This window comes from Clytia hemisphaerica, unplaced genomic scaffold, assembly GCF_902728285.1.
Source record: "Clytia hemisphaerica strain Z4C2 unplaced genomic scaffold, Clytia hemisphaerica genome assembly, whole genome shotgun sequence".
Lineage (NCBI taxonomy): Eukaryota > Metazoa > Cnidaria > Hydrozoa > Leptothecata > Clytiidae > Clytia > Clytia hemisphaerica.
The window spans coordinates 307,899-367,971 of NW_027103392.1; the positions used below are offsets into that span (position 1 = coordinate 307,899).

Sequence of the window (60,073 nt, forward strand, 5' to 3'; positions counted from 1 at the left end):
TTAGTCACCTCATCAAAATTTAGTCACTAAGGGCCGACTAAAAATGAAGACCGACTAAGAATTTAGGCCATTTCTAAATTTACAAGCAGATGAAAAATAGGAGAAAGCTTAAAATACTGGAAAATTGGGAAAGCTTATAATTATAAACTTTTAATTTGGCTCAAATTTTTAGTCGGCCCATATTTTAGTCGGCCTAAATTTAGTCACTTAGGGCCGACTAAGTTTTGGCCAATAAGGTATGTGCGGAACAGACCTCTGAAAAGCAACCCCCGTTCTATGTATCAGTGATTTGCTTAATGGTTTTAGTCGGTGATGATAAAAGTGGGTTTTCCTAAAGTGAACGTGTCGAATTTAAGAGAGTGGCGAATACAAACTTTTCATATAAACAGGCACGGCGAAATAACTGTAAAGTGGGGAGGCTGAAGGCTCAAAATGAAATGATATTCGCTAGGAATTTGAGACAAAAAATCTCATTTGCTCAAAAGTGGGGAGGGTGAAGTCTCCCCAGTCTCCCCACTTCCGCCGGGCCTGATAAACGCTATATGATATTGTAGTTTTGAAAAGATCATTTTTAAATCTTTGTTACAGAAAAATATTAAAATAGAAAGTCCAAGAAGTATACAGCAAAATAACGGAAGACAAATCATATAAGAATAGAAAACGATGGCGAGAGAAACCAACGCAATTTTATTCGTAGCAATCTTTAACATTTTCATGAAAGAATTGATTATCGAAGGTAAGACGTATTTGTAATCAACATGGAAGTTCTAACTGAGTTTATCCAGGGAGGGGAAGGGATACTCAACTTAAAAACACAAATTCGAGCGAGCATTTAACATTGCATATTGCACGGCATTTTGGTCCTACTTTTATAAGGGATGTTCTTAACTTTTTGAGTTTTAAGCCTAAAAATGTTCTTAACATGTTCTTAATTTCACGTAATTTCACTATTTTGTGCGTATTTTGGTCCATTGTCCTAAGCAATTGGGTGTTTTAAAGCTTTACAAAGCCTTAAAATGTTCTAAACATGTTCTTAAAATTTTAGCCATCGTAGCCTTGTTTTTATACAGTTTCTTCTTATAAAAAAAACATTTAAAAACATTATTTACAGATATTTTCTTTCTTATCATTAGGCAAACCAACATCAATAGTAGACTGCAGTAACCCAAAATGCATCAATGTTCCCATAAAACATGTCTGTGGTGAGAAAAATGGGTCAATGTTGACTTTTGAAAACAGATGTGAACTGGAGCTAGCCAAATGCAAAATTCCTGAAATCACTTTTGTTCAGGAAGGAAAATGCAAAGGTGAGATATTTCATCCATAACCAACTAATAATTTGGACCAGTAAAGAATAAAAGGAAGTCCGAGAAAATTCATCAAGCCAACATATTCAAAGCAAAAGATGAAAATTTTTGATTTAGAAACAGCTATATTTTCATGTACATCATTCAGGCAAATTTCTAAATCGAAGATTTTCACCTTTTGCTTTGTAGATCTTTGATCGGCTAATAAATACTGTACTTTTTTGGCGCTTCAATTATGTCTATAACGCTCATTCAAATAATGTTCTCATTACGTTAACATAACGTCCACATAAATTTATCATAACGTTCTCAAAACGTCCATGCAAGTTCACACAGCCTATTTTTAACGCCCATTTTGAAATTAGATCGATATTAAAAACAGGATTTCACAAATCTAAAGGTTTTAAAGATGTGCTATCAAAGAAGGAGGAGGGGTTCGAAGGGGCGTTTAAAAGAAGGGGGTGTTTATTCAAAGTAATACGGTAATAAATTTTCACTCTAATTATTATAGAAAAATGGCGTTGTAAAGATGTTAAATGCCCAACAGGTCAATCTTGTATTTATGATCAAGATGGTTTCTCATACTGCATCGAAACCAACTGCGAACAAGCATTGACCAAGAAATGTCCAGTAGAAGGCAAGAAAGTTTGCGGTTTGAACAATATCACTTATGAATCGGAATGCCACTTAGAAAAAGAAGCCTGTAACACACACCAAGTGCTTTTGAAAAGATACGATGGTTCTTGCGAAGGTACAGGATAAAATATTTTACTTCTTCAAGTCATTGTGCTAGCTCTTTTTTCAAATATCACCCACTTAAATTTTGTGGCTAGACTAGTAAACCTCGTTGTTGTATTTTCCCAGCCGGCACACTACGTCAAAACAACGTCCATTTGAGATTCATAACGTCCAAATAACGTTATTTGAACGTTAAAACAACGTTGTGTGCCAGCTGGGTTGTTGCAGCTTACCCTTTCATTAGACTACTCACTACGTACATTGAATACAACGACTAGATCTAAGATAGGGATTTTTACTAAATAAACGGCTTTCCAAACCTCTCTCTTCCGGTAATTAATATTCATATAAGAACCTAAGTAATATTCCCGTTTTACCGTGTCTCAGGAAAGGTGCTTGCTAGTCTGAACCATAGATTTGTAAAGCCCGAAGGGCTAGATGTCGGGCTTTAAGCCATCACAGGCAAAAGTGAATATCGGAAAAAAATATTGTTGCTATTGTTTTCGAAAACCCGCAAAAGCTTCTTATTGGTCAAGCGCTGAAATTCTATTGTAATGTCACGTGACTTAGGTAGGATTTCTTACCTAACTACGGCACACTTTTTAGCCCTTCGGGCTTTACAAATCTATGGTCTGGACTACTTTATTTGATAAAAACCCGTATTTCTTTCCTGCCTACTAGGTTAGTTAATTCTGTTCACTTTTAAAATTCACCAAGATTCTCTAATCTCTTTATAGAAAAGAAGACATGCGCAGATACAGTATGTAGGAAAGGAGAATCTTGCGTCACAGCTAAAGATGGTACCCCTCGTTGTATTGAATGTTGTTTAAATAAGAAAGACACAAATTATAAAGTCTCAATGTGTGGTAGTGACGGTAAAACATATTCCTCTTGGTGTGAAATGCGCGCAGAGAGCTGTCGCTTAGGTAAGCTGATCGAGTTCGTTGATTGGCTATGCTCGAAATAGATTGGTCGTTGAAAATAATCTGTGAATTTGATCAGTAATCGAAAAAAACAACGGACGAAGGTTGGACAAATTTGAATGGAAAAGGTTATTCAAGATGAGCAAAGACATAAGCAAAGAGGTTCGGCAAGTAATCATAAAACTATCAGAAAAGGATCGAAGAGATATATTCATGAGTAAACTCCTCTACATAAGCCATTACCAAATGAAACAAGAGCACACAAAAATGAAAACATTTACCCAAACTCATTTATGATTATGATAGTGCTCCTTGTTATTGTCATAAGTGAAATCAGTAAAGTGGTGCAGTAGCACTGGGTACAACATTGCCATTTATACAAACAATCTACATTCAATTTCAACAAAGACCAAAGTATAAAGTATAACCTACCAAAAGTTACTGTTCAGAAGGGGTGTACGGGTTTGACGGTGTGATGGGTTTATCCCCTTTTCTGTCGGTGTGTCGGTTTCTAACGAAAGAACGAATTTGGTTTTTAAAGTCTCACGCAGTGACAAAATAAGCATTCTTTCTTGCGAATTTTTCTTTAGGTGTTAAATATGATTCAAGAGTCGATTCAAGAAAAATCGTCGGTATTTCAGTGTTAGCTACCTCCCCCCATACGCCCATACGCCCATTCCACAATATTGTGTTTAACCGACCCAGCCATCACACGGCGTCAAAACAACGTCCATTTGACATTCATAACGTACAAATAACGTTATTTGAACGTTAAAACAACGTTGTGTGCCTGCTGGGGACAAACCATATAAACTACTAACACAAATATCGAAGAGAAACTTGAATGTTTATTATTTCAATAAGGCCCTCAATATCCAAGCTTCTAACCTTTCATTGTAAAAACTACTTTATTTCTCCACGTTTTTGCTACAAATCTCTCTACATTCAAAGAAGCATTTTGAGATTATTCGATTGATATAATATATATTTCTGAAAGTCTTTACTGATAGAAATTTGCAAAAATAGAAACCTTCTTTATTTAACCCAGTAACTTTAGATATTTTTGGAAATATATTTTCAAGTGGAACTCATATACCATTGCATTAACCTAATATCTGTACTGTACATATTTGAGGGGTTGAATTATTCATTTTTTATATTATCGTATTACATCAGTATTGTATATAATTATTCAATATTATTATATCCCTTATATTATATAACCTTATAACAATGTATAGTTTCATTTTATAAATATTTTACTCAAAAGATCAAATCAATTGAGAATTAATCATATCGTTAACGAAACAAAATTATCTATTTCTGATGAAATTTTTCCAGATTTGAAAAATGGTTCATTTCCCTTACTAATGGAATCTACACGTTTTTTATAAGAGAAAACTATATGAGAACATAAGGCTTCGATTACCAAATGTTAAGAACAAGTTAAAAGAACATTGTAAGGCTTTAAGGACTCAAATGCACCCAATTTCTTAGGAAAATGGACTAAAACACTCAAATAATGGCGAAAATAAGAACATGTTTTAAGGCATTTTTAGGCTTAAAACTCAAAAAGTTAAGAACATCCGAAGGCTTCAAAACTTCGGATGTTCTTGTAAATAAAAAACGTGTATAACTAGGAAGGTGCATTAACTCCCTAACTAAGGAATATTTTGATCCTAAGATTTTGACTGCCTTGTCTACGTTGAGCCATTTTTACACTTTGGCTGCAACAACGGACTTTGACATGAACCGATTTAACCATAGGCCCATCTCGCACTTATTTCTACCATATGTGTAGATATGTAAACATCCGTAAATCTACCATATGTGTACTTATATGTGTATGAATAATACTTCTATTGAATATGTAGAATCGGAGACATTCAACTAACGTTCCAGACAATCTAAAAAGAACGACAAATAACTATTAAAAATCGACAAAAAGAACAACAAATCCTAACCCTAACCCTAACCCTAACCATAATTATCAAAGAACGAAAAGATATAATTTATAATGTTTTGTTGTACCTTAAAGTGCTTAAAGGAAGAAATTAAGTTCCCGCCAAAATTTATTTTTCCTCCATCCACCAAATTAAATTCTCGCCAAATTAATTTTATTTAACGCTTTCCCCTGATTGGTGCTATTTCAGGCCTTAAAACAGGTTTTTTTGCTTATTTTATTATAACGATTTTGGCTAAAAATATCCTGGAACCGCCAAATTAAATTCCCTTCAAATTTAAATTTTCCAGCCATCGGCCAAATTAAATTCCCTCTAAAAAAACTTTTTCGATCATCCGCCAAATTATATTCTCACCAAAATTTCTTCCTTTAAACCATTTTACTAACAAAATACTACTCATGCTCGTGACAGCGACTATAGTACAAAGGTAGAGTGCTTGGCTACGGTGCGTAAGGTCATGGGTTCAATCCCAGCTAGAGGCACTAAGACTTTGTACTTAATAAAAAAAATGGTACACGATGCCTCTTTGCTTAATGCTCAGCAATTAAAGAGAATGATCAATGATAAACGATGTTTCTAGCGATTGAAAAAAGCTGGAAAAGCACCTGCTCAACAATTTCGCACGGAAAATTAATTATGTATGCGCATCGTTAAGTGATAATTATGATTCGTATGTCTTTAAATACAATTCTAAATTCTAAGGCCGTGTTCAGACCTGAAAGTTTTAGTTTAAGGTTTAAGTAGTACTTTGTTGATATGGGAATTCAATTATAATCACTTTTCTTTCGTCATCATCGATTGGCGATCTCAAGGAATCCCCTTTCCTAACTTGAAATCATGTCATCTTCTCTCTTGAGATACTTTGAAACAAAAAAGATTTCAGGGAATCCCTCTGCAAAACACTAATTCGCGTTCGTTGAAGCCATTACTGCTAGAGATGCTCCGAGCGTCTCTGAGTCATAAATTTGACGTTCTTTTTTCTTCATTTACAAAAGGAGCATGCTTTTCACTTGCGAATTCTGATTTCGTCTATTCAAAAAACTGTAACGAAATCGTAAAAACTTTTTTTTAAACCAGAGGGTGATTCATTTTTAAACTTTGGTTTAACTAATGAGGAGCGTGCCGTTAGATACAAAAGGAATATAAAAGAAACATGTAGACCTAATTGCTTTAAACCTTGGTCTGAACACGACCTAAATCATCCTCGCTATTGCATTCACTCAAAATGATTTTAACATACTTTAGCAAACTTCTCCGAAATTTCCAGATTTTCTCGTACTATATTTAATCATAAGCCCCTGTATACTCCAGTCAAACTTTCTTTACTTTTATGACATTGTAACAATCGGACGAGCGCTTCTTCCTGGACTTCAAACAGATGATCAATCAATGGCTCAGACGATCAACCACCAAGGAATACAACAGAATATCCTAAAAGACGATCGATTACCAAAACAAACGCCGGTCATTGGAGATTGACGATCTTATCAACATTCACCACCGACAACTTATCAAACATGGAATCGTGGATGTGTTTTATCAAGTTGATGAATTTGGTATTCCTTAAACGAAAATTACAAATAGATTGATAACATTTTGAAGCTATGAAGCTCATACCTCGTAAAAATCCATTATAATAATTATAATTTAAATTTATGATCTCTTACATTTGACGGTTAAAGACTTGCAGATGAAATAATTTCGTTAGTAAAAAAATTGTACATAAAGGGGGGGGGAGACTTTTAACCTCCGAAGGTCGGGGTGACGGATGCCATTGGTTCGGAGATAATGTTTCCTCCAGAATAAACAGCCACTGGGGGTTTTACGCTACACGCTTCGTCACAAAAATTCAGTTGTATTTTATTTGAGCTTATCCAACGCAATATGATTTTGTTAAACATTTTTTTTTTACAACGAGTGTTAATGCAAGCAAATACCAAACAAAAAGTAGAAACTACTATCGTCTTGTATTGTTTGTTTCATTTCGAAAAGGAGAACTAGTGGAGAAGTGGAGCAATCTAGGGAGAAACAGAGGCACTCTCTTATACCTTCAAGTAGATAGCTATCAAAAGAGGAAGGAGCCTTTGGGTCGCCTCCGACTGTGGTAACAGTTGAACAGAAAAAATAAACAAGTGTATTGTTCGACTTCGACGGTTGTTTTTATCAAGTTTAATGAAAGAAAACGTATGTACAATAATCTGGCTAAGCTATAAAAGGAGTAAAAAATTATTACAATAAAAAAATTTAGGACACGCCTTTTTAATCTGAGGGGGGAGGGTACGAATGAGAATGAAGGGTATTTGCGGACAAGACCTCCGAATACTGATCCTTAGAGAGACTTTTTACATTTTTTTCTCTCGAAATAAAAAAAAATCCTAAAAATCGTGATTTTCCAACATTTGGAGGGACTATTTGAAATTTTCTGATTTTTGTAACCCATAGAGAGACTTTGGAAGGTGGAAAAACCGACCCTTATCGCCGCACATAAGGGTAAGGATCGGAGACATTTTTTATACGTATTTTGGGATCTATTATGGAATGTTGTCTGTTGAAGGTGGCAGTTTTCTTTTTCGTTTCTTGTTGCTTGAATCTAATGACGTCACTCCTAGTTGCTCTTCAAGAATCCGTTTCATTCCTTCCCATTGGCTCTTGAGTTGTTGAATATTACCCTCCTGTTTTGACAATAGTTCAGTACTTCTTGCTTTCTCTCTTTTCATCTCTTCAAGAGTCTGCTTCAAATTACAAACCTCTCCCTCCAGCTCCTGTATTTGTCTTTCGTGGCTTGACGCTTGAAGCTCCATGACCATCTTGTTACTCTCCAGTATCCTTATTTTCCGACTGTCAGCCTCTGATTTCCTTCTCAATTGGTCGCAGTGCAAATAGATCTTCTCTTGGTCATGTTTGGTCAAGTCCTTTCTGAGAAACTAAATTAAATTCATAATGTTAGCCATTTCAGGAATAAATTTAAGATACTTTTCATTTATTGACTCAAATTTTCTAAAAATTTTAAGATAATTATTTTCTCCAGTTAATCATCGAAAGAACGGCAAATTAGAACTACACGTTTTTTTTTATAAGAACGTCAAAAATTTTCGAAGCCTTTGGATGTTCTTAGTTTTTTGGATTTGAAGCCTAAAAATGTTCTTAAAAAAATGTTCTTATTTTCAGCATTTTTTTAGCATTTTGATGTAATTTCTTAAGAAATTGCATGTTTTTAAGTCTCCAAAGCCTTAATATGTTCTTAGAATGTTCTTAAATTTTTGGGCCTCGAAGCCTTATGTTCTTATATAGTTTGTTCTTATAAAAAAAAAACGTGTACAATTAAGGTAAATTTATAATGAGATTATTGAGGTATGTTAACGTTGTTCAGAATTTAAAGTCACGATTTTAGAATGTTCCCTATATTTTAAATATTTCGTTATTGAAGGGGTTTAGTGGCTTCCAGGCTATATTCCAAGCCTTATTGGAACATCTTTCAGCTTTTGGAGAAGCATCTAAATCGTTAATCGAAAAACTCAGTGTTAAAATTCTATATTCTAGAAATAAGATAATAATTTGTGGGTTTGTTTTTTAATTTTGCAGGGAACTGGTCTTTCTTATCAAATATTTTAACCATGAATTATAGCCAGGCGGAGTGAAGTAACTCACCTTTCCTTGACATTCATAATCATTACGCCAAGAGAGGGGATTGACATATTTGAAAGGGCATTCGACTTTTTCATAAAGGCAGCTGAATAATTTGTGTCTGTCAAGCTGAAAAGAAATAAATTAAAAAATAATTAATCATTTATACTTAACAATATCCATGAAGATTTGCGAGAGTCCTTTTTTCTTATTATAGTGACACCAACTTATTTGTCGAAATTCTTTGATTTTCCTTAGGGGTTTTTGACGAATTTTGACGAAAATTAGTTCCCTATCGTATATATTGTCATTTTGCATCAGTGTGCAAAATTTCATAAAAAAATATAAAGTACAGCTCGAGAAATTCAAGAAATACTGTCTTTCCGGCGAAAAAAGGTTATTCCGGCGATTTTTAAATAGTTCCGGCTTCAAAAATCCATTTTATTGAATATTGAAACATGCTTTATGGTGGGCATTGCTATTAATAATGTTTTTGAATGAAAAAACAACCAATTATAAGGAAAAAGTCTAGAAAAACGGCGATTTCCGGCATATTTCCGGCATTTTCGGCTGGAAAAGAATTTTTCTCAAATATCGTTCATGTTTTGGGCATTGTTAATACGCATCTTTGAGAGAAAAATAAGAAAAAACTAATGATATAATCTCGAGAAAATGCCAAAAAACTAGTTTTTCCGGCATATTTCCCGCATTTTCGGCTGTAAAATTTTTTTTATTCAAAAATCAGGCTCCGTCACTTTTTAGGATAATCATCATTTTGCATCATTGTGGCAAAAAAAAGAAAAAAGTAATGAGCCATATCCCGAGAAAAGCTGGTAACAGACGAACGAACGAACGAACGAACGAACGAACGAACGAACGAACGAACGAACGAACGAACGAACGAACGAACGAACGAACGAACGAACGAACGAACGAACGAACGAACGAACGAACGAACGAACGAACGAACGAACGAACGAACGAACGAACGAACGAACGAACGAACGAACGAACGAACGAACGAACGAACGAACGAACGAACGAACGAACGAACGAACGAACGAACGAACGAACGAACGAACGAACGAACGAACGAACGAACGAACGAACGAACGAACGAACGAACGAACGAACGAACGAACGAACGAACGAACGAACGAACGAACGAACGAACGAACGAACGAACGAACGAACGAACGAACGAACGAACGAACGAACGAACGAACGAACGAACGAACGAACGAACGAACGAACGAACGAACGAACGAACGAACGAACGAACGAACGAACGAACGAACGAACGAACGAACGAACGAACGAACGAACGAACGAACGAACGAACGAACGAACGAACGAACGAACGAACGAACGAACGAACGAACGAACGAACGAACGAACGAACGAACGAACGAACGAACGAACGAACGAAACGAACGAACGAACGAACGAACGAACGAACGAACGAACGAACGAACGAACGAACGAACGAACGAACGAACGAACGAACGAACGAACGAACGAACGAACGAACGAACGAACGAACGAACGAACGAACGAACGAACGAACGAACGAACGAACGAACGAACGAACGAACGAACGAACGAACGAACGAACGAACGAACGAACGAACGAACGAACGAACGAACATTAAATTAATCATTATATTTACATTCTTCCGTTTCTGCTGTTCTGTACAACCGCTGTTTGGACAATTCACAACAACTTCGTCGCAAACTAATAGATGGGCCTATGAAAGGAAAAAAAAAACACAGATTTTCAAACATCTCAGTATCACAAACACATTAGGATTACCTACACATTGGAAAATTTGTCGAAAATTCGTCCGTTGGGAGAAACATACCCGAGATAAATCCCATCAGAAAACCAATCCCCCTGAAAGAAAGTTAAAAGAAAGTTTGGGGCAACTTTGGCCAAGTAGATGCACGCATACACGTTTTTTTTATAAGGAACACGTTTATAAGGAACTCGAGGCTGAAAATGATTCAAAAAATAAAGAATTGTTAAGGAATTGCTCAGGCTGAGAATAAGTGGATTTGAAAATAATGTACCTTATTGGGATTAATTTGACCGAATTTTGATCTTTCAAGGGGCAAAAAGTTCAAAATTTCCTATGTAGTAAGGAACTCGATAAGGAACTTTGAGACTTAAATTCTCTGTAAAAATAAGGAACTCCAAGCTCAGAGCAAAGTTAAGGTTCCTTATAATAAAAAAACGTGTACTGTATTTTTCCAACCACAAGACTGTTCGAAACTTTTCATGGGTCACCCTGTACTTGATGTTTTGATATTTTTAAAGAATTTGATATCACTTACGCTGTATTCGTTATACTTTATTTTTACTTTACAATGTGGACAAACAATAATTCGATGCTTGCACCTTTTTTGATGCTGTCCCTCTAGCCTCCTCTGTATGGTTTCGGTACATCCTTCTAGGGAGCATTTAATAAACTTGTATTGGCATAAATGATGCTAAAAATAAAATTTTATTTGGTATTAGTTTACTACTATCTGCTCATTCTTTGTAGGATACAAAAAAATCAATAATATTTCTGTGATATGAAAATTCACAAAATAATCTCCTTAGGTTTCATCCCTCTTGGATTTCTCATATAATCTTGAACTTTACGCGAGTAAAAACTAGCTTTGAAAATCAATCTTGCTCCGAACTTTGGTCAATTTTAATATACCTTAAAGTCATTTATTTTTCCAGTCCACTTACATCCATCATCTTTCAGTGGACATTTAACATCCATTGAGGTCGTTATAATTCTGTTCAATGTATGTTTTGGATGTTTCTAAATATAATAATAAAATATTAGATTCTTACTTTAATGGGACAAATTTTCGCGGGTTTAAATTTGGCGCACAGGCAGGCCGTTCGCGAAATTTAATAGCAGGTGTTTCAAAAAAAAGTATACAAAAGGCTGCGAGAAAATTAAAAATGAAAAACTTTTCGCTATTGTCAGGAGGAAATCACTTACGGAACTTCCACGCGTTTTAAATGGATCGAATTTGTCATTGAAATTTGAGTTTAAAATGCCTTTTCAATATCCGAAATATTTCTTATAGGAAAGATTTTTCATAAGAATTGAGAATTTGTTATGCATTATTTTTCTTTTCTTTGTAAGAATACCACTACCAGTATTCGGGTTCTTATAAGGATTTTATCGGGGCATTTTCTGATTATTTTCCGAAGTTTATCGATGCTTGTAAGGGGTATACATTATTGAGCTGTATTCGATGGGTTATTGGCTAATATTCACTCATATTAACTGCGTTTTGAGATACAGGATACAAGTCTAATCGTTTGAGTTGTAAATGGAATTTTTTATTTAGTAGAATAAACAGAAGTTAAAGTTAAAATTTACAACGAAAATTCTAATAAAAGATTAAAAATTAAAACATTGAAAATTAAGATGGCGTCTTCGTCTTTTGTTTGGTATCGTGATTTTAATCATCCTTCAATTATGTGTCAGTATTCCGTCCGTATATTATGGTTTTACCTGAAAGTTAGAAAGAAAATAAATATTAATAGATAAATTTTGGAAATAACATTGGAGTTGTTAAATGTAAGAAAGAAGAGACTCGTCCTTAACATCATTTCTAAACATAGCTCATGGCCTGACGGACATGTGACTGACACAACTGACAACTTGGCTTGTTAAAATAAAAAATTTAAACATCAATTTTCTCAAATCTTGTGTGTTCTAATTGCTCGTAATTTAATCAAACTAAACCGCCAATACACAAAACAATTTAGTTGACTAATTTGCTACAATTATCAATGGAGCAGAGCAATTCACCCAAACTGTTCGCAAAAAAAAAAAATGTATTTTAAAAGTATCTAAGAATTTTGAACGTAAAAAAATTATCACAAATTTTTACAATTTTGGTTAAGTTTCTACTGCATTGAAGAATAAATCAAACATCAAAAACGATATTTTCTTTGTGATGAAATTTCTGTCCTTACAAACTTACAAATCCATGGAAATACTATGATACATGATAATAATAATATCAAAAACCTTTTTGCATATTTCGTCCTTTCATCTTACTTCAGGAGAATGCATACTTGTCACTTAAGCCCTTAAAGCTAGATATTCTGATATCTTTACGCGTAAAGTTTCTAAAAGAAACCTTAGAGTTTTAGCAAAATGGCTGCTAGTCTCGATTTTACAAGTAATACAGAAAATTAGACCCTAGATTTTCATTTTTTTGTCAGACAAAAAACTTATGATTTGATTTACACCATTGCCAAAAGCTTAGAATTTGAGAAAAGGTTGCGCCATTATTGTGAAATACTATGATAATAATAACATCAAAAACTTTTGTTCAAACTTTGCGGAAGAATTCATCCTACTTCAGAATCATGCGTTACTTGCAACTATAAGCTAACATATTCTGTTATCTATCTTATGCGTAGAGCTTTTAAAAAATGACCTTAGAGTTTCAGCAAAATGGCTGCTACGCTCGCTTTTCCAAGTTTTTTCGAAAATTTAAAGTATTTGTTCAGTTTGTTGTTAGGCCCCAAATATTCATTTTTTGTCCGATAAAAAACTTATGATTGAATTTACTTTAAAGCATTGCCGAAATTCCGACCTTCTATTTGCTAAATTCCGTTTTTCCGAACTAAAAAAGCCTAATTTTCCGTCTCCGACAGTGCACCTAAATTCCGCAATTCTGTCCAGATTTTCGTCAAATTCCGCCATTCCGGACGAAAAAAGGGCCGATTCCGCTCCTCCGCCAACAGTGAAACCGGGAGGTCGTCAGTAGTCCGACACTTTCTAGTCCGACAGTATAAATGTCCGACGTTGGGTTTGACGAATGTGTCAGTATTCCGACAACAATTTTGTCCGACAACGAGTAAAAAAAAACATATAAAAAACGTAATATGAATCGTGGAAGAGTAGGCACATTTTTTTCTAAAAATCCAAAGTTCCGATTTTGAGGTTAGGCCCCTAAACCTGACTTTTCTTAAATTTTGGTAAGCTTGTTAGGATTAGGCTTTCAAGAAAAGAGAAATTGGATTTAGCTGTTTTTACGACTCTTCTTTAGTGATTTGCAACCCTGATTGTTCCTTTATTTCTAAAATTATGTCAAAATTCCGCCAAAATCAACTTTTATTAATATTATCTCAGTGAAAAACCCTTATTCAACATTTGACACTCAAAAATCTTTCGTTTTCGGACAAAAGTGACGTCGGAAAAAAAGACTTCCAAATTTTAAATTTATTTTATAGATTCGGACTATTTTACTGTCGGACTAGAAAGTGTCGGACTAGTGACATGCACCCGTGAAACCCACCATATCAGTCACTCTGTAAAAGTTATTTAGCCAGTGAAGATAAAAAGAGCTATGCCAATGGGTGTGGAAAACCGCTTGTTTGTAAACGAGTGGGGATTTTAGATTCTAGTGTTTACACCTCAAAAATCCAGTGAGGATGGCTAAAGTCTCAGTGTTTTTTTCCCAGCGGGGATGAGAGCTCTTGTAGCTTTTCAATGGGGATGAAATTTCAGGGTATTTTTATCACCGGGAACATTTTGAATATCGAATAGACTGAGGCTATAGTTTACTTAAAATATATTAGGTTGCATTTAGTCTCGTCACTACTCTGGTGAATCTTTACTAAGTTTTTGGTTTTAAAAAATTAGAAAAAAATGAATTTCAGCAAAAAAAAATTAAAACAGCATGGAATGGAAAGTGCATTTTAATTGTGAAACTATTTGAACTGCATTTTATTTTATCGAATTCATGAGTATATCGAAAAATTTAGTTTCAATGCGTTTAAATATTGAATGGAAACTGCATTTGATTTCGACTTGAACAAAGGGAACAGAATTATTAGTACTAGTAATAACATGGTTTAGAGGGTGATTTGGTATTTTGAAGTGTTTTCAATGAAACGAGGGGTTATTAATCCAAAATCATCCGAGAATACCATGTTATTCCACGTTAGAATTATATGGTCAAAAAAATAATTGAAGAACACTCAATCGCTATTCTTTTCGAAACATATAAAAACATTCGAAACTATAAAAAACATTCGACTGACACTCTTATTTTGATTGGCTTAAAAATTTCGTAGGATATTTTGTTAACCAATCAAAATATCGTACGATACTTTTCTTTCAACCAATAGAAATTTTTGTTTACATCAGGGCGATTACAAAAAAGCGGGGCTGTTACGGATTTATCGCCCCGCTCGTCCTTTACAAATCTAAGCTAAATGTAATCAACCATATAATTATGAAACGTATAAAATCAATTGAAAATTAATTATATTGTTAAACAACGACATGAAAAAAATTTTCTATTTTCAATGAAATTTTTCCAGATTTGAAAAATGGTCCGTTTTCCTTACCAATACAATTTATAACTAGGAAGGTGCAATAACTCCCTAACTTATATTTTGATCCCAAAATTTTAACTGCCTTGATTAGTTGAGCCATTTCTACACTTTTGCTGCAACAACGGACTTTGACATGAACCGATCTAACCATAGGCCCATCTCACACTTATTTCTACCGTTTCTACCATATGTGTAGATATGTAAACATCCGTAAATCTACCATATGTGTAGATGTGTATGAATAATACTTCTACTGAATATGTAGAATCGGAGACATTCAACTAACGTTTCCAGACAATCTAAAAAGAACGACAAATAACTATTAAAAATCGACAAAAAGAACGACAAATCCTAACCCTAACCCTAACCCTATCCATAAAGAACGAAACGACATAATTTATAATGTTTATAAAGTGTAAGCAAGGAAGGAAGAAATTAAGTTCCCGCCAAAATTAATTTTTTCCTCCATCCACCAAATTAAATTCTCGCCAAATTAATTTCATTTAAGGTGGTCGTTAACAAACTTTTTGAAAATGTCAAAAAATATTCAAATTGAAATATCTCAAAATGTATAAATGATATATTGTTGAAACTTTGTTTGATGGTACTTCATTATTATGTTGTTCTAAAAATAGAAAAAATAATTAAAAATATCAAAGACGGGGGTCGTGACGTCACTTCTAAAAATAGATTCGAAAATCTCTTGGCAGAAAAATCTCAGCAACCAGAAGGAGTTAGCTTTTGATATTTGGCAGTTATGTTACCCTAGTGACATTCTGTGATCTGAGTGAAAAAAAAATTTGAAAAAAATAAAATCAGGGGGTAAAAACCCAAAAAACTGTTTTTTATAATTATAAAATCACCAAAACATTTTTTTTTAAAACTGTTTCACTCAGATCACACCTTTCCATGAGGGGAAGCTGTGTTGAAAATTTCATGCCAATCGGACCATCCAATCCTGAGATATTTCCGCCAAGAGATCAAAAACCCCCGGTTTTGCTGTTTTGCGTAAACTGGCCTTAAAACTATTATTTGCTGTAAAAAGAGGAAAAAAAAGCTTTTAATATGGGATTTTTGACATATTTCAGTTGAACTTGATGCACTAATCCAATTTTCAATATAAGAAAGAAAGCAAAGCCATTTATTTGCATGTGTCAGCAAATTCATGGCTTCAACTGGAACCCTGAGATTTACCGCAAACATGCAAAAAAGTTGCGTAAACCTTACTTTTGCCTGCGAAAAAGCTAAAAGTTGGTGAAAAGTGATTGAAAAGTATTCCCTAACCTTTTCATTGGTTAAAGTAACACATTTTATTGTAGAAAAGCAAATTTCCATCCCCGTTACTTGAAATACAAGCTGCGCTCAAGTCTAGTAAAGAGCACTTTCACTTTCACTTTTGCGAAAACCCCGAAATGCACCAAAATCAACTATATCACTATCAAAACCCAACTAAAGGTGTATGGATAGTTTCAAGAATATATTATGGACGTTTTTAAAAGTAAATTATCAATTAAATAACTTAAAAAGAGAGAGAAAACAGAAGAAACGTTTCACGTACCTGTCACACATTTGTGGCGCTGAAATTTGATCCCAATGGGGAGGAAATTAGAAAGATTATCAAGTAAAAATGTTCCTTGGAGTTTTGAGAAGCTCTTTATATAAAATGGAAGCATTAAACCATCACTTACTACAAGAAAATAAGCCATGAAACAGTTATTCCCTTTACCAAAAAACCACACTTGAAATTTGACAAGATTCAAGATGGCGGGTTTGTTTTGGTTGTCATAAATCCGGAACTATTAACAGTACCGGTGTAAACTTTTCCGGAAATGTCCTTTGTGGCTCTAAGTAGCGACGGTAAAAATTTAGAGTCGCTCCAAGGACCAGAAGAGCAAATATTGCGGTGTTCGTGACGGGCGGCGGGGTGGGCGTTTAGGGCGGACCGCAAGATCTGCTCAGGTAGGTGTCTAAAGAGCTAAATTTTTCCACTTTCCTCTTCTTCATATCAAATAAAACTTCGGGATATTGTTTAGTAAGGTTCAAACTTTAATTTAAACCAAAAATTGAAAAATCGACCCAAAAAAAATGATGCTATCTCAGAAGTGTTAACGACCACCTTAACGCGTTCCCCAAATTGGTGCTATTTCAGGCCTTAAAATAGGTTTTTTGCTTATTTTATTATAACGATTTTGGATTAGAATATCCTGGAACCGCCAAATTAAATTCCCTTCAAATTTAATTTTTCCAGCCATCCGCCAAATTAAATTCCCTCTAAAAAAACTTTTTCGGCCATCCGCCAAATTAAATTCCCGCCAAAATTTCTTCCTTTAAGGAAGAACAATCTGCCCATTTTACTAACAATTGCTCTTCCTACTCATTCTCATGACACAGCGACTATAGTACAAAGGTAGAGCGCTTGGTTAACGGTGCGTAAGGTCATGGGTTCAATCCCAGGTTGGCACTAAGACTTTGTACTTAATAAAAAAAATGGTACACGATGCCTCTCTGCTTGATACTCGGCAGTTAAAGAGAATGATCAATGATAAGTGCAGCAATCTAGGGAGAAAGAGTGGCGCCCTCATATACCTTAAAGTTCAAGTAGATAGCTATCAAAAGAGGAGCCTTTGGGTCGCCCCCGACTGCGGTAACAGTTGAACAGAAAAAAAAACAGGTGTATTGTTTGACGTTTCGACGGTTGTCTTTATCAAGTTCATTGAAAGAAAGCGTGTGTAATTGGATGTTATGTACAATAATCTGTCTATACTATACTATCAAAGGAATAAAAAATAATTACAATAAAAAAAGTTAGGACAAGCCTTTATAATTCGAGGGGGAGGGTACTAGAGTTGGCGAATGAGGGGTATGTGCGGACAGGACCTCCGAAAACCGACTTGATTTTTCAGGATTTTTTGTGGAAAAGTGCCCCAATTTTTTCTCTCGAAATCAAAGAAAATTCCTAAAAATCGTGATTTTCCAACCCTTAGACGAAATACTTTGATATTTTCTGATTTTTGTAATCCTTGGAAGGTAAAAGTTTTTTGTAAAACTAAAAACCGACCCTTATCGTCCGCACATACCATGCACCCATTTTTGCCAAAAATTCATGCTTAATATAGGTAAGAAAAATCCATTTTCAAGGATGTAAAATTGTCTTTCTCGATTTTGTTTGTAAAATCGTCTTTCTCGATATTGTATTGTTTAAAGATAAACCAGTCAACAGGCCAGGAAACGATAAGCCTATGTACTAGAAAAACACTTGAGCTTTCTTTTAAAATGATTTCTCTTCGGTGTTTTTAAATCTCTGTATAATTGTCGAAGATGAGTGTTCTTGATATTGGGTAAGAATCGGAGACATTTTTTATACGTATTTTGGGATCTATCATGGAATGTTGTCTGTTGAAGGTGGTAGTTTTCTTTTTCGTTTCTTGTTGCTTGGTTCTAATGACGTCACTCCTAGTTGCTCTTCAAGAATCCGTCTCATTCCTTCCCATTGGCTCTTGAGTTGTTGAATACTACCCTCCTGTTTTGACAATAGTTCAGCACTTCTTGCTTTCTCTCTTTTCATCTCTTCAAGAGTCTGCTTCAAATTACAAACTTCTCCCTCCAGCTCCTGTATTCGTGTTTCGTGTCTTGACGCTTTACTCTCCATGGCCATCTTGTTATTCTCCAGGAGTGACACTGTAAACTCCAGGGATCCTATTTTCCGACTGTCATCTTCTGATTTCTGCCTCAATTGGTCGCAATGCGAATATATCTCCTCTTGGTCATGTTTGGTCAAGTCCTTTCTGAGAAACTAAATTAAATTCGCGATGTTAGTCATTTCAGGAATAATCTTAAGATACTTTTCATTTATTGACTCAAATTTTCTAAAATTTTTTCTTAGATTTTCTCCAGTTAATCATCGAAAGAACGGGAAATTAGAACTACAATCAAGGGCATCAAGGTAGAAATATAATGAGATTTTTGAGTATTTTAACATTTTTCAGAATTTAAAGTAACTCACCTTTCCTTGACATTCAGGAAATCCATAACGATTACGCCGAGAAGGAGAATTGAAATTTTTGAAAGAGCACTCGACTTTTTTATAAAGGCATCTGTATGATTTGTGATTGCATAGCTGAAAAAAATAAATTAAAAAATATATAATTATTATACTTAACAATATCCACGAAAATTTGCGAGAGTCCATTTTTCGTATTATTGACACTTCTTTTTGTCGAAATTCTTTGATTTTGCTTTTTGACGAATTGGGCTTTTCCAGAAAAAATTCGTTCATGGGGGGTGGAGGATATATTATTTTTTCTGTGATCTACCCCTGGACATTTCGATTTTTCACCCCCTGGACACGTGTTTTACCCCTGGACAAGCATCAAGTTGACCCCCTGGACACAAATATTTACCCCTGGACATCGCAGATTTACCCCATGGACATGGCAGTTTTTCAGGGTTTTTTCAATACCCCTGGACAATATATCCTCCACCCCCCATAAATGGTTTTTTTCTGGAAGAGCCCATTCTGACGGAAATTAGTTCCCTATCGTATATTGAACCTTTAAAATAACCCTCCCTAACTATGTTACTACTAGTAGACACTTCTCCCTCAATTTGGGAGTTTACTCATTACTTATTTGATATTTATAAAGTATTCGAATCCCTCCAATATTATGAAGTAATTCCCAGTCCCCTCTTAAAATGCTTTTTTTTAATTTGAATCTCTCTGTAATTCGAAAAAATAAGATTCTCCGTTTGAGTTCGAATTAGCGGAAGTCAATTGTAATACCGATTGCTGTGACTTTTTCAATATGTGACACGATTAAAACAGTCAAAATGATAATATATAATGAGTTGATCCCGATTTTTAAAAAATTAATCATTATATTTACATTCTTCCGTTTCAGCTGTTCTGTACAACCGCTATTTGGACAATTCACAACAACTTCGTCGCAAACTAATAGATGGGCCTATGAATGAAAAAAAAACAGACTATATTTTTCTTCAAACATCTCAGTATCACAAACACCTTAGGATTACCTACCCATTGGAAAATTAGTCGAAAATCCGTCCGTTGGGAGAAACATACCCGAGATAGATCCCATCGGAATACACTGAGCCCCAATCCTCCAGAAAGAAAGTTAGAGGAAAGTTTGGGGCAATTTTGGCCAAGTAGATGCAGGCTTTTTTTTATAAGAATAGTGTACTTTGGAAGAGGATCAAGTATTCTTAAGAAAGTTCCAAAATTGAGGGTGAAATATTCTTAACGTATTCTTATATTTAGACTTGACTTTTTTACAAACATGAGAAATGATAAATTTGAGAGTTTTGGACTTTTGAGTTAACATTTGGGTGTATTTGTTCGACCTCAAGACTGTTCGAAGTTTTTCATGGGTCACCATGTACTTGATGTTTTGACATTTTTTTAAAGAATGTGATATCACTTACGCTGTACTCTTTCTGCTTCATTTTTGCTTTACAATAGAGACAACCAGTAATTCGATGCTTGCACCTTTTTTGATGCTCTCCCTCTAGCCTCCTCTGTATGATTTCGGTACATCCTTCTAGGGAGCATTTAATAAACTTGTATTGGCATAAATGATGCTAAAAATAAAATTTTATTTGGTATTAGTTTACTACTACTATCTACTCATTCTTTGTAGGATACAAAAAAATCCACTGACAAAAATCAAATAATATTTCTGTGATATGAAAGTTCACAAAATAATCTCCTTAGAGGTTTCATCCTTCTTGGATTTCTCATACAATCTTAAACTTTACGCGCAAGTAAAAACTAGCTTTGAAAATCATTCTTGCTCCGAACTTTTCAAAGTCTTTTAAAGTCACCCTCGAATTTCCAGTCAAGATGGCTAGCCACGATGGCTAAGAAGATCTAAAATATAATTCTTTTAAGCCATTTACTTAATTGTGGTTAAAAATTGCAATGCAATGTTATCTTTTTTCATCTTTCTTTCCTATAATCAAAGTAGTATCATCAATTGGCGGCTATCTTTCTACTGTTCGAGTTTTTTAGATGTGTAGTGATTCGCTGAATTGGGACTTGGGACTTGAACTTAAAAATCCAAGATCTTAGATTGCTCTTGGATTACCGCCATGGTTACTTTTCTCTGCGTTGATTGCGCGCTGAAAAGAATCTCGAATGGTAGGCACAGGTCGATATACAATTTCAGCATTGTGCTTTTCACGGTATGTTACTACTAGTAAGATGAATTGTAACAAATCTGTACCGTGGTTTTAAAAACAAGACAAACTTCAAATTGCCATAGAAGTGGATGTGTTAGGTATTAGAGCTTAAGTTTTTGTGGATTTGGTATTGTGGCAGAAGGTATCAGTCAGGACTAAGTCATTTTTTTTATTTTTGATCAAACAATTCACCCAGTACACACTGCTCTTTCAAATTTGAGGGTTTCCTCATTACTTATTTGATATTTATAAAGTATTCGAATCCATCCAATATTATGAAATAATTCCCAGTCCCCTCTCAAAATACTTTTTTTTAATTTGAATCTCTCTGTAATTCGAAAAAATAAGATTCTCTGGTTGAGTTCGAATTAGCAGAAGTCAATTGTAATACCGATTGCTGTGACTTTTTCAATATGTGAAACGAAAAAACAGTCAAAATGATAATAAGTTGATCCTGAAGTTAAAAAAAAATTAATCATTACATTTAAATTCTTCCGTTTGAACTGTTCTGTACAACCGCTATTTGGACAATTTACAACAACTTCGTCGCAAAGAAAAAATGAATGGGTCTATGAAAGAAAAAAACAGATTTTAAAAAATATCTCAGTATCACAAACACGTTGGGATTACCTACCCATTGGAAAATTAGTCGAAAATTCGTCCGTTTGGAGAAACATATCCGAGATAAATCCCATCGGAATACCAATCCCCCTGAAAGAAAGTTAAAGGAAAGTTTGGGACAACTTTAGCCAAGTAGATACACGCTTTTTTTATAAGAATAGCCCCTGAGAATAGTATACTTTGGATGAAAGAAAGTGCCAAAATTGCGAGGGTGAAATATTCTTAACGTATTCTTACTTTTTTAGACTTGACTTTTTTACAAACATGAAAAATGATAAATTTGAGAGTTTTGGACTTTTGAGCTAACATTTGGGTGTATTTGTTCGACCTTGAGACTGTCCGAAGCTTTTCATGGGTCACCCTGTACTTGATGTTTTGACATTTTTAAAGAATGTGATATCACTTACGCTGTATTCGTTATACTTTATTTTTACTTTACAATGGAGACAAACAATAATTCGATGCTTGCACGATTTTTGATGCCTTCCCTCTAGCCTCCTCTGTATGATTTCGGTACATCCTTCTAGGGAGCATTTAATAAACTTGTATTGGCATAAATGATGCTAAAAATGAAATATTATTTGGTATTAGTTCAGTTTGCTCTTTGATCTACAGTACCATGTTAGAGTACATTTATCTACAGTACCATTATAAGAATCAACCTAAAAAATAAATGATATTTGTAATATGAAATTTCAAAAAATGATCTCTTCCGGGGGGGGGGATCGATTCAAAAACGATCATACGTGCAGCCCAAAATTAGGCCATTGAAATCTGGTTAATTACAGTCCAAATAAAATTAAGCAAAATTTGAGTAAATTGGAGTAAATTTGGGCGATAATTCAACCCTTACGAAGCATTTTATTGAAAATTTTCGACCATTTAAAAAAAAGGCAAAATATGGTCAGATTTTCCAAATTTTAAACCCTTAGAGTGCACTTTTTCTCATTTCGACCCTTACAGTGAGTGCAATTCGGAAACCTTGGAAAAGGGACCCTTAATAAGGGCCGCACGTCATTTACCTTGAGGACCCCTCCCGGGACCTCCTTCATCGTTCTTGTAATTTATATAACCTTGAACTTCACGCGAGTAAGAATAGATTTGAAAAGCATTCTCGCTCCGAACTTTGATCAATTTTAATGGTACATACCTTAAAGTCACTTATTTTTCCAGTCCACTCACATCCATCATCTTTCAGTGGACATTTAACATCCATCGAGGTCGTTATAATTCTGTTTAATGTATGATTTGGATGTTTCTAAATAGAATAATAATAAAATCTGTAAATATAATAATAAAATCTTTTGGCTGTTACTCATAAAGAATAAAAACATATCATATCAAATAAAGTTTGCAAAACATTTCGTCATAGTTAAAATATAAAAGAGACAGTTATTAAAATTATTCTACACTGCTCTACCCGGGGCAAACTATAGCCAAGATACCCATATATTATAACAAACTTACTTCAGTATTGTTATACGTTCGTCTACATATTGGACAGCTTGGTTTTGGTCTAAAATAAAAATAACAATAACACAACATAAGCACTGATAGGAAAGCCTTGCCAATATTGAGAAAGTATTGCCAATGGTCTAATGTACTGTACCTGTATCTTTTGTTTTTGAAAAAACCGTCCTATGCACATTTCTTTGATCGCCCTATGCACATTTTCTCGATGATTTTAAAAGTTTGTACTAGCCAGACACATCTTTTTGGAAGCAATAACCGCCTGTGGGCGATCAGGGTGGCACAGTACAGGCTACTGCGTATAAAACATAATTATAGCTTTCAAATAGGGATCAAATATCTTTCTTATGTTTCTTTAAGGGTAAACGTTGCTAAAAATAAAAAGGAATACCCCATCTTCATTTGCCTATGTGCAGACCCTTCAAAATATTGGGACAGCTAAAACAAGCATACTTGTCTTTTTCACATCTAGTCAAGCAATCTCCACAAAACGCATGAGTGCATGCCAGCTCTACTGCTTCTTTGAGAAATTGGCTGCAAATTCCGCATTCATATTCTTTGGGTGTTTCATTTAATGCTTCAAAATTATAGCCACCAGACATTTTGTATGAAAATCTAGAGTATATATTATATTAAGTTTTATTTTTTATCATTTTTTTATTTCCATTTCTTGAAAACCCTCACAGAGACTGAGTCATTAATGGTAATCTTTATGAGCTTACACATTATTGATAGAGCCTGTGACAGTCGAATGAAATTTTAAACACACATGGGAAAACACAATTTTTGTAAGATAGAGCCACCAGGAATCTTTTTTATGACATTATTTTGGTCACTTTGAGCCTTCTCGGGTAACTTAATGCATGTCCCAAAATTGCATTAATTTTTCCGCCCCAGTTCCAGTCCCTAAACCATAACAAACTATACATTTTTGGAAGCGTATTTGGATGTAGAATACCGTATTCGGTGTAACTTAAATTCTTTCTCAGTATAATTAGAGATATCTGAGGAAAACCTGATTATGACGTCATGATTGATGACGTCATAAATACAAAAAGTTGAATATCTCGAGATATATAAATCAAAACTTTATGAAATTTGGACCAGTGATGAAGTACATTGAGATGTTTCAAAAAGTTTTGAAAGTATTACCCAAAATTAATGACGTCAGCAGAAATTGCAAGAATTCTAATTTTTGCGATAAAATGCTGACATCAGTAAATTTTCAAATTTAAAAAAAAATTCTCTCCTCCTCTTGACAAGTTCTATCATTGGTCCAAATTTCATAAAGTTTTGAGTATTAGTTCTTGAGATATTCAACTTTTTAAAATTATGACATCATAAATAATGACGTCATAATCACGTTTTCTTAAAAAAACTCAAATTCTGCTGAGAAAGAATTTAAGTTACACCGAATACGGTATTCTACATCCAAATACGCTTTCAAAAATGTATAGTTTGTTATGGTTTAGGGACTGGAACTGGGGCGGAAAAATTAATGCATTTTTGGGACATGCATTAAGTTACCCGAGTTAAATTGTTGTTATCCCGAAATCAAGTCATTTAAGGCTTATGTTTGTTTATGATGAGTAGAGCCACTAAATATGTTAATAAGTCCAACAAGGTCAGGAAGTGAGTTTATCTAAATTAATTGGCCGATTTCTAGATTTTTTGTTTGTATCAACTGTTGAGTTTAAATTTTCACTGTCTAACTCCAACAGGTTCTCTTTTTAGGAATAAATCATGATGGAGCGCATGACGTCATTTTAATTTGTTCATTACAAAATTATTTTGAGACTTTTTAAATATTCTTTTCCCGTAATTCGCAAAACAGATGCACGCGCATTATTTTGATGCTCTCCACCGTTTGGTCTCTAGAGGTAGTTTTTGTCTGCGTTTCCTTTTAGGGAATTTTTTTTTTTTAGTTTTTCTTAACTTCTTTCGATTAAAATCCCCTCAAATCTTAGTATGTTCTTTCTATTCATGATATTATACCACCCTGAAAATGTTTTGCCAAAAAAAAGATTGCTATTAAAAGATAAAAGAAAAGATACATCGAAAACTACTCACTTTCCCTAACCACCCCCTTGCAGTCAGGACCTCATTGCACTTTATCGATATTACGCAAACGGCAGTGTGCGCTAAATAATCTTGGTTTCGCTTTCGATTTCAAGCAAAGGTCTTAGCAACAGGGCGCGCGTACATAGCAACGGGGCTGGGTAGAAAAATCTAAACATAGAATTCAAAAAAAATACCGATCATCGTATAGAGCACTAAAAAATACTCCCTTTCTATGTTTAGTTTGTTCTACCTTGGATTATAACTGAAAATATCTTCAAAAAAACCTTCGTCCCCTATCAGCTGCGCAGTAATCTTTGCCCGCTTCAATTCTTAGATAATGAATAAGAGAGGTGCACTTAGCTAAGCCGTGCTCGCGGGCGATAAATTTATGTTTACTTATCTTGTATATTTTAGTGGTATTTATCCAATGAAAAGGATGTTGACAAAATATGCACGGCGCTGACAAAATATGCACGGCATTGATTATGACATCATTAAATATGTCAATGTCGATTCTACGCCCGTTAATAATAATAATTCGTAGATAGTTCTTTTTTATATCTTGAAATTTAGAAATACGAGAAAAAAAATATCAAATTTAATATTTTTTTCCTATCTAGATTATATTAGCGTTAGAATACGGTAAATTTTCACGAAAAATATTTCGCGATGGCGGTACGCCCAATCGCGCCCACGGGAAAGTTCCAATTTTTGATTATCGGGAAATCGGGGAAACCGGTTCACAACGTGGATAAAAAACGTACGGAATGAAACCTGACAAAAGGTTTTCAACCAGATTTATTCAGATAAAGCTATAAGAGGTTCATTACTTGTGGATTTTAAAACCTACATAAGCAAAAACGAAAGTTGTTGGGAAGGAAAGAGTAAACGCAAGACAGAAGGTTTGGTTGTGTTGATCAGGTATGTTTTTATTCTATCCAAACTAATGTTAAAAAAGACCAAAGAGGTCCTGACTGCCTTGCCCTGGCGCAGGCGAAAACGTGCTTGTTTACCTCCCAAACAATAGACCTTTTTTTAATGAGGCCACCCTGTTGAATAATTATGTAGTCCAGCAAAAAAAACAATGATATAGCCATGCATAATTATTATAATATGCATGAAACAGTAATTATGCATGGCTGTATCATTGTTTTTATGCTGGACTACATAATTATTCAACAGGGTTGCCTCTTTAAAAAAAGGTCTATTTTATACACAAAGGTTTTGTACTCGCTGAGTGAATTCAATGTATATGCTGGAGTAATTTTTAAAATGACTGGATTTGGTTCGATTGGTTCTATTGTTGATTCTATTCTTGATATGATATGCGTAAATCAAGATGACGTCATATTTTCAACGTATGCTCCCGAAAGATTTTTTAGTAAAAGATAGGGGTCAAATCCCGGATTTTTTCGGGTGTTTCCACTAGAAAAATGACTTACGCATATCATATTATGGAAATCAAGAATACACCTTTCCCGTAATTCGTAAAACTAATGCGCGCGCATTATATTTTGGTGTTCTCCATCACCGTTTGGGCTCTGCTCTGGGGAGGTAAACAAACCCGCTTTTGCCTGCGTTTCCTTAGGGAAAGTTAGTTTTTTGAGCTTTTCTTAAGTTCTGTCGAACAAAATCCCCTCAAATTTTAGAAAAAAAAAAAAATAGATAATATACCACCCTGAAAATCTTTTGCCAAAAGAACATCGCTATCAAAAGTTAGAAGCTGAAAACCCACTTTCCCTAACCCCTCGCAGGCAAAAACGGGTTCGTTTACCTCCCAAACAATTTTATACACAACAGTGGAGGACACATTTTCCCGGGCCATTTCTAAGAAGTTTGAATTACGGGAAAGGTGTATTCTCTGCCTGACTCTGTTCTTGAGATCGTCTGACAATACTCATACTGTCAAACTCAAAAGATATATCTCAATCAATCTAAAGAAACAAGGAAAGCGAAGTGTAGATAGGAAAAAATAGAAAATAGTTTGACAACAACCTGGAGGTTTGTCTATTACGCTTTCCCTTCCAGAGCACACAAGCACGCACCACACCCAACCACAAGTGACAAGGTAGTCACGCTAAAATTATTCTGTACCTGCATGTCTGTACGCTATTCATCTACCATTTTTATTGGAGTAATCATTACGTCAAGTTTCCCGGAAATTCACTTTTACTTTCACTTTCAGTTTCACTTGCTCTACAGCAGGGCCAGTTGTGAAACTGATGCAAAGTCCACGCCGAATTTTTATTTGTTTAAGGGCGCTGACACCATAGTCAAAAAATTGATTTTAGTATTTGAACATAAAAGTTATGTTTTACTAGGTTCTACAAATCCCTTAAGAGTAATTAAGTTAAGAATTTAGTTACAAAAATAACGCTATATGAACTTTAAAAAGCCCGGGGGGGCACTCGATTTTGAAAACGACCGTACGTTCGGCCAAAAATCAGGTCTCTAAAATCGGACTCTTACATATGAAGTTAGATCACCGCCAAAATTCGATCCTTCAAGTCGTCCCGTCGTACTAGAAACCAAAATGAAGCCAGCGTCAGGTTCGCAGCGTCAGCGTCAGCGTCAGCGTCAACGCGAATCAGATTCAAATCGAAAGTGGTTATAAAAAGTGTTCTAGCCAACTTGGATCGAATGGTATGGCTCCCATTTATAGATATGATGCAACCTAGACCTATCACTGACCTTTTACAAAAGAAATGAAGTTCATAGCTCCTTCCAATTTTTCAGTTAGTCGAGGAACGTGTCCCTGACTGACTTTAACCAAAATGTGAAAAAGTGAAATTCGGGCTATCTGGCCAACTTGGATCGAACGGTATGGCTCCCATTTATAGATATGATGCAACCTACACCCATCACTGACCTTTTACAAAAGAAATGAAGTTCATAGCTCCTTCCAATTTTTCAGTTAGTCGAGGAACGTGTCCCTGACTGGCTTTAACCAAAATGTGAAAAAGTGGAATTCGGGCTATCTGGCCAACTTGGATCGAACGGTATGGCTCCCATTTATAGATATGATGCAACCTACACCCATTAGTGACCTTTTACAAAAGAAATGAAGCTCATAGCTTCTTCCAATTTTTCAGTTAGTCGAGGAACGTGTCCCTGTTCCTTATATTCATTTCTATGTTTTTTACACAAAAACATTATTGATAACAATGCTCACCATCAAGCATGATTCAATTGTCAATAAAACTGATTTTTGCGACCAGAACTTTCTATTCATTTTTCCCCTACAACCCTTCCCTCTCCCCCCCCCATCAACAATCAATGATGAGTTTATTGTGTTATGCATTTTCGCTAAATGCTATATTTTCTGACTGATTTTTTTTCATTTTTCTCCTCGCATTGCTATCTAACTTTCATCATCAGGTAGGTCCATTCAACATCTAGCTTGTTTCTTGATTAGAGTAACAAAAAAAATCTGAGCTTTTAAAACTAACAAAAGCTCAGTTTTATTACTTAACGGAAAAATCATCAGCAATAATTATAAAATGAAAATAGAAGGACTATACCGGGTGCACCAAAAAAAGATGTCAAAAAGGTGTAATGATTCAAAATGTTAAACTTTAGTTATTTTGATTTGGTAAATATATGACATATTTAATTTTTTAGCATCCGAACAAGATATTTTTAGGCAACACACAGATGCTATTGTCGTTCTAACGCATAGTAACACGACTCCAATAAACTTGGTGAGTAATTGTTTTAGGATTCATAACTTGCCTGTGTTTAAACTTTTTAGTTAGGGACCATTCAAAAAGTACATACGCTCAAAATCGGTGAAAATTGGCCACCCCCTCCTCCCGTGTACGCTTTAGCATTACGCGTACGGACGCTTTTGAAATGACCCCCCCCCCCTCAAAAATTTTTTAGATCGTATTAAACAGTCTATACAAAGGTAAATTAGGGGATTTTGAGAAAAATTCAAATAAGTTCAACTTCTGTTTGTCTTTGTTGATGATATAATCAGAAGATCTAAACTTTGACTGAAATTTCGTTGTATTGAAAAATATCAAAGCGAACGTACCTTTCTAACTGACCTCCCCATCCCCCTCGTACGCTCTCGTACACTTTGGTAGTACCCTCTCCCTCCCCCTCAGAGAGTACGTACTTTTTGAATGGTCCATTAGTATATTATCGTGTAAAACTTGCGGTCCTAGAACGTCGTCACTGACGACTCATTACTGTTTCATTAGCATTTCATTAGCTTTTTCAGAGGAAAGACAACATAGTTATAGAAGTGGCATATACCAGTCAGCTCGCCCGCGCACTGAAAGACGACTACATTAAGATTTAGCATAATCATTGTTTAATTTTTCAATGTAAGAATTATGTAGTGAGGTTGATGAGCAAAAAATAAATCAACATAAAAGAGGTTGCGGAACGACCGTTCCGTTTTCGCAAAGCGAAGAAATTTCGACACGGGGTATTCCCAATAGTTGAATTGAAAAAAACACAGAAAGAGAAAAAACGAAAAAGGCACAATTGATGAGTGTCGAGAAGAAAAGTTTGGTCATATTTTTTAAGTTGACGATAAACCAGTTATCACCCTTTATCAGCCATTTGTTAGAAAATGGCAAGCAAAACAAAACATCTAATTATCTTTTCAACGAGCACAGGATTTAGATCTTTATAATTCCATCTAATTATTATTGGTTTTAGCTTCATATCGAACAAACGAAGAAGACCTCTCAAATTTGGCAAAACGAATTTTCAACCGAGCAGAGGAGATGCGTTGTCGAACAATTTGCATTAGAATAGAAAAATTCAAACTTGTCACGAAAAGTAGAACGCTAGAAGTCTTTCTGGATCAATTGAGACATACCAGCTGTCAGTATTTGAAACTTGTTCGGTTTCAAGCCAACCAGAAAACCCTTGGTGCTGTTTACAGAGAACTAAACAAATTTATGAACAAATTCAATTATTTTCCTAAATAAAAGAGATTAACTGGTTGTCAATAATTGGTGTATCAATGTTATGTTTAACATTTAACATTCTCTAAAAATCAACTTTTCCTCGTTGAATTTAAGGTCGGCTTGTATAAAGTATGATTGACCATGCTACAAGTTGGCGAAAAAGCTAGAATTCCAATTTTCCACTTATTGGAAAATATCAGCCGGGGAAACGTTCCTCGACTAACTGATACAACGGAAAGAGCTATTGACCTACATTTTTTTCTGTAAAAGGTAACTATTGGATATAGCTTGCGTCCTTTCTATAATTGGAACACATTCCGTCCGATCCAAGTTAATTCTTTTAGAAAAGGTTAGCAAAATAATGTGCACTTTACTTTTGAAGTCCATTCATTTCCATCCAAGTTGTCAATAATACTTAAAAGTGCAATTTTTCGTTTTCCGGAAATGTCACCGGACATCAAATTGCCGTTAACTAGTTCAAGGGATAAGTGGGTATGAACTCAATTTTTTTTAAAAGGTAGAAAAATAGTTTATCCAATGTCCACTTTACTTTTGAAGTCCATTCGATTCGATCCAAGCTATCAATAATATTAAAAAGTGCAATCTTGCGTTTTCCGAATATTTCACCAGACGCTGAGTTGCCATGAACTAGTCCAAGGTATAAGTAGGTATGAACTTCATTTCTTTTGTAAAAGGTCACTAATGGGTGAAGGTTGCATCATATCTATAAATGGGAGCCAAACCGTTCGATCCAAGTTGGCCAGATTGCCCAAATTCCACTTTTTCACATTTTGGTTAAAGTCAGTCAGGGACACATTCCTCGACTAACTGAAAAATTGGAAGGAGCTATGAACTTCATTTCTTTTGTAAAAGGTCACTATTGGGTGTAGGTTGCATCATATCTATAAATGGGAGCCATATCGTTTGATCCAAGTTGGCCAGAAAGCCCGAATTCCACTTTTTCACATTTTGGTTAAAGTCAGTCAGGGACACGTTCCTCGACTAACTGAAAAATTGGAATAGCTATGAACTTCATTTCTTTTTTAAAAGGTCACTATTGGGTGTAGGTTGCATCATATCTATAAATGGGAGCCATATCGTTTGATCCAAGTTGGCCAGAAAGCTCGAATTCCACTTTTTCACATTTTGGTTAAAGTCAGCCAGGGACACGTTCCTCAACTAACTGAAAAATTTTTTCACATTTTGGTTAAAGTCAGTCAGGGACACGTTCCTCGACTAACTGAAAAATTGGAAGGAGCTATGAACTTCATTTCTTTTGTAAAAGGTTACTGATAGGTCTAAGTTACATCATATCTATAAATGGGAGTCATACCATTCGATCCAAGTTGGCTAGAACACTTTTTATAACCACTTTCGATTTGAATCTGATTCGCGTTGACGCTGACGCTGACGCTGCGAAACTAACGCTGGCTTCATTTTGGTGTACTAGAAGTCGTCCCGTCGCAATTTTCGGCAGTCGAATCATCCCAAGTTTCAAGTCGTCCCGTCGCACTAGAAGTTCGCAGGTCGTAATTCTTTTAAGTCGAACCATACCAAGTTTCTAGTCGTTCCTATCAGAAGTTAACTCGTCGGAACTTGGTACATGTTCCAATCATGTACGTTTAACTGTTTTCATAAGTGTTCATGTCATCCATCAGGTATATTATGGAGATAAAAATATAAATATAAATTCACATTGCACACCACACAAACATAACATTATCTCCACAATATTTTGATTTTTTATATACGAAATAATATAGCTTTTTTTCGGAATAGCCTAGAGTCCAACTCTTTGGGGTGATTCGACTGCCGAAAATTGCGACGAGTCAACTTCTGGGGCAACGACTCGACTTAAAATTTGGAATGTTTCGACTTCCAAAAGATTCCGACTTGCAAACTTCTAATGCGACCTGCGGACTTCTAGTGCGACGGGACGACTTCTAGTTCTAGTACGACAGGTCGAGTTGAAGGGTCGAATTTTGGCGGCGATCTAACTCCATACTTACAGTGCAGGAAAAGCTTGGTCGGTTGGGTCTATCTGCGAAATGCAAAAATTTCGCGGGGACTTGATTTTGCAGGTGGCACTATTAGGTGGCAATATTTTCACGATTTTGTGCCTTTTACTGTCAAATCATGCATGTTGGTTGCTGCAACACACATTATTAGCGCTTCTTTGATGCCAGTAAGCATTCAAAAAGTATTTATTTGACATATTTTGAGTTTTGTTTAGAAATATTTTGCAAATGGTGCCTTCCAAATTTCCATTGGGATGGACTTAATTTCGCCACAGTGATTTTTCATTGGAACTTTTGTAAAATCGGGATTATTTTGGCTAATATCCCTTGTATCTCCTGAAGTAGTGCTTATAAGGAGATGAAATTTGGTATATAAAGTCTCTTTATAGCAATTTAAAAGTAGGAAAAAAAGTATTTTGATACATCAAACTGTTCACCAGTTATTGGGCACTTTCGTTTTCGAGAGATCCCTCTATCCCGTCCTCATCCCGGTTGAGATCCCTCTAAATCGGAATCAAGATAATTCCGGATAGGAAAGTGCTAGAGACTTGAAATTTTCACAGAATGTACTTATATTGGTCCTCTAAAGGATAAAAGAAAAAGAAAGCATTTCTCCTCAGTTAATATCCTAAAATTTGGCTAAAACAAGGAAATTTGAATCCAATTACCGTAATTTCTCTAATTTAATACGACCAAAAAAATAATTATTTTGGAGGTGTCGCACTAATAATAGGAGGATATAAATTGCTCTGAATCTGGAATCTTTTTATCGTACTAATAATTAGAGGAAAAACTTTGTAAAGGCGCGCTAAATTGGAGGAAAAATAAAAAAGACAATTTTTTTTATTTTCTGTTTTTTGTTTCTTTCTTTTTTAAGCTTTTTTCTAACCCATATTTTCTTCTCTTTTCAAACTCTTCCAACTTTTCACGTGTCATCTGCCTCATTTGGGCGAAAAGATCAGCGTTCTCAGTCTTAAAAATAAAGCTTGCGGGAATTTCCATTCCTCCTTTAGGCAGGTCATGAGAGTATCTCCTTTCTCCTGTAATTTTCACCGACAATCCTCCTCCATTCTTGATGAAAAAATATGTTAATTTTGACAAAAATTTGGGAACGTGTCCAACCGTTTGACCATCACTACAGATAGCAATCGCGTATTGATCTTCGACTAATGCACCAGGTCTAACTTCTGGCTTCACAGTCAAAATGGAGCCGATATCAGCAGTCCACCCAGTCCAGCTGTAGATATGGTATCCTCTAATACAACAAGCAGCTGTAAATTCCTTTTCCAATACTATTGGAATTTTTAAATCTTGAACAAGAAGAGATTTAAAAAGATTGTCACACATTTTTGTTGTTGTGTATACGCAAAGCTGTTTCTTGTCGAAACGACCTGAGAAAAAAAGAAGTCGCTGCAGTGGAACTTTGTTTGTTAAAAAAACTCACAGCACAATCGAATGTTTTTGACATTCGAATGTTTTCTTCGGCCATCACTTTCACTCGCGAGATCTATCTTTCTGAACTTACACGTGTGGTTTATTTTGTTCTTGTTCTTCGAAAGAAAATGTCTACCCAAACGAATATAATCGGTTTTTTAAAACAAGCATCGAATACCAAAAGGAAACGCCAGTCAACTATTACATCTTTCCTGGCACCTGGACAAAATCAAGTTGATGACTCTGTGGTATATCTAAGAAGTAAGTACATACTATTTTGCTCTGCGAAGAACAAATAAAATCTTCCCTTTGCGTTAAAATTACCATATATAGTTGGTATTTTTTTGGTAAAAGTATTTGAATTATTATTTTTACCATTTCAGGTAAAGCAGCAGCACCCCCACCGAGTAAAAAGCGTGTCGGACGACCACCAAATTCACTTACAGATGACCAAATCAATCGAATGCTGGAAAGGAATCATGACTACAACGATCTCTTACGAAAAGCCACGTATTTTGATTCAGTTATCATCAACTTTTACTTAAACCCTGACAGCGTGAAGAATGCCAACGAAATTGAACACTCCACCAGAAAACGTTACACCGAGAAAACAAAAAGGGAAATGAGAGAACACTACCTACTCACGCAAAACTTTGTGGCTTCTGCCAAAGCTTTTAATGTTAACGAATCCACCCTTCGTAATATTGTGAAAACCCTCCCTAGAAACGTTAAACCGATTGACAAAGGAAACCGTTCAGGAGCTGGTAGGCCATTAACATACCCCTTAGAAGTTGAAAATGATCTTGTATGCTGGATTCTCAAGCTAAGAGATATGCATTTTCCAGTATCTGTGCTCGCTTTACAGGAGAAGGGAAGAAGTGTTATCTGCCCTCACAATCCCACATTCAATGCTAGTCGTGGTTGGGTCCAAAAGTTTTTCGCAAGGCATCGACTATCCCTACGCAGCCGAACATCTGTCAGCCAAAAGCTTCCCCAGCAACTAGAATCTTCTATCACTAAGTTCTATCTTGATGCTGGTCGCTACATGAGGATCGGTAAATATCCCTTGTCACTTGTTGGGAACATGGACGAAACACCGGCATTTTTTGATATGGTACCAGCTAAAAGCATCACTAAAACCGGTACCAAAGAATGTGTGGTGAGAACATCAGGTGGTGAGAAAAAGCATGTCACCGTAGTTCTGTCAGCTGCTGCAGACGGAACCATGCTGCCTCCAATGGTAATCTTCAAAGGCAAAACCGAAAGAACCATTGAGAAACTGCGAATACCGGAAGGATTTGTGGTAAAATGCCAAGAAAAGGCTTGGATGGACGAGCATCTCATGAAAGTATGGCTTGATGATATCTGGTTAGAATACATCAAGAAGGTCTCCAAGGATATCGGGTTCGAAAATTCGCTGTTAACGTACGACGCATTTGCAGCACACAAAACGGATGATATCCAGAGTAAGTTGGTTGAAAATAAATGCGATGCTCTAATGATACCAGCAGGATGCACATCGAAATGCCAGCCAATGGATGTGTGCATCAACAAACCTTTCAAAGCCATTTTGCGAAAATGTTGGGTTGAACACGTATCTAAAGTCATCGAGAAAATGCCTGAACCCTCATCAAAACCCGACTTCAAGCTTCCACCACCAAGCAAACAAGATATTGTAGACTGGGTTGAGAAAGCACACAAAGTTCTGTCAAACGACAAAGAGATGGTAGCCAGATCATTTGAAGTATGTGGCATCACAACAACTGATCCAAGCAAAGTGAGAAGTGGAGAATTCTACGAACAATGCATGGGTAATGCTAAAACTATCTTAGATTTAGAGGACGATGCCACTGAAAAAGACGATGACGATGACGACCCTTTTGAATTGTAAATAATATTTTTGAAAATTTGAAAAATTTGAAAGAACAAAACTAATCCTGAAAAAATCAGTTCGTACTATAATTAGAGGAAAATTTGAACTTTACCGTATTAAATTAGAGGAAAATCAAAAGTAGGTAAATGGGTGCTCGCACTAATAATTAGCGGATTTAAATTAGTTCAAAATGACGAAAATAATTTCCTCGCATTAATTAGAGGACGTATTAAATTAGAGAAATTACGGTAATCCAATCAAAGATCGCCGTGCGCGGATTTTCGTGGATGACACCCAAATCCGCAAAATCCGCGAAATTTAATCCCCGCGAAAGTTTATCCCATTAAAGTAATCCCTCGGTCGTTTATTTCAGCAAAATTAAGTCTCAAAGGATATCATCAGGGTTCATTCAGTGGTTCAGTATGAGAGGTCTTGGGAAAGAAAGAGTTTCACTTCAGGGTAATTAAAATATTTGTCTCATCTGATGATATCTGAGTACCCAGAGGCCTGTAAGATTTCGAGTCACTAACTTCGGGGGGGGGTACTTAGGCAAAAACGGGTGCTTGGTATGTGCAGACGATAAGGGTCGGTTTTTTCACCTTCCAAAGTCTCTCTAAGGGCAGGGTTACAAAAATCATTAGGCGTACAAACTTTCGCGAACAGAAACTTTCACGATTTTCGCGAGTTTTGGCCCTTTTCGCGAAAGTAAATGTTTTAAAAAATTCTAGGAAGGGCCATTCGTGAAAGGTCATGCTCGCGAAATATTCTTGGCAAAATAGAAAATCTGTAAAACTTCAAACTTTGAATAAAATGTAACTTTTATGGCATCTTTTAGCCTGCTAAAAGACTGATAAGTCAAAGGACAAACGTTTCAAGCCAACCCAACTCGGGTAAATTAATGCTTGTCCAAATTTTCGTTAATTTTTCGGAGGCAATTCCACCCCTCCTAGCATAATAAATTATACCTTTAAAGAAGCGCATTACAATGTAGAACATGAAAATCGGTGTTACTTAAATTTAGGTTTTGCCAATTTTGCGAAAAACCCCAAAAACCAAAAAATGCTGACGTCAGCAAAATTTGTTTTTTAAATAACTTTTTCTGCTAACGTATGGCGCAATCTTCCCAAGCGTGACGAGAGCAAAAGAAATGCCCACATCTCCTTCTCACAGACCCGGTAGGATCTTTTCAGCCAGGGGGCGGTAAAAATAACTGTCTGATACACGGTGGAAATTGATATTCGCATATTTTTTATCGCGTTTTTTATGGCCGAAGATTTAAATCCTTTTGTTTTATAAGTCAGAAAATTCAGTAGGGATGGAAAAAAATAGCACAATATTCTGCGGTGAGGATTGGTTTATTCTGATTATTTTCAGTTAGGACAAACGTTGGTTTCCACCGGGGACTATATTTTGGCCGATCTTTCGGTTGGAAGGGGTCCCAGGGGGTCTGTGAGAAAGGGGTGTTATAAATTGATCAGGTGAGCCGTGCCGTGCCACTGGGGGCCTCCTTTATTGGTCTGTCTCAGTCCCCAAGTCTTGAAAGTACTTTGGAAGTCCAATAATTTTGCACATTATATGAATATGATTTCTGGAATATTCTTGACTGTAGCTTTTTTCGTAACATTATACTACTCGAATCACGCTCTTGACATCTCTAGAGCAACATTAGACATTAGACGTTTTTTAAAAGGCAGATTAAATTACAAAGAGAGCCGAAATTACCTTTAAGTTAAGTAGTTTGGTTTCTATTGTGAGTTATGATGGGTTAAGTGAACATGACCTGGTTTATATCTGCTCTTTTGAAAAACTTTGAATGCGTTCTGCGAGAATATCTCAAAATGAATCTTCACACGTAAGCCAAAGAACTTCAAAAGCTTAAAAATGGAAACTTATTCAATTGAAAAAGAAAGAGAAAATTGGACTGATTTAAAGTTGAGTTTACACTACAAAGAGATAAACAATTTATAAATCAAACTTTATAAGTGAGTGAACATGGAAACCAGGGCTTAGAAAATCATAATTATACTTGATGAATGGAACACGGGTTTTCTTTTGATGTTTTATTGTGAGTTTGGTTTGGTTACTTGAGATAAAATGTGTTATGAAGTGTTTTTTGAGTTTTGAGAAAAAAAGAGGAGTTTTTGAGAAAGATAAGATGTGTAAAGTTAAAGAGAAAGATTGACATTGAGGGGAGAAGTTTCGTCTTTCTCTGAGTGTATGATGAAGTTTATATTTTTTGGGGAAATGTATAGGGTAGGTTTTTTTAAATTGCAGAAATAGTAAAAAAAGGTACCTAGAGTCTGTGTCAAAAAGATGTGCAGTGTTTTTATTTTTGACCATGACTTCCCTAGCATTTTTCTTTGTCGCATAATAAAAAGTATGGTATGTGCGGACGATAATAAGGGTCAGTAGGGGGGGGCGTACGGGTTTGACGGTGTGACGGTATTAGCCCTTTTTTCTGTCGTTGTTTCGGTGTTTGAAGAAAAAAGTGACGGTATTTCGGTGTCAAACATGCCATGCGGTGACAAAATAAGGATTTTACCAAATTTTGCTGTCGGTGTTGACGGTAATCCAAGAAATATGCGTCGGTATTTCGGTGTCTGCGACCCCCGTACGCCCCCCTCTCAGTACATTCCAAACAGAAAACGAGCGCATCCATGAAAAAACATCTGTCAGCCCTGGGTTTACAGAAAACTCAAACCCAGTCCCTCAGTTCGCTGTTTTATGATTCTGACGATAGCGCTCACACGTAAGACGATTATCTCACGTCCATCAGTAAAATCAAAATTGTGATTCAAGTTGCTCTATAGGTAGAAGCTGTAAATGGTTCAAACTCTCGCTAATCATCAAAGTAAACTCTCGCTAATTCAGTTAGACACTTACTATTTGGCCCCTCCACTTTCAAAATTGATTCGCCGGCCCTGTAATTTGAACTCGGACGGGCTGTCCAATTAGTTCGAATTAAAGACATTAAAGAAAGATTTGAACTAAAGAGAGGATTTTACGAGGGTTTCCCTTTGACGGAGGAGAGGTTGACTAGCTATAGTGCTTTCCCACAAACCAAATTTTTTCTTTGTTTTATGGTTACGGAGGGGCTGACGGGACCTGAAAAATTCTGTTCGAATTGTAGAAAGATTCCGTAGATTTTGGCTGCATTTCCTCGTCGACTCTTTACCTAAAAATTTCCGATTTTCAAAAATTCTCTTGGGCAACGAAATAGGTATATAACAACACATATTTTTTATAATTTATATCTACAAAATAGATTTAGATCTGTTACCATGACTACATCCAAAGAAGACAATAATAAACAAGCAATCATCTATTTATCTTTGAATGAAGAACAACTCTTGGCAGAACAAGTTCAAAAACATCCTATCTTGTACAACAAATACACAAAAGGACATTTGAGAGACAAAGATGAGTTGAAAAATGAAGCATGGGCGGACGTGGCTGACAATCTTCATTATGTTACAGATGGTAAGAAACTACGCATTTATTAGTGAGGTTAAGGGGGTAGTCATATGAGATTTTGAAAATTGGTGAAAATTTATCAATTTCGGGATTTAGGGCTTTTTAGGATCCTTTATCCTTCCTGAACATACCCTGAAAATTTCAAGGCCGTAGCATAAATATCTGCCGAAATATTGGGTTTCTTATGAGCCCTGATATACAATTTTCTCCCTAGCAACGGGAAATCGCATCCGTTGCTAGGGCCTCATTTCCGTATGGCTGCTCTAAACATAGCATCATGATATACCAAATGAAAGCTCTTTTTACGCCCTTTTTGGGCGTCTAAGTCAATACCGCCTTTTTTCCCCGGGATTTCTTAATATGACGTAATTAAAGATGGTAACCGAAGAAGTGGTATTTTCAAAAACATTCACATTTTGGAGGCAGTCAGCTGTGTTTTTGACATGGAAACTGAGCTTATGTATTGTTTTGGATTGAATTATGATATTATTAAATGTTTCATTTCATTTCTCACATCTGGGAAAGCTTTGGAAGCCTATATTTTGAGTGAAAGCAACAATTTGATTCTGCGAACTGATGTTTTCGAACAGTAAAACTTGTACATCGAAAAAAAACTTTTCAAAGTGATGGACTATAGACTTTGAATAAAGTTTGAAGCAAGGAGCCAAACACATTCAATGATGTATCCATTATGAGTCTTAAATCCAGTGGAAATCTAGTCTTTGATGAATCATGGCACTCCATGGCGCCAGAGGCGATCCTGGCTGGAAAATCGAGTAAAACTATGCATGATTGACGTTCAACCTGAAGACACGTTTCCCTAAGATCAACACTGAAATTCAACTGTAAACAGATTTGAGAGAGCACAAAGGATGATATATTTTGTTGGCAATATGTTTTTTGATGAGAAAATGCACTTTTATTGACTTAAAGCCATGTTTACGCGTTGTACGCAGAGTTGACGCAAAATACTTGGAGATTCCCGGAGCACGTGGAAGGCCATTTTTTTCAAAAAACTTGGACTATTTTAGTATTTCCAGTACCTTTTCAACATTAAAAGTTATGTGTCAATCCATTTTGGTCAACCACAGTAAAAATTTTGTAAAACGGTCTATGTATCGCAGAAAAATTGAGAAAAACCTCTATTTTCAACTTTGCGTCGTTTTCTCAAAACACGTTTTAGGGGGTTTTCGCGCACCTTGTCAGCCTTTTCTCAGGATTGAGAAAAGCTATTGACTTAAAATTTTCAGGGTAGTTTTCCATAGACCTTTTCGCCTTTGCGTCCGCCATATTGAATTGTATGCAAAAATTATGGTGGCCGAATTGCCGTGGTGAAATTTCCTTAGAAAGTATGCAAAACATATGCAAAAAGAAAGTATTAAATAAAAACTTACATGCATAATTGGCATTATATTAAAGTGTAATCTTGTAGAAGAAAGATTAAATTTGCTTCTTTTGAAAACTAAAAACAATATATTCACTCCATCTCTTAGAACAAGCACTTCAAAAAACCATAACATTAGACAGAATCTCAAACTGAAAAATCACCCGCGAAGGTAAAAAATAATCCTTATTCGGCTGACGGTAAATTATTCTCCTGGGAATAGAGCCGCCAAACGATCAAATCAAAACATTGATAACCCCTGAGTGTGACGTCATAATTACTGCTGCTTCAGTTTGCGTGTTTTGAAAGTTTGATGTGTGTACTCCGTCTTCGTGGAATTTTTTAATGGCATGAAAACAGAATATGCAATGTCTTTAAGAACAAATTCCTAAAAGGCTTTTGTTGTTCTGTAAATATTTCTTTTGCTTTTGGATTAAGAAATTCCATCTTTTATTGTTCTAATGATTATAAATTTATTTATAAGATGCTTTGTTGTCTTTTTAATCTTTGTGTAAACTTGCATATGTTTTGCATATATTCCAACTAAATCCAACCACGGCTTTTCGTTCCTAGTATTTTGCATACAATTCAAGATGGGGGATGGAAAGGCGAAAAGGTCTATTTGGCAAGCCCTCATGAAAAGCAGTTTTAACAAAATCATTTTGACTTTAAAAAAAAGTACAAAGAGGTTCCAGACCCCCTTTGAAATTTTGAAAAAATTTTCCACTCATTGGAGACCTATTCCCACCTTCACTTTCTAGAAAAAGGTGACAAATATTTGTATAGCTTGTACCCCCCTATATTACCCCCGTCTTTGCTATTTTTAGAAAGGGGGGGAATGAAGTTGTGCTACAATGGTGGAAAGTTTCATTGAAAAATATTTACTACTTCACAAGATATAACAAAAAGTTTAAAAAATGACATTTCAAATTTCTCATATGACTACCCCCTTAAGTATCGATAGATAAATTACGACGATGGACGAATTTTCTCTAGCCTTCATTCACGCCACGGCACTTTTTTACAGGCTGACCGGAAAGCAAGCTAGACTTACCCCCACAATGAAATCAACTTTGCATCCAGAACGAATTTCCGCTTGATTTTCCGTTCTAGAAGCAAAGCAGATATAATACACCGGATAAGTCTAGCTTGCTTTTCGATCAGTCTGTAAAAAAGTGCCGTGGCGTGAATGAAGGCTAGAGAAAATTCGTCCATCGTCGTGATTTATCTATCGATACTTAATCTCACTATTAACTATTCTTTAACTACGAATACCTTGAGGTATTTTTTAGAGATCCCATAAGTCATATAAGTTGGGCTAAAACGATATCACGCGGGAAGAGTAAGTGTAGGAGTTAGTTAATGGTGGGAAGAAATTTAATCGGTGGAAGGTCGAAAGCTCATCAGCTCCCTCTCATCAACCTTTTCTCGTTCTCCTACGCAGCTCTACAGCTTTACAAACGACCACCACCCTTATGTTCCCGCCCTCTGACATGATTTATTATTAATAGATTAGTTTGGTCTAAGATCCAAAGAGTAGAGACGAACGAGTTTAAAACATAAAGGGCGGCTATGCAGAAATCTTCAACCTTTCTCGAGCAATGAAAAGTGAGGCCTTAAGATTAGCGCCGTCTTAAAATGATAAATATATAACGCTTTCTTCGTTTTCACGCAGCACATTTTTCAAAATTTAGCAATGGATTATTAAACTGACGTTTGTGTAAAAACTACGCGTGTCATGTGTTTCGAATGGGAAATAAGTGGCTGCATTTCCTTTAGCACCTTGGGGCTTTAAACTCGATGTTAAAGACAACTCAACCAATCCTTTTTTATTTAACAATCTATATTCACATCCCTGTCTCACTCACATACATCCCTGGATATCACTGGGATTACAATGGTTATTCTTTTGTTTGCTTTTCCACAGGGTACGAGGGATACCAGTGTAGAGAGGGATTCTGGGTATGGGCTTTCCGGTGCTACTTCGCTCCCTGACATTTAGAGAGACTCATTTTTGCTAGAGTTATGTATATTTTCATTTTCATTGTTCAGCTACGCAGGCGCAGAAATTATTTTTTGTGCTAAAGAAGAAGTTTCTACGCAAACGGCGTGAAGTGAAGGATGCTTACAGAGGCGGATCACAAACAACTATCGCCAAAGCAGAGAAAGCGTATCGTCAATATGAGTTCCTTCATTGGTTAAGCGAGTATCTTCAAGAGCGTGAAACCAGGCGATGCAACACAACATCGTTTTCAAATTCATGGTCAAACGGAGCTGATAAAAAAGATACAATAAGCGATCATGATGAAGGTAGTTTGTATGGCCACGACATGGATGAAATACCAACTATGGTTCCCAAGAGATCCTTGGCCACACCATCCTCTGAAATCTCCACAAATTCTGTCATGATTGACACTAAGATAGGAGATTCATTGGATTCGTTTAAATCGTCCACTCAAACATCAACCAGTCAACAAAAGCATGGTTCAATCTCACCTACCGGTTCTTATAAATATTTCCAAATGTCTGAAATAAGAGAAGGGACGCAAAGGAGTGTAAAGAATACAGCACCTATTGATGCGGTCAAATTTCGGTCACAGGCAGACACAACGCGTCCAGAGCTGTTAGGAGGTCCCTCTTCAACATCAGGAGCTCCACAAAAAATTCACAGTCCTGGCAACAAGCGAAAGTTAGATTCTCCCCAACAAGATAAAGACGAAATCTTTTGTAAAGGACTTGTACTTGATTTGAAAGAACTTCCACTTTATGAGCGCTTACATGCTAAACAAGAGATGCGGAATGTTCTTTTTAAATATCAAATTGCCGTCATGGAAAAACAACAAAATCAAGAGGAAGATCAAAGATAAAATTTGTTATCGACTCATATGCTTCTTATCGACAGCATCTCAGACAGGAGACAGACTTTTCATCGATAATGCAGCAGAGGGAGATAGTTTTGTCCTTTGTTACTTTTAATATCGCAAAATGAACTATTACTGAAATGGGAGGATAGAATAACTTTGAGGAAATTTTTATTTTCGAATCTATCAATTCATCATTTTCATCATTGTCACCAAAAATAGGTTCTTTGTAATACACTCAGGTGCCTTAATTACTCTCACTCAGGTACATGACAGACAGCTCACTTATTTTGTCAATTTCTCGATTTTGTTCGGCGATAACTTCATTTCTAATAATGCAATCAATGCCAAATTTTGATTGGAGGACTCAAAATTGTTTTATGTATCTCCTATCTTTAAAGATAATGGGCCATTCCATTTCATATCCATGGGGGTGGACGAACATTTCCAGAGGGTAATCTGGGAAATCTTTCCAGGGGGTGTTTTTTCATCTTTCCAAGGGGTTAAAAAGTTATTCCAAAATTTTCAGGAGGTTTAAGACTAATCCTAGTTCGTCCACCCTCATTTAAAGGCGGATGAAACGAATTTTTCCAAGGGTAATTTTGCCAACTTTACCATTTTACAGGGGGTATCCCCATATTTTCAATGATTTTTTTTAAACTTGAAGATTGGATGATATGTATGAAATATAGTGGCGTCTCCATAACTGTCAAATACACGGGAATCTCATATTTGTTCAAAATAAGGAAATTTCGAGTTATGAAGTAATGTTTATGAGGAATTATTAACTGACATAAAACTTGTTCAAATTAAGGAGACATAAGAGTTATAGAGGTTCAAGTTAAAAAGATTCCGCTGTATATTGGAAAATTTTGACCATGAATCAACTCTACTAGCATTTGAGGTCAAAAGCGACAAGAATTAATGAATGTTGCTGCTTCGTTTTCGATGACGGATCGTGTAGCGTGTGGCACGATCATGGATAGAAATGTTTGAGAAAAACACTGGAAATTACTTCGTAGAATTTAGAAATATAGAACAAAGACCCTCTTTCTCCCCTCAACTGCAAAGTTCAGCAGTGTGCACGGCCGCCCCTCCGTTCATGGAAGAAAGGGAGGAAAGGATAGCTGGAAATTTGTTATTTTTCTCATATTTTTTGTCCATGATTGCAGTTTCACTACCACTTTTTTACCCGGAAAACATTTGGACTCTGACAATAACGTCCTATTTTACTATACCGTCGTTATTTGTTTTTCCACTGGTTCTCCTTAGCAAAAGGAGGGAACGGGTAAATGCGCCCTTAAGGGTCCCTTTTATGGATCTTCAAAATCCCACTAAGGGTCTTAAAAATTACATAATCTTATTACAGCCCCCCTAAGGATTGTCAAAACAGCTCAAATTCCGTACTGCGACCTTCAAAAGCCTAAATTTCTATAAAATAGTCCCAATAAGGCTCACAAAATTCATAACAATTCGTCCCTACAAAGGTCGGGCAGCACATACCCGTCATCCTACAAACCTAGAACCCCCCTGGTCAAAATCTCCCCGGCACAGATTAGTCTGATTCCCGGCTGTTTGTCGAGTGGGACCAGTCGCGCAGCTAGAGAATCTTGTAGTAAGACTAGTACTACGATTTATTCGGTGTAAAGTTTTTTGTGAGATTTATAACATGAATTTTCAAAGCAGATCTTTACCATAATTTCTGTATACTTTAGAGCCTAGGGTTTTTCAATCTTCGCCTTTCGTCTGCGTCCATACCTTACGGTCACGATTCGCCTTTAGTTGATAGCGCTGCTATCTCGGATATTAAGTTCCGATATTTTTGTCTGCGGAGTTGTATAGTTTGATTATCGAGCCGGTAAGATGCATACACCACTCATATTGCTGGTAAGCAGTTTGATAGTGTCGTTGACATCAACTTTCACTATCTTTTATTTGAAATGTTGTTTTAATTAGGTTTTCCTCGATGGTTTTCTTCTCGGACGGTACGGTACGGTTCTCAATTGAAAGGCCTCAGCTTCTTCAACCAGAGATTTTGTCGATCTCGATCTCGCTCTCCTCTAATTGCCATTGGAGTAGTCTTTCTTTGTAATTCTCAAAGAACATGATCATTGGCTTTGGATGTTTTGCTTGATTTTTTTGGAGAAGCAGCAACGGTGGTCGGTAAGATATGGATAGCTTTCAGAGATATCAACTCCAAGGAGGCGTTAATAAGCGGCCACTTCTCCCCGGGGCATTTAAAGCAAATCAGTAAACGACCTACCGTACGCGTGCCCCTTAAGGGTCCTTTTTCTAAGCTTCTCAAAGTGCACTGCAATGGTCAAAATGAGCAAAAATGAGAAAGAGTGCACTGTAAGGCTGTAATGCCTAGATAGTAAGGGTGTAAAATTGGGAGAATCTGACCATATTTTGCCTTAAAATGGTCAGAAATTTCCAGGTTAAAAGTCCCCTCTAGCAGTACAACATACAACCTCGTCCCCGTGTATCCTAGGCTTTATTTACGTTACTGATTGACGCCAGAGAATACCCTGGTGTTGGCTGATGCGAGTTCCCCCTCTCAGAGGGGGAACTTCTCAAAACAATACGTCATAAAATGTTCTGACGTTACAAAGTTAGACTGCAATGCAACGACTTCAAAAAAGAAGAACGAATGAAATCTGACGTTTTGTTTTTGAATTACGTAATCTTTCGCGTTCGAAAACCAGCCAATGCCAGGGTATTATCTAGCGCTATCAGTAAGAATCAAAAAGCTGATAATACGCAGGGATCGAGGTTGTACAACATAAACAGATTTTTACCATTGCACACGGGGCACTAGCCTATACTAGACGTCACCCGCGTTTTTTTACGCAATTAACGTCTATTCCACTTTGCGACTTTTTCGAATGTTTTGAGCCCGGGTTTTCGGGCTCCAAACATTCGATTTTTTGACGTCACTTTTAACTTTCGAAGCTCCTGCAGTAGCAAAATAATCGAATTTGCGTCACTACACTTGAAAGGCTTCTATTTTTCGAAAATCGTCAAAGTGGAACTCACTAAGAAACGAGATTAAAAATTCCGGTTTTTAGTGACGTGCTCGCTAACGGGGCACAGATAATTCATTTTGCGTTTCGTTTAGTTTTCCCGTGTCCTCGTCGTCGCAGTAGTGGTGAAGAAGTAAAGCTCGAATCTCATTGGCTATCCATTTTTTCAAAGATCCAGGCTAATTATTATCAAAGATTCAGGCTATTTAATTCCGTATTCTAATTCAAAGTTGATAAATTTCAGCAATCTTGTGTTCTCTGTGTTCTTGTGTCCGATTTTATCAATTACAGAATTTCCAAATCCAAATCTTGTGTTCTCTGTGTTCTTGTGTCCGATTTTATCAATTACAGAATTTCCAAATCCAAACCTTGTGTTCTCTGTGTTCTTGTGTCCGATTTTATCAATTACAGAATTTCCAAATCCAAATCTTGTGTTCTCTGTGTTCTTGTGTCCGATTTCATCAATTACAGAATTTCCAAATCCAAATCTTGTGTTCTCTGTGTTCTTGTGTCCGATTTCATCAATTACAGAGTTTCCAAATCCAATAATCTTTGTCTAGGATGGTTAGTCTTCAGTCTTACTATAGAATTTATTTTTCCTATCGTCGGGACACAAGAACACAGAGAACACAAGATTCAGCTTTACTATTTTAGAATTTATTTTTCCCATCGTGGGGACTATTTTAGAATTTATTTTTTTCCATCGTGGTGGACACAAGAACACAGCAGAGAACACAAGATTCAGTCTTACTATTTTAGAATTTATTTTTCCCATCGTAGTGGACACAAGAACACAGAGAACACAAGATTCTGTCTTACTATTTTAAAATTTATTTTTCCCATAAAAAAATGACGAATCTAGGCTGAGAGAGTCAAGCCTGATGATGAAACTAGCCCGTGAACATTTTTAGCCTGAATGACCAGTTCTTTATCAGCCAATCAGATTGTTTCTTTACTTACTTCACCTTAACCCCGTCGTCGGGTGCCTCCTCTGGCGCGCTCATGCGCGCGCGCGATTGCAATAAAAGATTACGTCATGAATCACGAAAAAAGTGCTGCGCAAGCAAAATATTAGCACTGTCAGCAGAAAAATAAAAAACACAACAAAATGCACTTTCGTTTTTGGCTAGTCATCATCAAAAGTTTGAGTCTTTTACTTACAAATTTTGCACTTCTTGAGAGAAAACTTAGAGATGAGAGTTAATCAGTTTTGGTTTGGAAATTAATTCAAGGTAAGTTGATTCTTTACTTTCTTACTGAGATTATATATTTTTACAAAACTGACTCAAACTCTAATAAAAAAAATTGATCTGTTGTGTTTGATTCTACACTACTACAGTCAGACAGAGGACCCTGCCGACGCACCGGACTGTCCGGTGTATTTGTCCGGTGGCAGAAAGTATCCTTTCGCTACACCGGACGCAATAAGTCCGGCGTCAGTCCGGTGTTGCATACGGGGAATTCTGGCCGCCGGACATTTATGTTTTGATTGTCCGGTGGAAAAAAGTATCCTTCTTCGACACCGGACAACCGACTTCCTTTAGTCCGGTGTAGAGATGGTCTGGTGGTAAAAAAATTCTCATTTTACACCGGACTTTCGCGTGTCCGGTGTTCGTTAAGTCTGGTGCGTCGGCAGGGTCCTTCAGACAGTTGAATTGAAGGTTAAAGTTCAATCAGAAAATAAAATAAAATTCTCAGATAGCTATGTAAAAAAAAGGTACCAGTGTTTTCTGGTGTTTGCAGCCTACCGTGAGATTGGTTGGGTAACTTGCATCAGTCTGTCAGTGGAGGCTATTATAACATGCATAGCCCTCAAATGAATGACCTGTCTGGTCATTAAAATCCAACTACGCAGCTTCGCTCGCAGCTCTACTCTACCATTTTTGTTTTGATTTACCTTTGTACTTTAATGACCAGCCAGGTCTTTCATTTGAGGGCTATGCATGTTAGCCTCCACTGATGCAAGTTACCCAACCAATCTCACGGTGTATGTTTGATTACTTTACAACTTATACATACAGAGAGAGCTCCCAAATGTTGGAAATCTGACAACGAGTTCTTTAATCTGGGGTGTTTCAACTTTCAGCAGCGATCAGTCATTTTCTATCTAGAATTTGCATGTTTTTGTATTTATACTAACTAATTTAAATATCTTCGAGGAATAATTCATAGAAAGAATGTTGAATTTGTGGTAGTTCAATCCATCCAATGAAAAGGATGTTGACAAAATACCGTCAACTGCTCTAACTTGGGACTATCTGACAAAACATGGGACGGCAATTCAGCCATGGCGGCACCACCATTTCACCAAACCTCTGACAGTGAGGCTGGACCTTCGATTTTTGAGGATTACGATTTTACCAGTTTTTTAGCAATTTTTGCCTCGCTAACCCAAATCTCGCAACCTCTTTACCTTAAGGAAGATCGAAATTAGAGTTTTTCAGCGTTCCGAAAAAAACGCATAGCAGAAATTTTTTCATCTTCACATGATCGATTCTCAACAACAAAATACATCTTTTGGTCTTTGGGACGTTTTTCCTTCAAAGAATATCGATCACTTTCCTTTTCCCATTGAGCTTGCGAGAAAAAAATGATTAGCTCGCGTTTTCACGCAGGTGAATAAAGATGAGGCGGCAATCTTGCATTGAGGGTGCTACTTAGTTTCCGCCCTATTTTTCGCCCACAATAGAATGGTCCAAACACGGGGGTATTCCAAATGAGAAACTATGTCGTTCTGTAAGTGTTTATTTTCTGAGAGATGCAAATAGTATATTGAATATTATCAACTTATTTATTTAAGTATTTTTGAGCACAAATTTGAATATATGGTTGAATAAAAAACAAATGATAACAGTTCTGTTTATTCCTCAAACCCCCAGGAAAAGTTTTTTTGCTGACTTAGCTAATTTACAAATCTTGGAAAAGAACTCCCATAGGAATTCCAATACCTAACCCGATTGGTTAATTTCGGAACGGCTTCAAGAAAGTCATAATGGCAGATAATTTTAAATGTTCCTGAGGAAATGTGTGTAATTTATCAATGTTGATGGCTTGTTGATTCTTTAAAGAAAAAAGATAACAGGTATAGCTTTTTCTAATCCTGGAATATCGAGGTTCCAGCTACACTGTCTGAAGCCATTTGATTTGAGTTAATGAATGGCGTATTAGAAAATACAGGATTTCTCTTTTGTACCGTCAACTGCTCTATGGGACTCACGTGTGTTTGCGTAGGGTAAAATGGCGAAATGTGAAAATTGATTTTGGCAAAAAATTTTTGAAAAATGACCCTACAAGATTTGACTATATCTTTTTATTCCATAAAGAGATTACTTTCAAATAAAAAATATATTGACAATGAATGGGTAAGCTTTCTAGAAATCCAAACATATATTGCATAGCTTTTACCAAAAAAAAAGCACTTTAGGATCAGAAACAGTCAAAAACCAGCTTTTCCAATTTTCATCAAGTTTGTTTTGATCTGAAATTTTCAGTAGGGGTACGGCCAACATGGTTCCCTTGCTCATATAAGGGGAGCCCAAGACGGGGGTAAGAGAATTAAAGTTTCTAAGTAAAATCTTATTTATCACCCAAAAAAGTGCCTTTTTTTGTTCATTTCTTTTAAATAGATAGTCCCAGCCTTATCCCTCCTTCAGTAAAGCTTCCTTTACCTTTTGTCCTTCAAAAAACAAAAAATATTGCCTTAATTGTTTGTTTTCAGTTCCTGTAGCCAGTAGTGTGACCCCCTGTATTTCTATTTAATTCTGCGCAGGTTTTTCAATAGAGATGTCACATGACTCAAATCCTGCAGCCTTATTGGACTAGAGAAAGTTACGCACTCGTTATTTGTTAATCCCATCGGGCGATAGGCGATTAGGTGGGGGCGTTCTCTAATTCTACAATCAGCGTCCAGTCATTTTAAATGAAAACAAAAAAGTTAAAAGGTGCGCTATCAGTGAAAGTTATTGTGACATGTTATGACAGAAAGTATGATTGATGTATATTATCAAAAAAAATTTAACAGTAAGTGAAAATACAGGCCAGATATCAATAGTCCCATGTTTCAACCAATCGTTCCTAGCATCAGTTGACGGTATGCATGGCAGTATACAGTAAATTTTCATGAAAAATATTTTGTGATGGTGGTACACCCAATCGCGCCCATGGGAAAGTTCCAATTTTTAATCACTGTATTGGAAAATCAGGGAAACTGGTGCACCATGTGGATAAAAAACGTAAGTGGAATGAAACCTGACAGAAGGTTTTCAACAAGATTTATTCAGATAAAGCTATAAAAGGTTCATTACTTGTGGATTTTAAAACCTACATAACCAAAAGTGAAAGTTGTTGGGAAGGAAAGAGTAAACGCAAGACAGAAGGTTTGGTTTTGTTGATAAGGTATGTTTTGATTCACGTTTTTATTCTATCCGAGCTAATGTTAAAAAAGACCAAGGAAGCCCTGACTGATCTTACCTTTCTAATTATCCCAACTCTAAAGAAGGGTGTCAGAATTACAGTAGACCAGTAGACCCCAGATTAAAGAACTTGTCAGATTTCCAAGATTTGGGAGCTCTCTCAGTATGTATAAGTGATCAAACTTAGGCTGCAAACACCAGAAAACACTGGTACCTTTTTTTACATAGCTATCTGAGAATTTTATTTTATTTTCTGTTGAACTTGAACCTTCAATTCAACTGTCTGACTGTAGAATCAACAGATCAATTTTTTTTAGAGTTCGAGTCAGTCTCGTCAAAATAAGACTGTAAGATGCACCAAAATACAAGCTGGAATTTGATTTTATTTATGTAATATGACTTTTTTCTGGAAATTCTTCTCTAGAGACTTTATTTTTAGACTTCAAAAAGTTCTTATTATCAAGGTTGGTCATTATTAGAAAATTAATTGTCCATGTTGGCATTTTTTAATTTTAAACAATACAATCATAGTTCTGAAGGAGATCACTACCCTTTAGTCTAGAACAACCCCCCTACTCTAGGTTCTACTCCTTTCCAAAAGTTTGATGGAATCCTCCTCAAATTCCTGGTGACGTCAAGATTTTTTTCCCACTTTCACAAGACATCATGCACCATTAACTAAAATGTTAGCATATTCTCGCTAGAAAGAGGTGCTTTTGAGTTTATTTTGTAGTATATATCCCTTCTGAAAATTGGTGAAAAAAGATAGTGAGCAAAGCGAGCAAGAAAAATTTTAGGATTTTAACCCAGTCCAAGACTGCAAAACTAGAAATTTAGAAAGATGTGCTCTAAGACCTTTGCTAACGCGTTTAACCTCCCCTTTCTAGATGAACCTCCCCCTTTTTGAAAAGTTCCCCCTTTCTTCAAGAAATTCTATTACCCCCCCCCCTTTCTGCAATTTTTTAAGAACAATTTTTAAGAAAGGGTTGCGAACTATGACAACACTGCAAATTTTATGTTGCTATCATCATAGTCATCATCGAATAAGGAGTGGTTAATAGATACATTTAAGATTCTAGTTTGTAAAATTGAAACATTTCAACATGTGATATTTTTTTAACAGAATCATCTTATAAGAGAGCTCAAATCCCTTGATTTTTAAACAAATTCCTTTTTTCATTTTAGATATTTTGATGAAAGGTTTATTTGTGATGAGCACAAGATGGAGTTACTAGATGACGACTGGGTTGCAGTACGAGATGATATTCCCAGTATTACTGTCAAAACTAAATCTCAAAATGTGACTGATGGTCCTCAAAGCTTTACTGACGATCAAATAGAGATTCTAGTGGATGAAGAAAACAAATGTATTCAGCTATTTTATTTTTGTGAGAAGAACCATGAAGTGCAGAAATATGAGACAAGATTTCAAGTTGACGGTCTTGCAACATTGCATTTTCAATTAACCAATATGGTGGAGAACTTCGATGTTAAACCACCAGCTTCGGCAATTTCGACTGAGTATTCAGGTATTTTCATATTCATTTTTGTCTTCTTTAGTGTTCCAATCCCTCATCGTGACTACTGTTTTTATTTTTTATCGGATATGTTATTCACAAGTTTGAATTTTTTTTGAACAAACAGTATTGATTGTGAACGAAAATAAATTCGATTGAAATATATAGAAATCTTTTTAAACGGTATCTATGGTATATTTCTTATCGACTCCAAAATTGATATTTTGCTCAGCAGCTAGCAAAATATTTCGTCCTTATCGGGTCTATCAGCACCCCGAACCCTGGCTAGGCAGAATGAATTGTCTAGCATCTCACGCCATAAAACTACTTGTGGCGCAGACTGGAAAAAAGAAGTGGACAGAATAAAAATTCCCTGGACGGAATTCTGTGAATGACTCCTTTATGTGCAAAAGTAAGCAATAAAAATAGAAGTTTAGCAATATTATGAGAAAGATTTTAACCTTATTTTCCAGGAATTTGGAAGTACATTTCACGATCAACGTCCCTCTCAGACGAATCGGTGATCACCGATTTGAAACGATACTTCAATGAGACAAGATCAGCCTTGGGTGAACAACTTTTCATGGATCTGTTCTTCCAAGTAGAAAAAGAAGAAACATACCTAGATGATTTAAGTGAATTGAATCGTGTCTCGTTTCTAGAAGATCTTCACAATGCCAAAGAATTACTCAGTAAGTTTTGATTGATATATATCCAGTTTCTCCCTGGTCATATCCTTTGGTAATGTTGCCACATTTGAACACATGAAAAACTGTAAACTATAACACAGGATATTAAGTAAAGCGAATTTGGAATTTTCAACTGCTGGTTTAGAAGGTATGATTTTTTCAAATAACCAATGACTGTGAATGCTACATATAAACTTAGAGTGTTGAAAAAAAATTTATTAGTTTTAAAACTATGGAATGTTTTAAAAATAGTATGGCTTAACTTTTCAACACATTTTCACGTACGTAGATTTAGATAATGACATGAAATGATCATCACATTCTCCCGGCTGTGGGGATGAGTTCCCCCCTACTAGTAAGGAAAAATGTAATCTCTAGGCGAAAATAAAAAAATGTAGTGTTTCCGGAATGGGGGTGAAGGAAAGAAACTCTCAAGCGGCCGGCCGGAAAAAATTTTATTTGTTATTTTTGATAACTTAAGATCATTGAAATAGAACTTTAAAGATAAATTTTATGTACAAACACTATGAATTAAGCCCTGAATACTACTAACTACTTATGAACAAAACTTGATCTACAAGCAGCTACAAGCGGGAATATCTAACCAAACGACCAACTTGATTTTCTTTATGATAAACCATATAGATGAACCCATAGTAAACACTGCATTTTTTTATCTTTGCCCTACTACAAAATCATCTGAAATCATCTGTCTTGATGTTTTTCAGCTGAAGTTCGAATGTTGCGTGGAAGTTCAATCAATTTGATTGACGTGTTGTCTGTCTACCAATTAGAAGACGAGGCTCAGTCACGTGTTGATGTTGCAGAAGCCATGTTGAATAACTTCGAACGTCAACCCTTCTTAGAACTAAGGTCAGTTAATCTACACTATAGACAGCTCCTGATTTTTAGGCCTTAGTCTTGGCCTATTGGTTCTCCTATAACTATAAGCGACCAGTGACCCCACCGGGAATTATATAAAGTATATATAAAGTATATAAAGAGACTTTTCCGTCTCAAAATTCTGCATAATTCGGGACGAGATGGAGTTTTTACAAGCTGTTATTTGATTTGGTTGGTCGTTAACCAGTAATAAAACAAATTTTGATACTTTTTCTAAAGAACGCGTCATTTTTATTACTTTAAATAACCAATTAATAAAGTATCTTATCAAAACTCCATCTCATCTGCATAATTCACCAGAATTTCAAGAATATGTGCTATTTAGCTGTGCAAAATCCATTTTCTGTCTTGCTTTGAACACTGTGTACAACATTCAACATTTTATAGGGAACTGGCGAAAGAAACTTTGAGCAGTGTTCAGAAAGCAATCAAAGAGGTAACCAATGACAACCAATCATTATTAGATCTCACTTCTAAATGTTTGAAATATCAAGAAGATGTCCAAAGGAACGAAATCTGTTTGCTTGATTTGCAAATGAATTATTTCGAAAAATGTCATGCGTATACGACCGTGGCGTGTGACTTGATGATAGATGATCAGATGAAATATGGAACGGAATTTGATGATTCCACAGGTAAGGTGGTAAGGTGACAATGATGATTTCATTTGAGAAAGGGCATTTTTTTCAATAATAGAACCGTCGAGCCCCTTCCTCCCCCCTAAACAAACTACGCTTATAAGAATCGTATTTTGGTGTTCCCGCAAGTTTTATTATGTGAATTTATTCTCAAAAAGTTTACCATTTTTCAAAGTCTTATCTAATATAATCGTTATCTCAGAAAGGGGTATTTAAACTGCCATTTTCTTTTTAAACCTTTCAGGGCAAGCTCTGTAAATTCTACCAGTTGTTGTTCACTTGAGATATTTTGAGCCGGACTTAAAAAATGTTGGTTTGCCGTCACCCGACCCTAGATTATTTTTGAAGGTGGGTGGGTGGGTCGGTCGGTTGGAAAAAAATTTACTTCAACGATAAATGAAATTTTTGTTCATGGAAGGGTTAACAGTTTTTTTGGACGTATTCAACTTTTCATTTGCCTTTGCCTTAGCTCGTATAATAATACACTGCTAAATGAATAGAGCGCTAGCAGGGAATTCACAATTCTTATGCTTGAGACAGACAAAATTTTGATTTCATTGTTTGAAGTTAAAATTCTTATTTAAAATGGTAATAACTTTTTTTGGGTCGGCAGGTTTCGAGGTAGGGTCGGTCGGTTGACGGCAAACCAACATTTTTAAGTCCACCCTTGTCTGTAGATCCCTTCAATAGTCTTGAGAAAAACCTCCTATTATTTTTGCCTTACTATTGTGACGAAGGGATGTTAGGCGATTGGGGTCACCCTTTAGTTATTGAGGGGACCTCTCAGATCACTTATCTGTTCCTTCGATCAGGGTATCCCTTATTGGGGATAAGTCTATGGACACGTATTAAAGGTACGCTAATAGATTTCAATCAACATCAATTCTGTTTCTCCAATTAAGCAATAAATGTCAAATAAGCGTAACATAAATACTTCAATAGTCTTGAGAAAAACCTCCTATTATTTTTGCCTTACTATTGTGACGAAGGGATGTTAGGCGATTGGGGTCACCCTTTAGTTATTGAGGGGACCTCTCAGATCACTTATCTGTTCCTTCGATCAGGGTATCCCTTATTGGGGATAAGTCTATGGACACGTATTAAAGGTACGCTAATAGATTTCAATCAACATCAATTCTGTTTCTCCAATTAAGCAATAAATGTCAAATAAGCGTAACATAAATACATCAAATAACTTAGTAACTCTGGCATGTAATTTACGATAGTCTCTGTTCAAGTCCTTCTCCTTCAAGTTCTCCTTTTCAAGTCCTTTTCATTCGAGCTCTCCTTTCCAAGTCTTCTTCCTTCGAGCTCTTTCTCCCAAGTCCTTGATTTCTTTCCTTTTTTCACTCATATTCTCTCGCCCTATTCAGAGGTCTGAGCTCGAGGGCCTGAGCCCCACTCTATTGATGTCTATTCATCGTTCAGTTCATTAATATGGTGTTGGCTCAGTCCCAGTCTCTGTTTGCATTATTCATCAATGATTAGTTTACTAGCTTCACACCATTTTCAAAAGTCGAGATGTATAAGTTACAATTTTTCAACATTTAACAAGGAAACAAGAATTTTCAAATTGTCATATCAGGACTTTGGAATAGTTTGACAAAAAAAGATTTAGAAGGAATCAATAGGCAAAAGATCTCAAACCGTCTGATTATCTTTTTAACTAGCCAGTACCTTACCACCAACGATATTTTCGTTTACGCTTTTTGTTACGATTTTTAGAGATAGTGTGAGGAAGTCACCATTAGATCTTTCTGATCAAGGATCCAAATAATTTTCCAAGCAAATTTAAAATATTTTTCGTTTTAGGACACGACCGTTTACAAATAAAACGAAAAGAAAGCATGAAATTTCAAATCCAGATTCTACAGTTACGTAAGAAAAAGATGGTCGTTGACCGAAACCAAATCAAAGCCAACCTCTGTAAGATTGTTGACAACGAAAATTTAGAAAAGGATTTAGAAATATCGCAAAAGAAATTCTATAAAGCACAGTTGGAAATTTTTGCTTTAATCTTAGATATAATAAATGAACGTGAAAAGCTTCTACAACATGAACGAATGTTGTTTGAGAAAGACAATAAACTAAATGGTAGCAATCCTTTCAACAGTGCATCTACCATCTTGGATAGTTTGCCGGAACCGGAATGCGATAATACCGGTACCGAAGATGCGTTTGAGGATTGCGAAGAGAAAGTAACGGCAGCCGACGGAAGTGAAGAAAGTGAAGATGAATTTTTTGATTCGAAAACCGAATTAAGTGATAGTGAAAATTCGACTTCTTTTTTCGTGAGTTCGCAAATGAGTGAACACAAACAGCCCAACAAATGGGAAAGAAGTCGCAAAATATTTGAAGTGGAAACGGAAGAAATGAGACGGAAAAAAGAAATTGTAAAGTCTATCAATCGACTGTATCGAAAAAGAGCGGCAATCAGGCTTCAACAGGTTTGTGTCTACAATCAGTGCCATAACATATTTATTGGCATTTTTGGCTAATTTACCATTTTTCGAAAATTGAAGTTCGAGCGAGAATGTCAATTTCAGGCCTTCAACTTGATTTCATGGATTATTTCGATCTGGGAGGGATTTATTGGTTTCTAGGCTATATTTCAAGCCCTACTGTACCATTTTTGAACTTTTGGATCCGCGTTAAAACTCAAAGTTAAAACTCTACCCTTCGAATCTACTTTAGAGCACTTACAAATCGATTGTGGTTTCAAAACTTCCCGGTGGATTTCCCTGTTGTACCAAGTATTTTGTCACCGATTGTAGATTTTTTGAATTAAAGAAGGAAAAGCTATGTTTGGAGTCTGACTTCTCAAAGAAAATGCATAGAAGAAATTAGATAAGATGTACAGTAGACTCCCAGTTATTCGAAGCTGCAAGGGGGACCACCCGGTATATCAAAATTTTCAGCCTTCTTTGTCTCTGCTCCAGATGGTCACTGCTAAAACCTTAGGCAGACAAATAACTCTCGCTATTTCGAACTTGGACGTATTTTACGAAACGCTATCTCATTTCGAATAACCGAATTATTCCAATAAGTGCAGGTTCGAATAACTGGGAGTCTACTATATAACGTTCGTTCGTTCGTTCGTTCGTTCGTTCGTTCGTTCGTTCGTTCGTTCGTTCGTTCGTTCGTTCGTTCGTTCGTTCGTTCGTTCGTTCGTTCGTTCGTTCGTTCGTTCGTTCGTTCGTTCGTTCGTTCGTTCGTTCGTTCGTTCGTTCGTTCGTTCGTTCGTTCGTTCGTTCGTTCGTTCGTTCGTTCGTTCGTTCGTTCGTTCGTTCGTTCGTTCGTTCGTTCGTTCGTTCGTTCGTTCGTTCGTTCGTTCGTTCGTTCGTTCGTTCGTTCGTTCGTTTTGGTGCTTCTGGGTAAAGTAATTGACATCTTTCGTTTATTTTCAGCGGAAATTCGTAGCGGAGTGGAAACAAAAAGAAAACGTGAAGAAAGAAATCGAAGATAATTATAAATTGCATCATGCGATTCACTTGGTAAAAAACTACCTCAATTCACTTGACATCAATCTTCATTAATCAATACACCCCTGTTTCAGTTACTTAGAACTTGAGCCAGTGAAGATGAATAGGGTTTCAACTAGGTCATATCTCATTCTGAAGACTTATCCAGAAGTTAGTTTTTAAACAAAAGTGTTCCCGTTTCGTATCAGACACATATTTCATATCAGGACAGTGTCTGCCTATTGTTATATTATGCTGATATAAGCAAAAAGTTGTTGTTCTTTTCCTCTTTCTGACCAATCTTGCTCCACATCCGTGTCAATCTAATGTGAAAAGCTTGTGGATTAAGATTGATGAGTAAGCAAACGATATCTTATTTAAAAACAAAATCTTGAAGTGTCTGACCTTTATTCTAAACAGTGATTAGAGATTAATAATTATTGATTTTATTCTTTCTATTCAGAAGCGAGAGCAGAACCGCGTTGAGCTGGAAGAGAATAAAGAACACTTACAAAATGAACGAAGAAAAACCGTTGAACGTCTGAGAAAGTTTAAAGAGGTAGGATTGGTTGATGTAGATTCAAATTTGCTGGATAGCACGAAAGACTGGAATTAGCTTTGTGTGTGAAGCTTTCCTTAAATAAAGTGAAAGTAACTTAGTAACTTTGCTGTCTTTTTCGATCGGTTAGGGTGTATTTGATATTAAAGCGTATATTCTAAACCGCTGTTTCACGTAAGAAATGAATTGTCCCTCCTCGATTCAAAAATCAAACACGTAAATTGAAACAAATTAAATGTTTTCTTCTGCGGGCCCGGCCGACACTGTTTTTATTGAATTTGGGAAAAATAATATGAAATCTCAAACGCTTTGAAATGCTTCACTGGTCATAAGAAATTGGTCTATTTTGCACTTTGCCGAATTTTGAAAACATTACTTTTATTATACCGACCGACTGACCGATCGATATTTTAACTACAATCTACCCGTAGAATAACAAATTAACATGATAATTTTGTTGTCATAGAAACATCCAGATGAAGTGAAGAAACTGCCACAAAGATACGCTCTCCCAATCCGCCGAACGAGACACAAAATGCAGACCATCCCTTTCCGTCCTGGTGGTCCTTCATCTATTATAGAAGGGTCTGCAAGCGCACTGCGAATTTCTGGTTCTTCCGAAGTCGAAAAAGCTAAAATCTCTTCAAAGAAAGATGCAACAAGCAGAAACAAATATTCTCGTAAAATTTCTTCAACCGACAATAGCACAACTGAAAGCACTGTTCTTTCAAAGCAAGAAACGATGCCAAAAGACCATGAAACTCCACCAGAAATATCTGCTCAAAATCCAACTCCACCTCCGCCATCTCCACCCCTGCTCCCTCAAGCGCCACCGCCACCGCCACCGCCCCCTCCACCTCCACCACCGCCGCCGGTTGGCGGACCGCCCATACCGAAAACCAACAATCCATTTCCAATTCCACCGAAATCGAGCCTTAAAAAGTTGGAACCGCCACTACCCAAAAAGACATCCAGCTCGAGTGGAGGTTTTGATTTATCGAATATAATCAACGCGCGACAAAATTTGAAGAAAGCATCCGCGGCGGCCGATCGTGATGAGAAACGGAAAGGTGCTTTAAGCAACGACGGCGCTTTGCTTTTAACGACTGTGTTGAATCGAATGAAGAAATTCACGTGTGATTCAAGTGATGATGAGGATGACGAAAATGAAAATGATGAGTTTGAATAGAAGAAAACTTTTTGCACATAACTGAAGTCTGTTTCAATATCATCTGCAACAGAGACAAAAAAGGCTGACTCTTCTGATAGAATAAAAAATCAAGGGGAAAATGAGATCCTTTTTTCCATGTTTTTTTTTCTCGCAAATTTTGCCATTTTTCCAGGGGATATCAGTGAAAAATCTCTTAAGAAGTTGATTTTTGCTTTTTGATAATATTCCACTCCTGACTATTTTTTCAACTTGCAAAAATCCGCTATCTTGTTCGAACTATATATAAAAGATTACAGCCTTTATTGAAAGAAAGCACGTCTTTACACTTAGTTTTGATGAAGTCTCGGCGATGCTATTATGCGACGGCAGGGTCATTGCTAGACGATGCTATCTCGTCCGTTTAAAGTAAATGCGAGAAAGAGTTAGGGCGTGAGGGCGGTTTACGGGAAAAAAGGGGC

General features: G+C 36.1%; 4 protein-coding genes across 8 annotated transcripts; 3 read left to right on the forward strand and 1 right to left on the reverse strand.

The window, feature by feature from the left end:
• Positions 1–586: 586 nt before the first annotated feature.
• LOC136824859 (follistatin-like) lies at positions 587–4,259 on the forward strand. Its single transcript, XM_067080837.1, has 4 exons — positions 587–736; positions 1,134–1,307; positions 1,819–2,058; positions 2,783–4,259. The coding sequence occupies exons 1-4, from the start codon at positions 664–666 to the stop codon at positions 3,010–3,012; spliced, it is 717 nt and encodes a 238-aa protein (XP_066936938.1). The 5' UTR covers positions 587–663; the 3' UTR covers positions 3,013–4,259.
• Positions 4,260–7,075: 2,816 nt separating this feature from the next.
• Positions 7,076–23,992, reverse strand: LOC136824861 (TNF receptor-associated factor 6-B-like). 5 transcript variants are annotated; one of them, XM_067080839.1, is made up of 9 exons: positions 23,666–23,881; positions 23,210–23,258; positions 22,893–23,000; positions 22,150–22,305; positions 21,604–21,690; positions 20,366–20,521; positions 19,810–19,887; positions 8,581–8,685; positions 7,076–7,856 (listed from the first exon to the last, which is right to left on the reverse strand). In XM_067080839.1, the coding sequence occupies exons 1-9, from the start codon at positions 23,812–23,814 to the stop codon at positions 7,464–7,466; spliced, it is 1,281 nt and encodes a 426-aa protein (XP_066936940.1). In that variant the 5' UTR covers positions 23,815–23,881; the 3' UTR covers positions 7,076–7,463. The 5 variants fall into 5 exon arrangements, with proteins under 5 accessions (XP_066936940.1, XP_066936943.1, XP_066936939.1 ...); XM_067080838.1 differs by lacking the exons at positions 7,076–7,856; positions 8,581–8,685 and adding exons at positions 18,189–18,719; positions 18,930–19,043 and having other exon boundaries at positions 23,666–23,992; XM_067080842.1 differs by lacking the exons at positions 19,810–19,887; positions 20,366–20,521; positions 21,604–21,690; positions 22,150–22,305; positions 22,893–23,000 and adding exons at positions 10,227–10,304; positions 10,891–11,046; positions 11,265–11,372 and having other exon boundaries at positions 23,666–23,878.
• A 14,783-nt stretch (positions 23,993–38,775) lies between these two features.
• Positions 38,776–43,443, forward strand: LOC136824863 (uncharacterized). Its single transcript, XM_067080845.1, has 2 exons — positions 38,776–39,003; positions 42,434–43,443. Exons 1-2 carry the CDS (start codon positions 38,805–38,807, stop codon positions 43,246–43,248), a joined length of 1,014 nt encoding a protein of 337 aa, XP_066936946.1. The 5' UTR covers positions 38,776–38,804; the 3' UTR covers positions 43,249–43,443.
• Positions 43,444–47,410: 3,967 nt separating this feature from the next.
• LOC136824864 (junction-mediating and -regulatory protein-like) lies at positions 47,411–59,737 on the forward strand. Its single transcript, XM_067080847.1, has 9 exons — positions 47,411–47,497; positions 51,863–52,206; positions 52,668–52,886; positions 53,612–53,756; positions 54,174–54,421; positions 56,237–56,871; positions 57,832–57,918; positions 58,349–58,444; positions 58,911–59,737. The coding sequence occupies exons 2-9, from the start codon at positions 51,900–51,902 to the stop codon at positions 59,631–59,633; spliced, it is 2,460 nt and encodes an 819-aa protein (XP_066936948.1). The 5' UTR covers positions 47,411–47,497; positions 51,863–51,899; the 3' UTR covers positions 59,634–59,737.
• The last annotated feature ends 336 nt before the right edge of the window (positions 59,738–60,073 follow it).

Coding starts and splice junctions, on each gene's coding strand:
- LOC136824861 (XM_067080838.1), bottom strand. CDS start 23,814: ATGTCTGGTGGCTATAATTTTGAAGCATTAAATGAAACACCCAAAGAA. Junction 23,001..23,209: donor GAACGTATAACAATACTGAA/GTAAGTTTGTTA, acceptor TATTCTATTTAG/AAACATCCAAATCATACATT. Junction 20,522..21,603: donor TCAAACGGAAGAATTTAAAT/GTAATGATTAAT, acceptor TTTTATTTTTAG/CATCATTTATGCCAATACAA.
- LOC136824863 (XM_067080845.1), top strand. CDS start 38,805: ATGACTACATCCAAAGAAGACAATAATAAACAAGCAATCATCTATTTA. Junction 39,004..42,433: donor TCTTCATTATGTTACAGATG/GTAAGAAACTAC, acceptor TTCATTGTTCAG/CTACGCAGGCGCAGAAATTA.
- LOC136824864 (XM_067080847.1), top strand. CDS start 51,900: ATGGAGTTACTAGATGACGACTGGGTTGCAGTACGAGATGATATTCCC. Junction 52,207..52,667: donor AATTTCGACTGAGTATTCAG/GTATTTTCATAT, acceptor CTTATTTTCCAG/GAATTTGGAAGTACATTTCA. Junction 52,887..53,611: donor CAATGCCAAAGAATTACTCA/GTAAGTTTTGAT, acceptor GATGTTTTTCAG/CTGAAGTTCGAATGTTGCGT.
- LOC136824859 (XM_067080837.1), top strand. CDS start 664: ATGGCGAGAGAAACCAACGCAATTTTATTCGTAGCAATCTTTAACATT. Junction 737..1,133: donor GAAAGAATTGATTATCGAAG/GTAAGACGTATT, acceptor TCTTATCATTAG/GCAAACCAACATCAATAGTA. Junction 1,308..1,818: donor TCAGGAAGGAAAATGCAAAG/GTGAGATATTTC, acceptor TAATTATTATAG/AAAAATGGCGTTGTAAAGAT.